Source organism: Glycine max, chromosome 2 (genome assembly GCF_000004515.6).
Source record: "Glycine max cultivar Williams 82 chromosome 2, Glycine_max_v4.0, whole genome shotgun sequence".
Lineage (NCBI taxonomy): Eukaryota > Viridiplantae > Streptophyta > Magnoliopsida > Fabales > Fabaceae > Glycine > Glycine max.
This window is the reverse complement of record NC_016089.4, coordinates 43,301,988-43,374,076: the sequence shown is the minus strand read 5'-3', so window position 1 is coordinate 43,374,076 and position 72,089 is coordinate 43,301,988. Positions and strand designations below refer to the sequence as shown.

General features: G+C 31.7%; 3 protein-coding genes and 4 non-coding genes across 7 annotated transcripts; 1 reads left to right on the top strand and 6 right to left on the bottom strand.

Annotated features, from left to right (window-relative positions):
• Positions 1-12,687: 12,687 nt before the first annotated feature.
• Positions 12,688-12,782, bottom strand: LOC113000968 (small nucleolar RNA snoR31/Z110/Z27). The gene has a single exon (XR_003266272.1). It is a non-coding gene; the product is annotated as a small nucleolar RNA snoR31/Z110/Z27 (small nucleolar RNA).
• A 159-nt stretch (positions 12,783-12,941) lies between these two features.
• LOC113000981 (small nucleolar RNA snoR31) lies at positions 12,942-13,029 on the bottom strand. Its single transcript, XR_003266289.1, has one exon. It is a non-coding gene; the product is annotated as a small nucleolar RNA snoR31 (small nucleolar RNA).
• Positions 13,030-13,206: 177 nt separating this feature from the next.
• LOC113000994 (small nucleolar RNA snoR136) lies at positions 13,207-13,351 on the bottom strand. The gene has a single exon (XR_003266303.1). It is a non-coding gene; the product is annotated as a small nucleolar RNA snoR136 (small nucleolar RNA).
• Positions 13,352-13,473: 122 nt separating this feature from the next.
• LOC113001074 (small nucleolar RNA SNORD25) lies at positions 13,474-13,558 on the bottom strand. Its single transcript, XR_003266406.1, has one exon. It is a non-coding gene; the product is annotated as a small nucleolar RNA SNORD25 (small nucleolar RNA).
• A 29,727-nt stretch (positions 13,559-43,285) lies between these two features.
• LOC100797022 (asparagine synthetase-like) lies at positions 43,286-49,123 on the top strand. The gene is made up of 13 exons (NM_001362622.1): positions 43,286-43,504; positions 44,958-45,096; positions 45,291-45,386; positions 45,873-46,014; positions 46,143-46,333; positions 46,889-47,050; positions 47,276-47,356; positions 47,448-47,669; positions 47,801-47,935; positions 48,025-48,105; positions 48,200-48,286; positions 48,385-48,492; positions 48,689-49,123. Exons 1-13 carry the CDS (start codon positions 43,425-43,427, stop codon positions 48,911-48,913), a joined length of 1,749 nt encoding a protein of 582 aa, NP_001349551.1. The 5' UTR covers positions 43,286-43,424; the 3' UTR covers positions 48,914-49,123.
• A 1,610-nt stretch (positions 49,124-50,733) lies between these two features.
• On the bottom strand, positions 50,734-54,969 carry LOC102669374 (protein PMR5; the record flags this gene model as incomplete). Its single annotated transcript, XM_041008411.1, has 3 exons — positions 50,734-51,351; positions 54,178-54,336; positions 54,737-54,969. Coding segments are annotated over 3 exons (729 nt in total), but the record flags the coding sequence as incomplete, so codon positions are not given.
• Positions 54,970-58,502: 3,533 nt separating this feature from the next.
• LOC100806062 (uncharacterized) lies at positions 58,503-65,392 on the bottom strand. The gene is made up of 9 exons (XM_014769243.2): positions 64,915-65,392; positions 62,053-64,359; positions 61,762-61,879; positions 61,553-61,638; positions 60,898-61,142; positions 60,189-60,275; positions 59,954-60,053; positions 59,056-59,263; positions 58,503-58,955 (listed from the first exon to the last, which is right to left on the bottom strand). The coding sequence occupies exons 1-9, from the start codon at positions 65,023-65,025 to the stop codon at positions 58,918-58,920; spliced, it is 3,300 nt and encodes a 1,099-aa protein (XP_014624729.1). The 5' UTR covers positions 65,026-65,392; the 3' UTR covers positions 58,503-58,917.
• Positions 65,393-72,089: the final 6,697 nt, after the last annotated feature.

The window sequence follows — 72,089 nt, the reverse complement described above, 5'->3', positions numbered from 1 at the left end:
GTTTGTGAGTAGTTTGATGAATGTACATCGCGAAAAATTTATCATCGTTTTCACAATCAAATTAATGGAGATTTCACTTAAAAATTGAAAATGTCACATTTTATAGTAAGTAATATCGTAGCGACGAGGCGGGTCGTTACACTTGACACCTGTACCACTAGATATTCCACTAAAAACCAAAAGCAAGGATAAAGCGATTCCACTATAACAAAATGTATTATATGTGCACTACTGCAATAGCCTAAAATATCAGCCTAGTGAACGTATTCCTCCCAATATGTGGGTTTCATGCTAACACGTTTGGGCCACTATTGTTGCGTGCTATCATTCCTTGGTCCTGCGAGAAACACCTTGTCCTCAAGGTGGTATATGTCTTGCAATTCAGCCCAGTCTTCCCAAGTGGAGTCTTTAGGACTTAGCCCAAGCCATTGTACAAGTATTAGAAGCTTTGGTGGGTAGAATTATCCTACTTTCGATCCAAAATAGCCATGGGCTAAATTATGGGTTTACCTTCAATTGCTGATGGCGGGGGAGAGTTATCAGAGTGTAATGGTCCAAAATGTGGTTTTAGTAGGGAACAGTGGAAAACAGGGTGGATTTTGGATGATTCGGAGAGGGCCAATTTGTAAGCTACTGGTCCTATCTTCTGGGTGATTTTGTAAGGACCATAGTACCTCTTTCCCAATTTATGAAAGACTTGTCCCGAAACTGAAGATTGACGGTAGGGTCTCAACTTCACATAGACCCAGTCATCGATGTTGAACGAAACATCGTGGCGGTGCACGTCAGAACCCTTCTTCATTAACTCTTGGGCTCGTTGAAGCTTTCACCAGAGCAATTTGAAGGCTTCTTGCCTTGAACCCTGCATAAAATCCACCGCTCGACAAAAGAGGACCCAGGTAGGTAATGTGGTATTAAGGGTGGTGGTTTTCCATAAGTCACCTTATACGGGGTTAAATTGGTGGACGAGTGACTAGTGGTATTATAACACCATTCTGCCAAACTGAGGAACTTTCCCCATTGCGAGGGCTGATTATGCACAAAAACTTGCAAGTATTGCTCCAGTATGCGATTCAAAACCTCGATTTGTCCGTCACTTTGGGGATGATACGTTGTGCTCATGCACAGCTTAGTGCCATTGATTTTAAAGAGCTCTTGCCAGAAACAACTCATGAAAACTGGGTCTCTGTCAGAAATCAAGCTTTTTGGAAATCCATGTAGTTTACACACCATGTCGATAAAGAGCTGAGCAACTCTATGAGTTGTGAAATGAGTGGGAAACATACCAAAATGAGCACCCTTCAAAAAGTGATCCACCACTGTTAGAATTACAGTGGCTCCTTGGTATAAAGGTAGGTCTGTGATGAAGTCCAGGGCCATGTCTTCCCAAGGACAAGTGGGAGGAGGGATAGGCTGAAGCAAACCATGTGGTTTCTATGGCATGTACTTCGTGTATTGTCAATTGGTGCAAGATTTGACAAAAAATTGAGCATCGTTTCTCATGTCTAGCCATTGAAGCTTCGTTGAAGGCGAATCAATGTTTTGACGAACCTAGTATGACCCCCCAAAGGGGATTTGTGGAATTCTTAGAGCAAAAGGGGAATGAATGAATTCCCTTTGTTCAGCCAAATGCGCCCCTTGTGAAGTAGTAGCTCATCATTGATGGTGAATCCAGGATGATCTAAAGGGTAGTCACAGACAGCCTTGAACAGTGTGGCATGCTCTGGAGTAACCATTAATTCACTTTTGAGGTCGTTGAGGAACTGGAAGTGAGGCACATATAATATCCAGGAGGCCTCTGGTACTTGTTCATTCCGGCGAGACAGTGCGTTAGCCGCTATGTTGCTTTGCCCTGACTTATACTTGATAGTATAGTCATAGCCTAGAAGCTTTGTAAGATAGTAATGTTGTTCTGGCGTCTGAATGGACTGGGTCATCAGTTTTCGAAGACTCTTATGATCTGTAAGAATCACTAAAGGGTGGCCAAGAAGGTATTGTCGCCATCGTTTTACTGCCGAAGTAATTGCGTGCAACTCACGGATATAGGTCAAGGATCGCAACAATTTAGGGCATAATTGTTTGCTGAAATAGGCAATTAGATGTACCTATTGTGATAGGACAATGCCCATTCCACTGCCAGAAGCATCAATTTCGAGGAAGAAAGGGTTGTTGAAATCTGCTAATGCTAGAATTAGAGTGTTAGTCATGGCGGCTTTCATGGCATCGAAAGCTGCTTGAGCCTCGTCGGACCACTGGAATTGGTCCTTGCAAAAAAGGCGAGTCAGAGGTGCCACCAATTGTGCGTAATGGCGAATGAATCACCTATAAAATCCTATGAGACCGAGGAACCCACAAAGGGATTTGAGGGAAGATGGTTTTGGCCATTCAAGCATTGCTTGTATCTTCCCAGGCTCTGGTTCGACACCCTTAGTCGAGACGATATGTCCCAGGTAATCAATGTGCTGCTATCTGAAGGCACACTTCGACAACTTGACAAAGAATTGTTCATGATGGAGTGTGCGAAGAACAGACTCTAAATGTAGAAGGTGCTATTCAAAATTCTGACTATAAACCAAGATGTCATCAAAGAAGACAAGAATGAACTTACGGACAAAGGGCCAGAACAAGTCATTCATCGTTGCCTGAAACATTGATGGCATGTTGCATAAACCAAACAACATAACGTTGTATTCATAGTGGCCGTTGTGAGTGCGAAAAGTAGTTTTAGGGATGTCCATTGGTGACATTCTAATTTGGTGAAATCCCCGGGCAAGGTCCAACTTGGAGAACCACTGAGCATTACACAAATCATCCAGGAGTTCATCAATACTTAGAAGAGGGAATCTGTCCTTGACTGTGACGGTGTTAGGGGTCCTGTAATCCATGCAAAAATGCCATGTGTCATCTTTCTTTTTAACAAGCAAGACCGGAGAAGAGTATGGACTGCGACTTGGCCAGATGAAATGGAGACGAAGCATATCTTCTACCTGTAGCTCTATTTCGTGTTTTTGAAAGTATGGATAGCGATACGACTTAACATGGACAGATTGATAATTGGGTAAAAGATGAATCTGGTGGTCATGTAATCGTGTTGGGGGTAAGGTTGTGATAAAATTGGCTGGTAAGTGTCTAGGAGCTTTCGGAGGACCATGGGTAAAGGAATGTCTAGATAAAGGGAAAGAGAGGGACTCTCGTGAAGCTGAAGGTGGAAGAAGGCCGCGACCTAGTCTGTTTGGAGCAGGCATCGGATCTGGGCATGGGTGCCCTCTACTGGGTCAGGTCCCTTTTGGTCGCTAAAAACTACTGGTTTGTTTTACCAACTGAAAGACATAGTAAGGGTCAAATAATCTGTAGTGATTGGGCCTAATGTTTTGAGTCATGCTACCCCGAAAATGATATTTTCACCCCCCAGTGCCATAACATAAAGATCCACAATGAATTGATGGCCCTGGATAATTATGGAAATTGCTTTGCACACCTGATTACAACAAAGCTCAGTGCCATTTCCTACCATTACGCATAATTGCTTAGTGGGTTGGGGTGTCAGGTGAAGAAAATAGGCTACGCGATCCTGAATAAAATTGTGCGTACTCCCTCCGTCGACAAGGATGATGACTTTGTGGCCCTGGACGGAACTTGTAACGCGCAGGGTGGATGATACAGAATGTCTGGCCATCGCATGTAGGCTTAATTTTGTAGAATGCAAGGCTGAGGGATCCTTTGATGGGAGTTCCAAGAGCATAGGGATTACGGGGTCAGGCGGAATGGGTTCATCTGGGAGGGGTTCGTCAGGAGGAGCGACGAGAAGGAAGAATTTGTCTCTACACCAGTGATTAGGCCCGCAACGCTCATCATAGTTGTAACACAAGCCCTTTTCGCGGCGAGTGGCCATTTCGGACACGGTGAGCCTTTTAAAGGTGGTTTGTGGTGGCGTCGAAAGTAGAGGTGGAGGGGGTGGTACCGAAGTAATGAGAGGGGCGACGAAAGGGAAATTGGGGTGTCGAGGACGCGATGGCCGTTTGGTGTCATTGATTTTGTCTTCTTGTAGCTTCGCGAGTGCCGCCACCTGAACTAGGGACAAGAGTTGTAGTGCCTAGACCTCACGGCGGATGTCTGATGTCAGTCCCGATACGAAACAACTAAGGAGGAACGACGGAGGCAAACAGACAATACGATTTGCAAGGTTCTCAAACTTCGAGAGGTAAGAATTGACAGACCTGTGCTGGGTTAACTTGAAAAAGGCCCCTCATGGATCATCATAGAATGATGGAGCAAATCGCATTTCCAAAGCATTGAGAAAATCAGCCCAAGTGGTGAGTTGGTTATTTTGATACATCCATTGAAACCAACTTAAGGCGGCACCATCGAGGTAGAAGGAAGCGATTTGTAAGCGTTCGTCATCTGGGGTTCCATGATAATCGAAAAACTGATATCTTGAAAATCCAAGACGTCACATTGGTCCCATCGAAGCGAGGGATGTCGATCTTCATCTTGGGGGTGGAAGGGGAGAGGGGACGAACAGGGGATCTGGATTTGAGGGTGTGAAGGCGGGAAAGAACATCATCTAATTTGGAGTGGAGGGAGTTCTGTGTTTAGGTGAGGATAATGATGACTTCTTCTAATCGAGCGAGGGACTCGGAACGGGTATTTTCAGTCATGGGTGGAGGCAATGAAAGCACAAAAAATGTTAAGGTGCTGAGAAAAAAAGAAAAGCTTCCTGTATTTGAGGCTAGGAAAGGTACCTCCAGAAGATAAGAAAGAAACAGAACAGGATTTTGGTAAATTTTTTTATGTCCTTTCCACCATTTTCATTCATATATATCGGTGCACACTCGTAGACATATAACAAAAAATGCTGACAAACCCTATCCCTGCTTGACACCTGTTGTAACGACCCACCTCGTTGCTACGGTATCACCATCCTAGACCACGATAAATTCAAATTTTAAATAAAAGCTCCCTTAATTTTTTTGCTTATGAAAATAAGGATAATTTTTGTCTTGCCATACATTCACCAAACCATACACATTTACTTAAGAGAATATGCGTGTGTGTGTGTATATATATATATATATATATATATATATATATATAGGAATAGTAACTCCATATATGTCATATACGTAATGGAAATCAAATTTGTTCATACATATAATTAAAATCTAAGATTTACATCTTTAACTCAACAAAATAAAACTTGAAAACCAATTATGAAGGAATTGATTACAAAACACAACTCTCTCTCCCAAAATAATACCAACGTCATCACATCGGCTCGACGGCTCCTCACCAGAATCTTACTCCCTGCACCCTGCTACTGTCATTCTGCTCCCACGAACAAGGTTCGCGATCATCATAGGTATCAACCACACGATACAAAATTGCAAGGGTGGGTTCAGTATAAAAAAAACCAATACTAAATCCAAATAACCATAATTAGCAAGAAACATAGGCAAACATTATGAGCTTACACACCATTTGTTATTCAACATCCACATTCAACAATTACTCATCATCCATCCATGGATCCAATCAATACTGCACAGAATGATGCATGCACCTGACCTCAACTCTCAGATGCAATGTGGTACTTACCGTATCCAATACCAAGGAAATAGTCTAAGCATGTCCACACGACACCTCACTTAGGAAACCATGCAGTATTTGTTGAGGTCACCCAGTCGTGCACCGTAACTCCCCCCCCCCCCCCCGGTGATCAGCCTGGGCCACAAAGGAGTTTCCCTACAAGGTGACACACCCCCTAGTACAAAGGGCATATTGCCATAGTTATACTATTTCCCGTGTCATATGAGGCATGAACCATGGGCATTGTCAAGTACCTAACCATGGATGAATTAAAGTGCCTAAGCATCCCCTCAGAAATGCTTAAATCCTTTAACCACTCTATTTTCCCCCACAAGGAACATCCGACAAGGTCAGCGCACCCGCCCATGAACATACACAACATACGATGTATGAACGTGGGCGTCGTCAAGTACATGACCATGGATGAATTAAAGCGCCTAAGCATCCCCTCAGAAATGCTTAAATTCTTTAACCACTCTAGTTTCCCACACAAAGGACATCCGACAAGGTCACTGCACCCCTCCATGAACATACACAACATCCAACGTATCAAACATGGGCGTCATCAAGTACATGACCATGGATGAATTAAAGCACCTAAGCATCCCTTCATAAATGCTTAAATTCTTTAACCACTCTATTTTCCCCCACCAGGGACACCTGACAAGGTCACTGCACCCCCATGAACATACACAACATGCACATGTCAATGCATTTCCAACATCATCAACATTCCACTTCCATATCATTCTCAACATAAACATCATCTCATCTTTATGACATTATCAACAATCACAACAACCTCATTTCATGATTAACATAATCATCAATAATATCATCAATTCATGTTGACGTGTCCACCATTAACAGTGTCACCTTATATCAATATCATCACAAATATCACATCACCACATATCAATTAAAGTCATCAATAACAACATCAACAGTAAGTCGCATTCCGCACATGCATATATATTTTCATGCCTGAGATTCACACTTTCAGGTAAAAAAAACATAATTTTTCTTGAAAAACCAGCATGCATATCAATAATAATTATATCGCATCCCATTAGTTAAAAACGTTGTTTTCTATAAAGGAAAAATTAGCATGCAACAGGGAGAAACGAATATTCTCATAGCTAGGTTCTCTGACCCTAACTATGGTGTCAAAACAGTAGATCTTATAATAAACTCCCCTCACCTATCGTGAGCTTCCCGCAGGTTCCTCTTTGCGTCACTTAAAGGTTTTTTTCTCGTTCACGCTTGCCGGTCCAACGCGAGTTTCTATTACGCCAAAATGAAAGAAATTACTATGGATTTCAGAAATAAAGCTAGTGGCAATATTATGAGTCAAAACCCTTGTCAAAACGTAAAGGGCTAAAGGGAGTTTCGGATTTTAGAAAAGGAACATCATTTTGAAATTCCGATCACGCCAATGTGACCGGGGTTTAGTGAAGGTCACGAGAATAATACCCATCTCATGAAAAGATAACGTTTACAAAGTCTATTTCTCTAGGGTTTTTCAAAGGAAGCGCAAAACATACAATGGTGGTTCCAAAGTCAGAAAAGATGCAAAGACAAGCTGAAACTAAAAAGGAACAAGCATAGAATCACGGTTACCTCAAGGAAAACCACGAAGGTCAGACCGGGGCTTCGTTATCAACCAAAACCGCGAGGCAAGTTTGGAAGATTCTGCTTCGGTTGAAGGGTTCCTCTCGGTGTGGGGTTTCAACGGAGAACAACGGCGGTCCGTGGTGGCTATTGGTGGCTATGGGTGATGGAGAAGAAGCTTGGGATGTTGGAAATGGTTTTGGAAGAAAGAAGGAGAAGGAAATGACATTTTTCTAAGGCTACACGAAAAGCAAAGTCTGAAACACTCAAGTGCTCCTGCTCTCGGGAAAAAAAGCGTTCCTCACACACCGTAAGACATATCGCAGATCGCAACGGTCAGATCGTGGACATCGGTCCTATGAACCTGAAGACCAAATTTCGAGAAAATCCAACGGTTAACGAATGCAGGAGGACGCTTTTACCGAGACTGCTCCAGACAGCTTCCTTGAAAAGTTTCATTAAGAGGTTTCCTCCAGAAACTTCCTCGTGAAGCTTCTTTGATAAACTTCCTTGAGAGGCTTCTTTGAGAAGTTAACGCTCTAACTACCAACATCCTTCTAATAATTAAACTCGCCTCCTTAAAAATAAAACACGAATAAAATAACACAACAAAATAATCAAACATCAAATATAATTACTAATGATATAATTACGTCTGTACCACTAGATATTCCACTAAAAACCAAAAGCAAGGATAAGGCGATTCCAGTATAACAGAATGAGTTATTTGTGCACTACTACAATAGCCTAAAATATCAGTATCAGCCTAGAGAATGTATTCCTCCCAATATGTGGGTTTCCTAATAACGCGTTTGGGCCTGTTGCTGCGTGCTATCATGCAACTTGCAATGTTAGAACTTATCTCAATTGATCAAGAAACGTGTTCATATATCAATTGATTAGGTTTAAATGTTTATTTTGAATGAAGTTTTATTTTATTGTTTTTACTGAAAATGATGTTTTATTCAAGAAATGCTAATAAGTACTCTTATAGTTTTGGTTTAAAATTTTTTAAAACGTGAAATTTTTATTAAAAGTATTAATGTACTTTTAACTTGATTTTTAAAAATATAAATTTATTCGTTATTTAGTAGATTATATATGAACATTAATTAAGACCCTTTATTCAATGGTATTAGTAACATCTAAATCATCTTTTGACAACTATGCTAGACGTCTACTGTATTGTTATTATGAATTATTTATCAATTTTATTAATAATTAATTTTTATCAAAAATATGATTGATAATTTTTTATGAGATTTATTATCCAAATCATGTTTTTATGCAAAAGATTTAAACTCAAAATCAGATCAACAATGTATTCGAAACATCTAACTCATTTTAACATAGGTTAAAATTATTAATTTTTTGTTTTTTTTTTTTTTTGCACAGCAAACAAATTATATTATTAAGGAAAAGAGAATTGTCACAAGAAGTGCCAATTCTTAAAAGTACACAAGAGGACAGACCCAAGTAAAATGAACCCTTAGTCATCACCCGAGACTCTTTGAAGCTCTCAGGCTGCATACATAGGAGAAAACAAACACCAATATTAATCCCCCTTGGACCATTCACTCTCCCCACTAAAACATAAGGGTGTTTTTAGTTTAGAGGAAAAAATCAGAATAAATATAAATAAAAATAGAAGAAAGATAACTGGAAAAAGAAAAAAGAAAATATAAATAAAATTGATGGTTGAATTATTTGGTTGAAGAGAAATAGGGCGGGAATAAAATGCTAAACGTATGAAATTACAGATTCACCCTTTGCATGGTAGGAACACACATGTACCACCCCGATCGAGGAAGACTTGGCAAAACAGCAACACGGACCTTCACAGACCACGGAGACTCACGCAAACATCCACCGGCGTGAGGATGAAGAAGCGATGCCGCAACCTTTGATGACCACCGGCAACACCAACGATGTCCACCAGACCAACAACAAGAACATCCACAAGCAGCAGGAGTAATGGAAAGAGCCAATAAAGACCGGGTGGGTTTACAAGTGAACATACACAAGGGTAGAAAAGTAAACATGAACTTGCTCACACTTTTGTCACGAGAAAATGGATTCAAAACCAATTAACCAACTTATTTCTTTCGTCAATAGTTAACCTACATCAAACGTTCATCCAAAATTTCCTATAGCAATTACAGTCTATTGCATCTGACTGTCTAGGTACAAGTTGATTTTTGAAAATTATCAATTTTCTGTAATAGAGGTTATTAGCAAGATTAAGTTTCTTATGTATAGAAAAGCGCACCTGTTGCATTTGTTTTAACATCTTGATATAGGTCTTCTTGTATTAGTGAAACTTTTGATTTTCTCTAACTACGGCGTATGTCCCGTTTATTATTATATCATTTTAGGTTTAATATAATTTACATTTTTTAAAAAAAAAAAATTCCTCATCACCCCTTCTTCCTAAATCGCCGCTACGGAACACAACCTTAGACTTTTGTTAAAATGGGTACGGGGCAAGAAAACATGATGGATCCATACATCATCATATGTATAAAGGTAAATCAAAGCCCTTCACGTTGGCTTTGCTCCAGCTCCATGCAAAGAAGCAAAATTCATCCACCACCGCTTCAGAATCACATGCAACATTGTTTAACTTAATTGCATTCCTATGTTTCGAGATAATAGCCCACAAACATGACCATAGACCATGGTTTTAATTTGCAGTCTCAATCGCAGTTGTGGTTGCATTGTGGTGACTTAGAAAATCTTGATATTGTGGGTAATTGCCACTGATGCGGTCGCAATTGTGATTATAATTAAGTTGTGGTGAGTCAAATCTTGACATTGTTGTCACAATTGGGTTGCGAAATACTATTTAAAACATGTGGCAGACCACATAGACCACCACACTTATTTCAAACTTCTTCCCCTTAATCAGCCTCTATGTTGTCAAAATTGATTTATGCAATTGTAATATGAGGCTTGACTAGCCGTTTCCACACACGATTTGCAAAACACTCTTCAAATTAATCGATAGGTTCCACTTGGAATGATCTTCCTTTTGTCGAGGAATTCTATTATGAGTCACTCTCCACACGAAACCCTTCACCCTTGAAGGTACTTGTACAATTTCACCTCCTCCAAACTTCCATGACAATGTAGATCTTCATAAACCTCCCTAACAACATATTTTTTTATCGCCATTGATGTTCCATGCCCATCCATCATTTGAATTCTTTCCAAGTCTCAAGTCACCAATGCCATCCCACATCTTGCTCACCACCAACAATTCCATGGCCTTCTCTACAAAAGCTTCCACCTCCACACCTCATCATATCAATCTCCTATCTCGGCATTAAGCATCCTATTTTTTTCTTCGAATTGAGAAAAATATAAAAAATTATAAAATAATAAACAAGGCTCGTTAAATAAAAAGTGAATTCTACACAATTTTATAATTTTTAATAAATTTTAATCAATAGTAAAAAAAATACACAAAATATAGTATTTCTCTTGTTGAAAATAACATTTCATATCATTTTTCTTACCTTTAAAATTATAATAAATCAATTATTATATCCATTTTTTATTTTTTCCATTTAAGATAATAATGCACAAATTAAAGAATGTAATTAATATATTTATTAAATTATTTTTAACTTCTTAATATATAATATCATATTTGGGAGCAAAGAGTGAATTCTCATATGAATTTGAAGCAGAATGAAGAATTCGTGAGTTATGAAAGAGAAAATATCACGCCGCAAAAGAAAAAAAAAAGGAAAATTCGTGTGGTACAATAATTTAGGTAGCAAAATCAAAATCACTATTTTATAAATACTAAGAAATTATTTAAGCCATAAATTGTTGGTCTGAGTTGATATTGTGTTGGGCTGCTACATGGAGTTGTGCCAACATTTTTTCATTCCGTTGTTTTTTCACCCCTTTTTTAACTTTTAACATGAATTCAGAATGTAAAAGTATATTTGAGATTGATTATAAATCTTGATTTTTAAAATGACCAATCCAAAAAAATATATATATATATATATATATATATATATATATATATATATATATATATATATATATATATATATATTTTGGTACGGGTGGAGAAAATAACTTGGAGATGGAGGAAGCAACAATCTATTCAATAAGTCGATCTTAACCTTCTTTTATTTATCTTTAATTATTTTATTTAGTACTTTTGGCTGTTCCAAATTAGCGATGGCCTTGGCAGTGCCGTATTGCATGATTTGGGCCAAGCTGTTCTTATAACAATCCATGGGCTTACTTTCATTACTTAGGGGTTGCTATTTTCACCCTTAATTTTGTCAAGTTTCATGTCTTTAACAAAAAAGTCAAAAACACGTTTCTCATAGTCACTAAATAACCATGAAACAAGCTTCTGCTGTGTTAAACTTACAATTATTTTTAAAAAATTTGACCTTTTAATAATTATGATTTTTTATACAAAAAAACTATCATACAAATCATTTTTTAATTGAATTATTATTTATTCTTTTTAATATTAACCAAATCAAATTAAAATATAATTCTGCATACTCCCCCCTTTATGGTGCTGTTGAAGAAGATGAAGCTGAAAGTGCCCCCTAGAGTTAAACTCCTTGTTTGGAAAATTTGTAGAGATGTGCTTCTAACTCGAGTTCGGTTGAGAGTAAAAGGGATTGATTGCCCTTCATCCTGTTTCTTGTGTAACCTGGATTAGTTACATTTTTATACCAACAAGGTGAGGAACTATATTCAATCAGAGGTTGGATAAACAGTCTTCATTTGTGTTTACGTAACATGGATCATTGGATAGATGATAGATATTTTGCGGCTATATTTGTTGCCTGTGAACATCGCATGAAGACTTTTTGGTCTTCAAGTACATTTGGGTTTGTTTGGTGGTGGTATATGGCTTTTGTTTTGGGGATGAGATGATTCCTATGATAACTCTTAATAAACTATGTCGGGATTGATATGCTTATTTCTGTATTGGTCTATTGCTTTATGTTATCTCTGTTTCTGTTTGTACCCTTTAACCTGGTTAGGCCATTTCTTATTATCCTTCTTGATTTTTTGATAATGCCTTATTAAAAAAGAAAAAAAGATTTTTTATTTGATGATTCATTAATAAAATAGAGGTGATATTCGTTATTATAATATACACTATTTCACTTCCATTGTATTTCAATCTCTTTCCTTCCTTCCATTTCTTCGGCCTTGCGAATGAATTTTGAGATATCCAGATTAAAATGTCTTAGAAACCGTCTCACTAATATGGTGTCAACAAATTTATTTCCACGAAAATGCCATTATCTTTGCAATGGTTCAGGTTATCCAAATTCTTTACCTTTTGGGTCTGGGCTTCGTTTATAACAATGGCCAATTAATCAAATACTACTACTTGCTGAATTTTCAATGACATGCTATCTCTCCAGATTATTCAAAATATTCTTGTCCTCTGAATTGAGTTTTGTTATTGGCCAACTATGCAGGGAACAGACTAAGCACATCATCAGCATGGAAAATTTATTCTCATCCACAGCAGTGTTTGCTGTGTAGGAAGGTGTCCTAAGATTTTTCCAATTTCATCACATGATGTTATAAGAATAAACGGAACTCCAAAGCAAATAAACATATGTTGATACACTAGTCAACATGTGCCAATGCAACAAACAATTTATGTCAATAGGACAATTAACAAATTCTTACAAGTACGACTATGAATTAACATTTAACAATAATTGCTCAAAAATAAACGTGTAGATTCAGAAGCATAGAATAATTTTACATCACAGGCAATTACTCAGATCAAGTGTTGGATTATATATTTAGCTTCATCCTAACCCACCAAACTTTCACGCATGAATAACATAGATCCCGAACTATTAAGAAAACACAATTTTTGTAAACTTTAAATCCAGAAATTCAACCTGGTGGCCCAAAAACATAATAAAATCAACATCTTTTCATTATAAATAAATACATCAAATAAAAAAAACAAGTTCTGAAGAAAACAGAAAATAGTGATTTAGTTCCCCGACGTCCAAAATGCAGCATCAAAATTGCAACAACGGATAGCGAGGGGAACACACATATCGGCTTCAATTAAACATTGCCATACACAATGAAAAAAGTGCAAAGCAAAAATCTTAAATAAACCAGAAGCCTTTCAAACATTAACACTCAACTAATTAAAAGCAACATATTTAGAAAAAAATCAAGCAGAAAAGAAATCAAACTTCCGAAAACAAAATCTAAAAGAAGAGATTGAAAAAACTGGGAGCAACATTAGAGAACTCAGTCCCTTAGATGTTCAATAATGATTGCGATCATACCCGCAAAATCATTACAGGTCTGTAGGCTCATCACGGTTGATAATAGCGCAACCCCAGTTAATCAATCTACTAAAAAACGCAAACCCAGTTAAAAAATGATAACTTTGGTAGAAAATTTGATTTAGTTGCTCCAAAGTTCTCCACAAACAAAGGGATTGCGGAAGAGATATAAAAAGAACAACACAAATCGCTATTGCTTCAAGGGAACGAGTCGAATGGGAGTCGAGTTAATCCACATCGACCAGATAGAGAAGCGCATTGAAAATTGGAAAAAAGACTAAGGAATCATGAAACCCTAATTTTGTATGCAGAGGCTGAGAATAAAGGATAACAGAGATGACGACGCAAGAGGTGATTTCTTTGTCATTTTATAGAATGAATAGGGAATTCATCGGACGACTATTATCAGATTCTTATGATCTAACGGCTCATGAGCTTTTAGTGCAACTGCTTCAAATAGTCAAACCCTAACTAGCTTGAGCCCAGTCCAGAAAGGAGACCCAGTAGGCCACTACTACATTAAAATATTTTACGGCCCAAAAAAAATAGAATTGAGAGTAAAAAATTACAGAACCTTGAATTTCTGAAAACCAAAACAAAGGCAAAAACATGTTTCTTGACTACAAATGGTGTATCATTTTATGTTAGCTAGTATTTCATATATTATACGAGTACTTTTTAATTTAAGAAAATTTAAACATAAAAATTTTAAAAAAAATCAAAAATATTAATTATATAGGAAAATTAATTGCAAATTATAATAGTATACGAATAATAAAAGTTTATAATTATAAATTGTATGCATAATTTTTTCAAAATAAATCAAATTTACAATTTTGAAAAAGAAAGTATGAGAAAAGGTAAATGTTATTTCTTTAAAAAAAGATTTAACTATTTTCTTATTTTAGGGAAAGATTAAACCATTTTCAATAGAGTGTATTATTATTATTATTATTATTATAAATGTTTTTACTTGAAATTCTTTAACAATTAATACTACCAATTACAAATTATGATATTTTATAATCTGTTTAACTCCAGAGAATTATCAGGTAAACCTTTTTTTATAGGCTCAATTATTATTTTTAACAAATTAAAATCATAATTCAATACTTCATGAGAAATTAATGTTTTCGTTAAATCAAACCCCGTTGTTTTTGTAACAAAAAATAATCCGTTGTTTTTTATGTGAATTACTAAAGTAATATTAGTAATAATTAATAAAAACCGAACACCTGTTTTGTATGGAAGCATCTACAATGGCTTCTATTTTAACTCTCCAGCTGCAAGCCAAAACTCCCTCTCATAATTCTACTTTGAGTTTAGTTGGAAGAGAAGATAATCAAGTTGTTCAAATTTTATCTAGAGTGTCTAAATTTTTTACTTTGTTTCTAAGTTTTTCAGCATATTTTATTGTGTATCAATTAAGTAATTAAAAGCTTTAATAAAACTGTATAGCAATCACTTATTCTTCCACGTGTCACCATCTAACTCCTTTATCATGTGTTATTATTTCATGCACTTCAATTTCAGTTATTTTTACTTTTGTGATAAATAGTTATTCTTGTACCTATAAGTCGTATGGGATTAACAAATTCATACATAAAAAATGAATTTATAAAAATATAAAAAATATGACAAATTCGTCCTTCTCTCCATTAATGTTAATGAATCCGCTTACATGATATGTCCAGACGAAATGTTACCAAATGTTTGTTCATGTGACCTTCATCAAAATCTCGATGGACTAATTTGTCATCAAAACAAATATTTTATCAGAATACTCTCTACACAAAACAACATTGGCCTCCTCATTGTCCTGTCAATCAAGGTCAGCCACACCCTTTACATCACCTTTGTCCTTCACTCGAGTTACCTCTCTCACACCAAGTTGAGGATCATTGTCGCCACACGCCCTGACTCCTCTCAAAATCTTTTGCTCTCTCATGTGCTTCCTCCGCAAGCTCTTTGACACCCACATGGTTGTTGTGTTGCTTAGTAGGAATGGTGAAGTCGAAGCTTTGAACAAAGTAGATGACCGAAAAATATCTAAACTCAAGCGTGAATGATGGGTTGATTGTATTTGGGTTTGACCTATGAGTGAATGGTAAGATTGTGGAATCCGTAGATCTGATTTGGATATAGAATTTGTAGATTTGTAAAAGAAGGAAAAAGAAAAATAAGGAAAGGAAGAAAAGGAAAGGTTGTTGGGAATATCCCATTAACGTGGCTGGTGGTGGTCCAAGAAAAGGAAATTGAAAAGGGAAGAAAAAACATAGCGGAAGAAAAAAGGGAATAAAAAAATGAAAGTGACAAATTAGTCTATCATATTTTGATGACAAATTAATTCATCAACATTCTGATAAAAGTCATCTGAACAAACATTTTTGTCCGCATATGTCACATAAGCTGATTCATTAACGTTAACGGAGTAAAGTTAATGAAGAGAAAAATTTTGTTGCACTTTTTACACTTTTATGAACTAGATTTTAATTTTTCATTTTTAGGAATGAATTTGTTAGCCTCTTATATTTTCAAGGATAAAAATGATTATTTACTCTTATATTCATGTACTATACTCTCTTTTATTATCATCATGCAAATACGATGACAAAAACATTTTTTTTTTCATGAACTAAATTTTAACTTTTTATTTTTAGGAATAAATTTGTTAGCAACTTATATTTTCAAGGATAAAAATGATTATTTATCCTTATTTTCATGTAATTTAGTGTCTCTCTTATTATTATCATGCAAATACAACAACAAAAGCATTTTTTTCAATCACTTCCAACTAGCTTTGGTACAACCTTATTATTTTAAAAAAAAGAAAACAAAAAATTTAATTAATAATTTCTTTTGTTACTTCTCTCTATTACTGTCTCACTTTTTATTTTATTTTTTAAAAAAAAGCCTCCAACTGAAGGGTCCCATTCTAGTTATTAATTGAATGATTTAAGTCCTTTGAAGTAAAAAAAAAACCTCTTCTCATCCAATCTGAATGATGAAAATAATAAAAAAATTTCTATCATTTCCATTTTTGGTACAACCTTATTTTAAAAAAAAACAAAAGTAATTATTATTTTTTTCGTTACGTCTCTCTATTACTATTTCACTTCCTATTTTTTATTTTTTTTAAAACCTTGCAACTGGGTCCCATTCTAGTTATTAATTAAATGAGTTAAGTCCTTTGAAGAAAAATAAAAGAGTGTTGCTAGGTGCACCCAGCATTCTAAAAAAATCACAAAGAGGAAAAATAAAAATTTTATTAATTATACAAGATATTTAAATATATTTATTTCATTAATTATAATATAATTAAATATATTTATTTATTTTATTAATTATAATATATTTATAAATATTGATTTATTATAAATAATTAATGTTAATCAATCATAATCATAATTCATGCTAATCAACAATCATGCTAATCAATCAATCTTAATCATAATTCATGCTAATCAATCAATTATGTTAATCAATCATAATTCCCTAAAAAAGGATATGAATAATTTCAGAGTTAGCAATTTCAAAAACTGCATTATGATTGCTAACTCTGAAATTATTTATATCCTCTTTTAGAGAATTATGATTGATTATCATGATTGATTGATTATCATGAATTATTTATAATAAATCAATATTTATAAATATATTATAATTAATAAAATAAATATATTTAAATATCTTGTATAATTAACAAAATTTTTATTTTTCCTCTTCCGGATCAACTTGATCCGTAAGAGACTTCCGGATTAAGTTGATCCGGAAGTTACAGATCAAGTTGATCCGAAAGTCTCTTACGGATCAAGTTGATCCGGAAGAGGAAAACCAAGCAAGGGTAATTTCATCATTTTTTTAGAATGCTGGATGCACCTAGCAACACTCAAAATAAAACCCCGTCTTCTCATCCAATCTAAAGGATGAAAATAAGTCTCTTTCTATTTACACTCATATTTTTCTAAGTACACCCTTATATAACCTTTATACCCTGTAATTATCCATTATATCTTTTTTCTTAAAGAAGTAAACCCCCTTTTTTCCTTTCCAAAATAACATGTACCTAATAGTTCTGGAGATAAAATTTTGAAATATGTATATGTTATTCTAGAAAGACTTTTTGATAGTAATAAAATATCACTTAAGAGTCATTGTAGTCTGAATGGTTAATATAGACTTGGATTAGAAAATGAATAAATGCACTTAAAAGAAACAAACCATCATAAAAAAATTGTTTTATCATTAAGGTGTATAATAGATTAAGTTACTAATGATGAACGTACCTAGAAACTTAGTATCACATGAAAAGGAAAAAGTAAAATATTGTATGATATTGATGAAAGTGAAATATTAAATAATAAATATATGGGAAAGATGAGTTAAAATTAGGGTTTAAAGAATAATAAAAGTAGGATAAGAATTAGATTTTAGATAGGACTCAAAAAACACTAGTGATAGGATAAATATAAGATTAACAAATATTAGGTATAAAATAAACATTTATCTCATCAACAATCTTAATTTTTAAATGATATTTTATTACTATTAAAAATATCTTTCCAGAATAATATATACCTATTCCAAAAGTGTATCTCTAGAACTATGAATTATAGTTCTAGAGATACATTTCTGGAATATACATGTGTTATTCTGAAAAGACATTTCTAAAAAGAAAAGGGAGTGTACTTCTTTAAGAAAAAAGGTATGATGAGTAGTTAAGAGGTATAAAGGGGGTTGTTGGGTTGTAGTTAGCTAAACGGTAGTCTAAATAGCAAGAGCCTAAAAATAATGTCATCCATGACGTGCGCTTGGATCAAAACTGATTCCTATTAAACATGAAAAGTCATTGAATATAACAATTTATGGGCCGATGTGGCAGGCTTTGAAAAAAAAATAAAGCTGATGATACCTTTTTTGTTTTGTATTTTTTTTGACAAAAATATAATAGACAAAAATAATTTTCAGTATATTTTGACTGAATCTAGTTTTTTATGTGTTTCTCGATGGAATCTTGTCAAGATACATAAAGAAAAACTAATTTCTGTAACTTCACATAACGAAAACTAGTTTTTATCATGTTGGCGACACAACAAAATAACAACAAAAAACCGTAGGAATCAATAGGGGTGTAAAAACTCACGCGGGAAAGACAATGGAGGACAAGAAAAAAATAATGGGGATTGGGGGAGGATTATAAAAGAGATTTGACAAAAAAGTGGGGGTGGTGTAACTAGTGATATTTATTTTATGTAGTTATTTTTTGAAAAAAATGGGCTAGGCCCAAAATGAAAGAGAAAAATATATGTGAAAAAGATGGTGTTAATAGCAATTTTTATTTTGTTTTCATTTTTCATTTTTTTTGTTTTTGTTTGCTTTTTATTATATATAAAAAAGTTGGACAAAAAATATTTTTAAAAAATTCTAAGAGTCTCACCAACGATTAAGGATTCATTGACGAGTGGAAACGAATCAAGCAGGATACTAAAAGATATAGGAGAAGGGGGGGGGGGGGGGGGCGGTGGGGGGTGGGGGAGGAAGAGCAAAGGAAAGAAAAAGAAAAAGAGAAAGAAAGAAAGAGATGACATGAAAGAAATAAGGGGATACCTGAAGGTCCTTTTTTCTTTCCTAATTGTAGTGTCAACGCGATACAATGAGCTTTGTTCGCCTTTTTATTATTCGTGCCTCTTCTTAAATTTGGTGTGTTCCCTATTCGTTCTCTTTTTATAGCATTCTTTCTCCTTATTCTTTCCCTTTTTATTGTTATTTATTTTATTTTATTTTTGTTCTTACTTTCCTTTTTTCATTTTTCCTGTATTTTCTTTCTTTCCTTTTTTTTCGTTTTCTTTCTTTCATTTTTTTTCTTTTTCTGTTTTTTCCTTTTTCCATTTTTTCTTTCTTTCCTTTTTTTATTTTTTATTTTCTTTTTATGTTCTTTCTTTCCTTTTTCTATTTTTTTGTCATTTTTTTTGTTTTTTTTTTGTCTTTTTTTTTTTAAAAAAATTGTCTGAACAAAATTAGGATCTGACACTCATCTTCGAATGTTTGGGTGTTTATGATATCCACTTTTCCTTTTACTACCATAAAAAAACTTCAAGCCCTTCCACCCGATGTGTATTTTTGGGGTACCCATCTAATCATCGTGGGTACATGTACTATGATTCGTCCTTTCGTAAAACCATACTAAGTCGTCATGTAATTTTTTATGAAACCCAATTCCCTTTTGCTAAGTTGTACCTAATTCCCTTATGTGGTCCACCATTTGACCCCTTTGCAAGGCCCAAACCAACTGGCCCAATAGGTCTTGCCCAACCCGCAAGTGGATGCCCAACCTACATCTTTATTCGACCCACTCATACCTAGCCCACAATTGCCACAACAACAATCCTCACCCAGCCCAGCGCCTGCACCTTCACCTCCATATCAGCCCACTCTTTTTTTGGCTCCCAAACCTGTGACACGTAGTCAGCATGGGATTTTCAAACTGGAACGACATTTAAATCTTAACAATGGTGTCACTAAATCCCCCTACCACGTAATCCCGTGTCTGCCCTTTGTGACCCAAATTGGAAAATGGCTATGCATGATGAATTTAATGCTCTTATTAAAAATAAGACGTGGGAGTTGGTGCCCCATCCATCTAATGTTAATGTGATTCGATCTATGTGGACTTTTACTCATAAAGAAAAACTTGATGGTTTTCTTAGAGGCATAAGGTCTGTCTTGTAGGGGATGGCAAAATACAATAGGTTGGCGTGGATTGCGGTGAGACTTTTAGCCTGATAGTCAAATTGGAAACTATTCGCACTGTTCTCAATTTAGCCATCTCTAAAGCATGACCCATTCACCAACTTGACGTGAAGAATGCTTTCTTGCATAGAGAACTCAAAGAGACTATGTACATGCATCAACCCATGGGTTTTAGGGATCTGAATCATCCTAATCATGTATGCTTGTTGAAGAAATCTCTATATGGCCTCAAACAGGCCTCTTGGGCTTGGTACAATAGATTTACTGATTATGTTTCTACTCTTGGGTTTTCTCATAGTACTTTTGATCATTCTTTCTTTATTTATCGACGAGGTAAAATTATGACTTATATTTTTTTGTATGTGGATGATATTATCTTGATAACTTCCTTTGATACTATTCACAAGTCTATCATATCCCTTCATAGCTTGAAATGTGCTATGAAGGACCTAGGGTCGTTGAGTTATTTCTTGGGTATAGTTGTAACTTGTATTGCAGATGGACTATTCTTATTTTAGTGGGAGTATGTAACAGAGATTGAGCAGGCCGACATGCCATCTTGTAAGCCATCTCCTACTCCAATTGACACAAAATCAAAGCTCAGTGCTAATTGTAACACACCATATGCTGATCCATCTCATTATCAAAGCCTTGTAGGGGCTCTCCAATACCTCACCTTCACGAGACCTGATATTGCTTATGTTGTGCAATAGGTGTGTTTATTCATGCATATGCATGCTCTCAAGTGCATTGTGTGCTACATTTAGGGTACTCTTGATTATGGCTTATATCTCTATTCATCTTCCACATCCACTCTTCTCTCTTATACAGATGTTGATTGGGGTGGGTGTCCAAATACCAGACTCTCTACATTGAGTTATTGTGTGTTTCTTGGTGATAATTTAATTTCTTGGTCTGCCAAATAGCAAGCTACGTTATCACGATCTAGTGCGAAGGCGGAATATCGAGGTGTTGTCAATGTGGTTTCTGAGTCTTGTTGGTTACGAAACCTTCTTCTAGAGCTTCATTGTCCTATTCAAAAAGTTGCCTTGGTATACCATGATAGTGTTAGTGTGATATATCTCTCTGGAAATTTTGTTCAACATCAACACACTAAATATATCGAGATGAATATTGACTTTGTTCGCAAAAAAAGGTTGCTCGTTGGGAAGTTTGAATCTTACATGTCCCGTCACGTTATCAAATTGCAGGTATTTTTACAAAGAATCTTCTCTTGGTTTTATTTGAGGATGTTCGGAACAATCTCAACATACGACAACCTTCCACTTCAACTACGAGAATATGTTATAATATATGTCAATATATTTTTGTATCTAGTTTCCTTATTATAGCCTATGATATATTAAAATATATGTCAATATATTTTTGTATTAAGTTTTCTTTTATAGCCTAAAATCTATCTTATATATAATTAGTTTCCTTATTATAAGTTATGATTTTTCTTTTCTTTTTTAACTTTGATATATAACGACAATTTTATTAATGAAATGAATACGAAATTATATTCTTTCAAGTTTATTGAAGTTGCTCTTGCTGATTTAGGAAATGTATGAGTTTGGACCAAATAAAAATTATACGTGTGAGCTAACCCTATGTCATGCACAAATAACGTGCGGTGAGAAGTAACCAGACTTGATACCCGTGGGTGCGATGCACAAGTATATTTAATTTTTTTTCACAATTTAAATACTATTGTAGTATCTGGATACTATTGTCCTAGTCATATATTTAAACTTAGAGGTAAAATAGTCTTTCTACATAAAATTTGCTCAATTTTTTTTAAGATTCATAGTGACCAGGAACACTATTTTTGTCTCTCATTAATTATACCCACTTTGAGAATCGTAATGAAATATTTTGAAGTTAGATGGAATATAGGACGAAAAAATTTAGAGAGTAAAATCGAATTTGAAAAGTTTCATAAAGACAAAAACATGTTTTACTCTAAAATTAATGACGAGGGGTTTGTTTAATTTTTGTGGTCCTTATAAATAAGGATCCTATATACGATCTTCATTTTGTATGGCATTGCAATGTGAGGGTTGATTTTTAAAAAGAGGACTAGAGGGTGGTCCAATGACCCAATTGGAATTAACAACGAACATTCTGTTTGGGTCTAAAAGAACAAAATAGAGAAAAAGCAAACTAAGCTGACGTAGATCGATGGGTAATGGTCATTTTCATTTTACTCTTGTACCCAAATCACGAATTTTATAGAATGGTCCAATCTCATTTCCTTTATGTAGCCTAAAAATCCAATAATATCACGCGCAAGAAACCAAGCTTCAGCTGAAATATAACTGGGCTTGTCCCATCCATTGTCTTCTTTTCAAATTTTTTATTTTATTATCATATGAATGAAATATCCGTTACTTTTACTTATGATTCGTATTTTTTTTTCCATTTATAAGAAAATCTAACTAATCATATTTAGTAATCTCTTCTTCTTTTTTCTATAAGAATCGATCCTAACATAAAACTTTTTAAAAATGATCAAGTCTAATACAACTTAAGACTAAAGGCTTATTGATTGTCCCATCCATTGTGTAGTCTTGAATCCCTTGCAACCGAAACATGAAGTTGAACTTGAACCAAAAACCACACATTATTCAATACTTCAAGAGTCATTTTCCAAACATTTATTATATAGCGGTATTGTTACACTTAATCACGCAACTTCATCGTGTCGCCGCACGCTAGCTATTTTATTGAAGCATCTTCTTATGCTTTCGTTTTCATGGCCAACGTGATTCCGTTGGCGCTTACTCACTCCCACGAAAGCAATGTTCTTCTTCAGTTTTTGTGTTTATTAATTATGCATACGAAGGAAGTTATTTTGTTTACTAGTTAAGCATACATGTCAAAGATTTTGTTAATGGGTGTCTTAAGACATTAATTAAGAAACTACATGAAAAAAATATTTATCATAAAAATTATTAAAAAATGTAAAGCAAGTCATGGACATCTCAATAATTTATTTTAATTCTTTAATCAATATATTTAAGAATGGTGATGAGCATTTATTATATCTCAATGCAGTGACGACTCAAAGAAATCACAATTATTTTCTTGTTGATGATGAAGTAAGATGTAGTACTACTAACACTATTGTTGTTTATAAAAATACATCGTTATCGCATCCCCCACTTTATGTCACCCACTGCTGAAAACATTCCAGAAAATTGAATAAAAAAAATGAATACATGAAATGATTGCACAATTGTTACATATTTAAGTTAAAATACCTCGTCATCAAATTAAAGGTTAAATATAAATGATAGCTTTTATATTTAATGATGCATCATCGCATTAATTGATGAACTTCTATTTTATGCAACTACATATTTTTAAATTTACTCAATAATGTCAATGTATGACATGTTAGGTAAAAGTGTAAAACTTAATATTCAAATGCATTAAAATAAATAAAAAATTATACAACAAGATTTTAATTTTGATATATTATCAATGTAAAAGAAATCTTACGCTATGAATTAATTAAAAATTATCATATATATGATTTTAAAAATAATTATTATAAAAATAAACATTTTTATCATAAGTTATCATAATAACAGAATGAAAATTTTCACACTATCAACACATTTATATTAAATTCTTTAAATGTAACAAAAAAAATTATATTCTTTAAATAATTAAAAATTTAATAATGCGATTCCATATAATTCATTGATAATTAGATTTTTATACATCAATAAAGAATCAAGATTGGATCATTATTGGGATTGGTAGGTCTTAGAATACTCCTGCAAAATAATTCCCTACCTAATCTTGTTCATGTTATGATTTCTTTTTAACTATTTCTTTATGCTATATGTCGATGGTGAAGTTTGAATTGACTTAATATGAATTATAGAATATCTTTATGTAAAGAACAAATTCTTTTAAAAATTTATGCTTGATAAATTCTACTTTACTTGACAAGAAATTTCGGTCCCTATATGCCTTCAGTTAGAGTTTTGCAATTTGGGTTTAGGTATCAACTGAGAATAAATTAGTTTTTGAAAGACTCATTTAAAAACTTATTAAAATAAGAAACCATACATTTAAAATCAATATATCTAAAGGAACTATACAAACATATTTAAAAGCTAGGAAATAGTCTTATTGCTTGGACTAAATATTTTTCGTTTAATGTGATTAATTATTGAAGCTAATTAGGCAAGACGACAAGGTTACGTTCACGGATGCGTATTGATGATTTAACAAATTGGGCATTTTTTAATTATTTTTATGTACTGTAGCACGATATATATATATATATATATATATATATATATATATATATATATATATATATATATATATATATATATATATATATATATAATTTTTAAAAAACTATAAAATTACTAGACAATTTTACAAGTTGATGCTTTCTATGTTCTGGAAAGAAAAGATCGAAATAGAAGATACTATAATCAATAAAGACGACGATAGCAACGAAATAGTGTTTGATATGTAAATGCCAGAAACATGAAACAAATACATAAACTAATAGGCACGACTTGAATTGCTTGCCAAACTCCCAACACCAGTTAACGCTGCCAGCACACATGAATGTCAAAATGCTCGAACATAACTTCTTTTTTTTTTGTGTGTGTGAAATAATGTATTTCCACAATTGAAAGTTAATGACTAATTACTGAAATATATTTAAGGGATTAAATTCTTTTATTAGATATTTTTTCACATCCATGAGTTAAGAATTAATCTTATGATAGAGGTGACTTAATTCAAAACACTCAAGTAAAAAATATTGTTTAACACGTTTTCCTAGATCAAAGAAAAAACTATTTATCATTGTATGTTGCATGTATCTCTAATTCATGGGTTGGGGTGTTAAAGTGTATTAGAATGTTCTACCATATCCCAAGAATCTCGGAACCTAATTGTGTCTATGCTAACTTGATATTCATGGGTCAAGGTGTCATGATGTATGAGAATGTCATAATATATTTTAACAATCTTGGTATACAATTGTGTCTATGACAACCTTTAAGTAATTTTCTTAATTGTCTTATCCCCTAGAGGTGATCGGATCGGGTATAATCCGATTAGATAGTGATCAATTCAAGGTCTGGTTTGAAGGAGATTAAGTGATAGAAATCAAAATATAACTTGATTTGGAGGGTACACATCCCCCTAGCCTCAAGCATGAGATACATAGAGGCTAAGTTAAGTATATAGGAAAATCAAATACTGATCTGATCCAAAAAATACACAATCCTTGAGCTTCAAGATGATAGGAATCAAAATGTAATTTGATCTAAAAAATATATAACCCTTGAGCTTCAAGCACATAATGTGCAAAGACCAAGTATATGAGTATTCGATACCGATCCAATCTAGAGAATACATTTACCAATCAAGCCACACACGCTATGTTGGTTGCTCAAATGGGACTTCCATAGAAAACAAAACATATTCATTCTTAAGCACTTTGGGCATTTCATTCCATTTAATATTATATCAAATTTAATGAGCTGAGATTTGTTTTTTTAGGATGAATATAGGGGAATTTGAAATTTCGCACAAGAATATCTCGACCAAAAAGTTATCCAGAAACATATTGTACTTCAGTTATTGTTGTGATATTGTATATAACAGTTATTGTACTTCAGTTGTTGAATTTATAAGAAATAACATAAAAATATAATGTTAATGAAAAAATTAGTTAAACTAATGAAATGAGATTCGCTATCATGATTTTCATACAAACTGGACAATAGAAATTTAAAATAAATGTTTTCTTCAAATTGTGAGGCGATTTAACTAATTTGGTATTTTAGTCATCAACTCGTATGAATGAATAATCAACAGTTCTTATGCTATGTGCTTTATGTTTGTCATGATGAAAGTTGAGTAGGTAGCTTTAATTGTGTGTAATGGGTTAGTGATGTAAGTTGGAGAAATATATTTAAAAATAATTCAAAATTATAATAATAATTATGAAAACATGTTTGGATGATTTTTTACATAAATATTTATAAGAAAAGATAATATGATGATAAATGAATTCAACTTCTTTGATAAGTTAATATCAATTTATGAACATTTTTTTAAAAAAGTTAGATAAAAGAAAGTTAAGAGTGTATGAATTGATTTTAATTTATGAGAGAAGCTCAAGTCATGTTACCTATTTATATTCTTATCGTTTAAATGTATATGGAGCAATTTATTTAAACAAGACATTAAACATGTAGATAAATTGTCAAATAATAGTTATTAATGATGTTAATTGCTTAAAATACAATCCACATCTCAACATGAAATTTCATATATCAATAAAGTAATTAAGATAATTACTTTTAAGTATAATAAAATTATTATCAATATGAGTGATCACAATTAACAACCTCAATGTTAACAACCTTATGTCAATAACTTAGGTTAAAATGAATGTAACTAAAGCAACCTAATTTGAGTTCCTTATTTCTTGTTAATTGGTTCTCACAATGTCATATCATATTTAAATAACTCATATACATTTTGTTTCAATAGTATAATTTTAAGGTACTATTAAATGATCTATGTAACGCTTGGATCGAATTACATTAGAATGAGAGGGATCCAAGAGACTATGCAAGTATGAGACTGTGCAAGTGAGGATAACTTAAAATAATTAATTGTTACTACATATATTAATAAGATATATCTACTTTTTGGTAACCTATTATTTAAAAACTTCATAATTAAACATGTTTGGCTTAGAGTAGTTATAAGATAAGTGACCTTCTTAGAAGTTTGTTGGAAAGCGTGTGAGTGAAGATTAAACACACTTAAAAGTTTTGTGTTGATTTGTGGAATCCATCATTAATCTTGAAAGTAGACAAAATTAATTTTTAATGTATCAGAAAGAACTACTTATGGAGGATATTCTGACTAGTGAATGGTTCTAACTAACAAAAGTGTTGAATAAAATATTACCGCGTAAAGTATCATAGTGTGAGAGTCGTCAAGAAATAAAAAATAAAAAATCTTATAATCTACCCTTAAAATGACAAGAATTTTTTTAATCATTAAACGAATATTAAACATAGATTTTCTTTAATGATATAAAAACTAAGTATCTTAAAATAAATAGTCGGTTAAACAATATAATGCTCTTAAGCATCATATAATTTCTTATATAATTTTATTGTAGAAAATCAATTTATCTATCAACTCAATGTCTTCTAATCAGGAAATGACATGAGCTACATTCCTAATATTTTAAATAAGTATAAATAACCAAAACTTAAAATTGTTATATATAAATATAATAAAGATATAATTTATGGCATCTGTGCACACCAACTACCAACGACAACTAGATTCTCAGTTTTTTTTGGTTATTTTATTTGGATTGTTTAGAATCTAATGGAATATCCCCCTTGCTCTAAATTAAATAAATTAGTACTATAGATAGGGTGTGATAACGAAATTTATAGCTACTAATTAATTATACAGTGAAATAATTATTTTCTTAATAAATAATAATTTAGTAAAAAATCTCAATATTGAGTTTTCTTCTATTTTGTGAAATAAAAACTCCTATGTGTCCCCATTTATGTTAATAAAATTTGTATGAGCTGATCGATTTTAGAACTTCAATTAGAGAGTGAACTAGAGCAATATATTTATACACAATATAAGAGGAAAAAATTTATGGAGTTGAGGAGGTCCTTATCAATCAGACCTTCACTCATGTGGATAGGGAAATAACGAAAAATGTATATAAAAAAAGTGGAAAATTCAAAGAACGACCTAACGTAGATACCAAAAGTCATCATAAACCGAACTTGAAATGTTTAAACCACGATATATTGTCATCACGTACGAAAAGAACTCTATATAACCTCTAAAAGTCACTAAAAAATGGATGCAAAAGCGATGTTTTCCGTCTACACCATACATAGATGACTTCTTTCTATGGACAAGGACCTCGCGGGGTTTTGGAAGCACAAAGTTTTATTTTCTTTTTATATTTTTGGTGAATGATTTTTCTTTAATTTCTCATCACCATGAATTAAAACAGATCACGAATACATGTCAATTTGTCAATCAATTATATTATGGTCCCCCTAGTTATCCAAAAGTCACTATAAATGACGACCTCAAACTCGTATAGATTAACTGCAAAATGGAGAAAGAAATGAGCTCTAAGAGCAGTCTAAAAGCCACAAGAACTAATTGAACTACTCGATTGAGTTTGTAAACTCATTTCATTTGACGAATTCTCCTTGAACATGAGATGTGTTGCATAGACCCCACATATATATCTGACATGTACAACCGTTATTTGTGTAACTAATGTTAATTTATCTGTATTTTACTCCGACACATGTATTTATCTTATCTAATTCCAATAGAAGAAGTAAAAAAGGCAGCACGATATAAAAAAAATGGATGAAAATTGTAAAATCATTAATTAATGAAGTCATGAAGTCATACGAATCTTATATATGTTGATTTATTTAAAACTATGCCGAATTAAGCATAGAAGTGCATCGTTTTACGTACGTCATAACTCGTAAAAGAGCCATTAATTATTAGAATCATCTTGTACATGATTGTACATTAAGTTAAATTAATGGATTCTAGCTAATATTATTTAAAGTTCACAAAGCTTGTATATGTAACAGTTAGTCATGAAGTGATGAGATTCTTTTTGTGCTATTTTAATTCATGAAGGGACCTCTGTGTGCAAGTCCAAAAGCTATAGCTAGAGTTGTTTCTTTCTGGTATTCATATTCCTTCCTCTTTCATTTCAGTACTATTTTTTATTTGAAAGAGAAAAGGATGAATGCGCATTCATTAGTTAACATTAATTATTATCCTTTTCGACATGGAAACGCGGCAAATATACAATGAATAGCAAAAAGTTTCAGATTTGGATAAGATATATATATGATCTGTGTTGCATGTGATATTCCGATAAGCGTATAAAAGATGATGATCTGTAAATAACCTCTTCCCATATGCATATTCCTGGCAAGTTCTTGATGATTAATTGGCTTCATTATTTTGCTATATAATTTATGCTATATCATAGATCCCACGATTAATTGTCTGACAAGATAAAGAAAAATTATTATAAAACAGAAGATTCAGTGTTGCCTTTTATTCATTTTTGTGACAAGAATACATGCATGTGTGTAGATTTCAGAAAGGACGGTATATTATATTATATCGTATTATATTTTGTTATAATGTTAGTATTGGATCATGTGCACACCCCTAAATTCTAAGTGTTGATTTCAGAAAGTGCATTGTATTATATTTTATCATGTTGTATTCGTTATCGGAGTTATCGACCTAATTTACTCTTGTTAGAATTTATTGGTTGTACGTCCTAATTATAATTATAATTTATAAGTTAGAATATTGAAAGAAATTAAATAGGAATTGAAATTAGAAAAGCTAATAAGAAGTTTTGAGTCGGAATCTTAAATAAGCACTTGTGTGAAAAAACTCAGAAGAAGAATTTTGTTTGTGGCCCGTACAAAAAGTTATATTAATTGGATCCCCAATTATTCTCGACTTCATTATGAAGTCTTTCATAAATACTTAAATAATTTTGATGACGAATAACCACATATCTAACTTATCCTTTGGAATATATATAAAAATTATAGTACTATATTTAACTTAAACATATGCCTAAAATTGTGCGTACATTTAGTCATTTACTATTATTAACTAAAAATATTATTATAAATCCATAATTATTTAATAAAGCCTAATAGTAAATAATAATTATATATATATAGTTATATTTAAAATAATTCACAATAGTGGAAGAAAGAAAATGGAGAAAAGGAAAAAGTGGTTAATATTGGAATAATACTCAAATGAATAGATCAATTACAAAATGTGCAACCCTTGATTTATATAGCCACTAATCTTATATCTCTAATACCCTCTCCACCCCGCAAGTTGGAAGGTGTTCGAAACACTTTTAGCTTGTAGAAGATAATACATCTATATCAAAGGAAAATGAAATAAAGTCCAAAAGCTGAAATTTAGTCAAACATGTCGAAAATACATTGACCAAAATAGAAATATAGAAACAAATCAAAATATGCGACCATGGTGCATAGCTCCCAGAAGTCTTTGACCAACATTAGCCTCCTCAATCTTCTTCCAATGTCTCCACAATATTCTCCCCAACAAATCAAGGGTCCAAGCAATCAAAGGCCAAAATAAGCAAATCAAAGCTTAACCACCAAGAAAAGGCAACAACAAGGCCACTTGACAGAAGCTCAAATCACCAAAAGCTTAATCATCAAGAACATAAGCTAAATAATGTTTAACCACTTAAGACAGAAGCAATCAAGGCTTATCCATCCATGAAAGAAACTAAAAAAATACTTAACCACCATGGACAAAAGCAAACAAATGAACAGTGTTTAATCACCACATATGATAGAAGTTACAATCATAAAAACAAACCTAAAAGGTTGAAAACAATAAGCCAAAATAGGCCAAATATAAATGATAATAGAAAACTGAATCTACCTTCAAAGAAAAGTTTGTACAAACAGGTTGTGTGCAAGAAAACCTTATATCACCAAGTAGAAGAACAACATGGAGATTGAAGCTTGGTAACAGTAACTAGAAATCACCATTCACGGCAAAGGGTGGCAGCGCACGACGAAAGATGGCGACAACAGTGAACAAAAAGCTTGATCGGTGGGTTATGATGTGGAAGACAGGTAGAATTTTTTTGTCGGTTAACTTTCCATTTTAGTCAGTGGTGGTCGAAAATCATTTTTTGCTGCAAATGATGGTGACGCGCGGTGGCCAGAAATTGCCTCACGGCGATAAAGACTAAAATCAAAGGGATTTTGTTGCAGACATGAAGAGGAGACGATTGATGGTGGTGGTTTCTTGGTTCACGATCGGAGTTGACCGGAAAAAGGAACAAGATTGAATGAAGAGGGAAAAAGTAATTGGAGGAAGATGTGTAAATTTTCTCGAAAAAAAGAAAGCAAGATAAATGAAAAAGAAAAGAAAATGACGGTGAAGTGCAGCGGAGAAAAAAAATGGGATTGATTCATTGCTATGATACTATGTCATAATTCATGGGAAGCAGATAGTGAAAGTAAGAAAGTGGAGAAAAGGAAAAAGTGAAAGAGAGAAAAATAAAGAAAATAAAAAGGTAATTAATATTAAGATTATACTTAAATGAACAAATCAGTTATAAAATGTGTATCGATTGACTTATATAGTCACTTATTATATATCTCTAATATATTTTGTTTTAATGTCAGTATTGGATCATGTGTACAATCCTAAAGTCTATAAACCCTACAAAGTATTAAAAAAACATTAGAATATGTGTTACTTTCATTCATTTCCATGGCATATAAGTGTGTGGATTTTATAAAGTGCATTGTATTATATTTTATCATGTTGTATTTGTTATCAAAGTTATCGGTCTAATTTACTCTTGTTAGAATGTATTGGTTGTACGTCTTAATTATAATTGTAATTTATAAGTTAAAATATGGAAAGAAATTAAATAGGAATTGAAATTAGAAAAGCTAATAAGAAGTTTTGAGTAAGAATCTTGAATAAGCACTTGTGTGAAAAACTCCAAGGAAGAATTTTGCATGCGGTCTGTAAAAAACAATTATATTAATTGGATCCCCAATTATTCTCAACTTCACTATCAAGTCTTTCATAAGTACTTAAATGATTTTGATGACGAATAACCACGAATCTAATTGATCCTTTGGAATATATATAAAAATTATAGTACTATATTATGTTAGAATTAATGTCTCATGTGAGAGATATGTGACTTATGTAAGGACTAATAAATAAATAATTAACGATTAAGGGCTAAATTGTAATTGGGCTTAATAGGAGAAGTTTCTAGGTTAACTGCTACTTGATGGGAGTAGTGGTTATAAAAGGGGCTTAATACCCACTAACGTGATATAAGGTCCCCTTCCTGACCAGAAAAGTGTTCTCTCTCACTGATAGTCATCACTAACGGAGAGAGGCAGAAAAGAAAGGCCAAAGGAAGTGAAATCTTATTTCTCTCCTCTTTCAAGGAAATCAAAGTGCACCGGAGAGAAGTTCCTATGGAGAAAGGTACAAGTCTTCCTATGGAGAAAGGTACACATCATTATCTATTGTTGTTTATTGATTGTTTGTGAGAACCATAGGTTTCAAGATCCTGTTGTTTCCTATCATTGATAGTCTAGGAAATCCCTTAAGAATTTTTACATGTGGTATCAGAGCATGTGTTATGAAATTTATGATTCTCCAAGAATGATTTAATTTCTCTCAATTATGTATGAATCCTAATTATGAAATTTAGGGATAATTTAATTTCTTCCAATTATGCATAAATCCTAATTATGAAATTTATGAATTTTATTTTCCGCTGCATGTATTGTTTTATTGGCAATATTTTGTTATTGTTGAATACCAATTTTTGGAGAAAGATTATTTGAAAACTTATGATTATCGGAGAGAAAGCTACACGACATGTATATATTAAATTTGGAGAAAGTTTTTACTTCTAATGGTGAAAGAAAGTAAGCGTGCCATTAACGTAAAGATTCAATTCCAATTTTGAAAAGCTGCGCAGGTACGTTTATTGTAGGGAAGAATATGAAATTTTGGAAATTGCTATTTGCAACCTTATGTTTGCTATTTCCAATCCCACTTGATCCTTTTTTTTTCAAAAAAAAAAAAATTATTGTTGAAGGTGATTAAAGGATTGAAAGTTTATATTCTGTAATTAAATTAATGTGAATGTTTTGCAATTATTGGTAACAGTAAATATATGTATATGCTACATATTTGCTTGAACGTGTTTGAATGCAAAAACACAAATAAATGCAAATATTATTTTATGGCCTGGAATGAAATTAATAGAATGACTATGAATTGTTAATAGCAATAAGTATGTGCAGACCATACATATTTGGTTGGAATTAAATGTATGTTGAATTTGTTAGTTACCAAAGTGGCCAAATTTGTAAGGTTATTTAATTCCAAATTAATGATTATTTCAATTATACTTGGTTGGAATTAAATGTATGTTGAATTTGTTAGTCACCAAAGTGACCAAATTTGTAAGATTATTTAATTCCAACTTAATGATTATTCCAATTACTCATAGAATAATGGATGCTAAATTATATGATTATTGGTTTATGGGTAATTGAAATTCATTGTTATAAGGCATTTATGGATCGCCCAAAGGTTGATTAGTTGTTCTTATAATTAATGAATATAACTGTAGGCAATTTGTGTGTATCATTAGTTTTATTTATATGCCCAAAGGAAATAGATATTACTAATTGGTGCATATTTAATTGTCAAATAATGTTAAAATTTTATTAGCATCATTATGTTTGTATGTTGTGTGTTGGTGTATCACCCAAAGGAGAACATCAATATACATTAACCGTTATCTAAATGAATCATATGTATGACATGTATTTTATGTCTCAAAACACTTATGTGAACTTTATTATGTAATACATGTTTTGAATTCATTGGATTCTTATGTATCATTTGAGCCAATTTTAATAGGCTTAACTTCTCTGACTGAAATGAGCAAGTCCAATTTCACCTTAGTGTTTTGGATCATGATCTTGCTATGTTGGAAGAAAAGTTTGTTACTTTTATTGATGCTAGTAGCAATGAAGAGAAAGTCCATTATAAAACTTGGGAAAGATCTAACAGACTCAGCCTAATGTTGATGAGAATGACTGTTGCAAATAGTATTAAGACAACTCTCCCTAAAATCGAAAGTGCTAAAAAGTTTATGTGATTAGTGGGAGAGTGTTCTCAAACAGCTGATAAGTCTGTTGCTGGGACATTAATGAGTACATTGACCACCATGAAGTTTGATGGTTCACGTACTATGTATGAACATGTCATTGAGATGACAAACATTGCAGCAAGACTTAAGACCTTGGGAATATAATGGCTGTGAATGAGAACTTTCTTGTTCAGTTTGTTCTAAACTCATTACCGTCTGAGTTTGGCCCGTTCTAAATGAACTATAATACCATGAAAGATAAATGGAATGTGCATGGATTGCACAGTATGTTAGTTCAGAAAAAAAAAAAATAAGGCTTAAGAATCAAGGAAGTCACTCAGTTCATTATGTAAGCCACCAAGGAAATCAAGGAGCTTGAAAAGAAATTTATGAAGAAGCATGATAAAGGCAAAGGGTCAATAAAGAACAATGACGACTCTTTGCAAATCCAAAGGAAGGTATCAAAGGGAAATAATTGTTAATTTTGTAGGAAATCCAAACATTTCCATAAGGATTATCTAAAGTGCAAGTCTTGGTTCGAAAAGAAAAGTGAGCTTAATGCTCGTGTATGTTTTGAATCAAACTTAACTAAAGTTTTCCATGATACATGATGGATTAATTCTGGATGTATGACTCATGTTTCTAACATTATGCAGAGATTCCTTACAATCCAAACCATAAGCCCAAATGAGAAGTTCATTTTCATGGGGAATAGAGTGAAACTCTAGTGTAAGCAGTCGAGACTTATTGCGTAAAACTCGACACTGGACATCATTTAGATTTACTGGAAACTCTTTATGTACCTAGTTTATCTAGTCATTTAGTTTCATTATCTAAACTTGATGTTACTGGATACTCTTTTAATTTGGTAATGAATGTTTCAATTTATTTAAGCATAATCATCTCATTGGTACTGATATTCTTGTGATGGTTTATATAAATTGGAAATAAACAGTTTGTATGTTGAAATTGTTTTAACTCTGCATCATAATGTTGGCACTAAACATAGTTTAGTGAATGAACGATCTGCTTTCTTGTGGCATAAACGTTTAGGTCACATTTCTAGAGAAAGGATGGAAAGATTAATAAAAAATGAAATTCTTCCTTATCTAGATTTTGCGGATCTAAATATTTGTGTGGGTTGTATTAAAGGAAAACAAACAAAACATACAAAGAAAGGAGCTACAAGAAGCACTCAGCTTCTTGAAATTATGCATACTGATATTTGTGGACCTTTTGATGTTAGTTCTTTCGGAAAGGAATGATACTTTATCACCATTATTGATGATTATTCACGTTACAGTTATGTCTACTTACTGCCCGAGATTTCTTAGGCAATGGATGCCTTAGAAATTTACTACAATGAAGTAAAAGGGCAATTAGACATAAATGTGAAAATTATTAGATATGATAGAGGTGATAAGTATTACGGAAGATATGATGAAACTGGGCAACACCCAGGTCCATTTGCTAAGCTTGTTCAGAAACGTGCATTTGTGTGCAATACACAATTCCCGGTACACCACAACAAAATGGTGTATCAGAAAGGCGTAATAGAACTTTAATGGATATGGTTAGGAGTATGTTAATCAATTAGACTTTACCCGTATCTTTGTGGATGTATGCCTTGAAAACTTCCATGTATTTGTTGAACAGGGTTCCTAGTAAGGCAGTTCCAAAGACATCTTTTGAACTGTGTACAAATAGGATACCTAGTATAAGGCACCTGCATGTTTGGGGTTGCCAGGCAGAAATAAGGATTTATAATCCGCAAGAAAGAAAATTGGATGCAAGAACAATCAGTGGATATTTCATTGGTTATCCAAAAAAAAAAAGTTAAAAGGGTATATGTTTTATTGTTCTAATCATAGTATGAGAATTGTCAAAACTGGAAATGCAAGGTTCATTGGAAATGATGAAATCAGTGGGAGTATAGTTCCACGAGAAATGGAAATTAAAGAAATTAGAGTGTAAGTCCTTTTAGCTTATGCCTCTAACAGTAACGTGATTGCTCCTTCAGTTATTGCTACAAAATTAATGAAGAGGAGCAACACAATAATGAACCCATGATGTATAATGAACCTATTATGGAGGAACCACAAGAAGTAGCATTAAGAAGGTCTCAAAGAGAAAAGGAGACCAGTTATTTCGAATGATTATGTGGTATACCTACATGAAACAAAAACAAACTTAAGCATTAATGATAATGATCCAGTTTTGTTTTCACAAGTTGTAAGTTGTGATAGTTCTGAGAAGTGGTTAAATGTCATGAAAGAAGAGATAGATTCCATGGAACATAATTTGGGACCTTGTAGAATTACCAAAGGGTTGTAAGAGAGTTGGTTGTAAGTGGGTCTTCAAGACTAAATGTGACTCTCATGGCAACCTTGAACGTTACAAGGCTAGACTTGTTGCTAAGGGATTTACTAAGAAAGATGACATTGATTATAAAGAGACGTTTTCACCCATCTCACGAAAGGATTCTTTCAGGATTATTATGACATTAGTAGCCCATTATGACTTGGAGCTACATCAGATGGATGTGAAAACAACCTTTCTTAATGGAGATTTAGAGAAGAATGTTTGTATGGACCAACCAATGGGGTTCTCAGTTGAAGGAAATGAACACATGGTGTGTATACTAAAGAAATCAATATACAGTCTTAAAGCAAGCTTCCCGCCAATGGTATTTGAGGTTTAATGATACCATTATTTCCTTTAGATTTAAGGAAAATATTGTTTATCGGTGTATGTATCTGAAGGTCAGTGGGAGTAAGGTTATTTTCTAATTTTGTATATTGATGATATCTTGCTTGCAGCTAACGATCTTGGTCTTCTTCATGAGACTAAGAAATTTATCTCTAGAAACTTTGAAGTGAAAGATATGGGTGAGGTAAGCTATGTGATAGGAATAGAAATATTCCATAATAGATCATAAGGATTGTTAGGCTTATCTCAGAAAGTACATATATCGATAAAGTGCTAGAGAAATTCAAGATGGAAAGGTGTTTAACATCGCCTATTCTAATTTAGAAATGAGACAGATTTAGTCTCACACAATGTCCTAGAAATGATATGGAACGAAAACAAATGAAAGTAATTTTGTATGCATCAGTTGTTGTTGCATCTGAGAGTTGAATTTGTAGTATGTTTTGAGGCTACAATTCAGGCTAATTGGCTGCGGAACTTTATTTCAGGGCTTGGAATTGTCGACAATATTGCTAGGCCGCTGAAAATGTATTGTGATAACTTCGCAGCAATATTTTTTGTAAGAACGACAAGTACTCTAAGGGTGCTAAACATATGAAATTGAGGTACTTTGTCGTGAAGGAAGAAGTTCAGAAACAAAGAGTGTCAATAGAACATATTAGCACAAAACTTATGATAGCTGACCCTTTGACAAAGGGATTACCGCCCAAGACATTTATAGAACATGTTGAAAGTATGGGCATTATTGTTATTGATGATCATTAAGTGTAATTTACCTTATGTAATTTTGCTGACACTCTGAGCTCAATTATAATATGTTTCTGATTACCTGTTTTCTATGTTTGCATGCATGTTTGTGTTAGAGTAATGTTAACAGGTTTTGTCTTGAATGAAGACATTATGTTGGACCAATTATGTACTCCTAACTAATGGTCATATTAAGGAGAAGACTAATTTGTAGTACATGGAAGGGACTATGTCGATTAGATGATGTACAACCGCCATGACTCAAATTGGTTCCTATTCTTAATCATGAAATTATGATGTACCCAATGTATAGAACAATTTAGTCAATTTTTAATGCGCATTATGTTAGTTAATCTATTTATTTATTTAGTCCATAATGTTTATTAATGTCACATGAGCCAAGTGGGAGAATGTTAGAATTAATGTCTCATGTGAGAGATATGTGACTTATGTAAGGACTAATAAATAAATAATTAACGATTAAGGGCTAAATTGTAATTGGGCTTAATAGGAGAAGTTTCTAGGTTAACTGCTACTTGATGGGAGTAGTGGTTATAAAAGGGGCTTAATACCCACTAACGTGATATAAGGTCCCCTTCCTGACCAGAAAAGTGTTCTCTCTCACTGATAGTCATCACTAACGGAGAGAGGCAGAAAAGAAAGGCTAAAGGAAGTGAAATTTTATTTCTCTCCTCTTTCAAGGAAATCAAAGTGCACCGGAGAGAAGTTCCTATGGAGAAAGGTACAAGTCTTCCTATGGAGAAAGGTACACATCATTATCTATTGTTGTTTATTGATTGTTTGTGAGAACCATAGATTTCAAGATCCTGTTGTTTCCTATCATTGATAGTCTAGGAAATCCCTTAAGAATTTTTACATATTTAACTTAAACAGATGACTAAAATTGTACTACATTTAGTCATTTACTATTACTAAATAAAAAATATTATTATAAATCCATAATTATTTAATAAAGCCTAATAGTAAATAATAATTATATATATAGTTATATTTAAAATAATTCACAATAGTTTATTTGATATAATAATTATAAACAGATATTCGGAGACAAAATTATATATATATATATATATATATATATATATATATATATATTAATTTCAGTATTTTAAAACATATATTTGAAATAATAATTATGAATAGATATTAAAAGGTAAATTATTATTTTATAAACTTAATTACATATATTATATTAATAATATTTTAAAGGTAAAAATGAAATATAAGGAGATAAAATTAAGTAGTGTCTCAAAATGCTAATAATTACTTTAAAAAAATTATTTACCAAAAACATTATCAATACTAAGACAAAAACAGAGACTTCGTCTCTGGACTAAAAATACTAAATATATAGTTGGTGTGATCCATTTAAAAAGATGTAACAAAAATTGAACGTTAAAATACTGAATGTATAGCTAGCTGAAAATTTTGACATTTTATTTCTTAAGGCATGCTTTGTAACTGTAACTGAAAAATCTTAATGAAAAACCGTGAAATTTGTTTAAAACCCTTTCTTGTTTGGACACAGCGCTGCGCGAATTCACTCTTCGATTCCATTTCTTTACGTCAATGATTAGTAATTTTACATGGGTTTTAATAGAATTTAATGATTGAAAAATGAAAATTGATTTTTTTAGACTCTTTTTAATTTTTTTAAAAGTATTCCTTGCATTTAACAAAAGTAATGGATTTTAATTAATTTTTCATCAATAGATTAAAAACAAATCATTTTAAAAATAAATAAAATTAATAAATAGTAATAATATATATACTACTAATAATAAATTATTTGAAACCTTAATCCTTAATATATTTATTATTAATTTATATTTATTAATAATAATTAACAAAAATAATATTTTTAATTTACTACTAATTAAAAACTAGTATTTACCGGTAAAAAAAATAATTTTAATATTATTAGTATTTTCTTAACTTAGTAGTATTAAATATTTGTGTAACGTCAATATCATCCATACTTTGGTAATTTTTTCTTTTTCTCTTTTTTCTTCCTATTTTTTATATCTCCTCAGGAATGACATCATTCAATGTCATGCCTATTAATTTTAATAAGTGTCCGTTTGGCTTTTATATTATTTGGGGGTATTTTTCTTTAAATTCGTAATAGGAGTACTTTTTGAATTAATTTTCAGATAAGTAGTAAAATAATAATGATTTTGTAAATAAAAATTATAAATCTTTATACAATTTCAATTTTAGAAAGATACGGCCGTGCAACTAAAAGTCGTAATTCTACTAGAGATGACTTCTTCAAGTTTTTATTATTGATTACATTATGCATACCACATACGTGCTTTCAATATCGTCAAATCAAATCAAAATAGATAGTTTAGAATAAAATACTTACTAAAAAATTTCATTAAAATCTTTCATGACCATATAATACTTAATAACTCACCCATCATATGCACTTAAGAATTTATTAATATATTTAGAGATTTAAATTTTCTTTTAGTAACTCTTTTTAAAGATTTGATAGGCTTTTAATGAATTCTTTAAGTATTCCAATTTAAGCTTCTATTTTGATGCTGTAAAAGAAACTTTCTATTTTGGTCCACCAGTAATTATTAAAGGAAAATTAATGCCAAATCTCTTTTCCTTTCCCGTTAAAATTATATATAATCGTTACAATAGGTAAATGATTTATATTAAAATTTAGTATAAATTTATTTTTAAAATAATTTTTTATTAAAATATAAATTAGATAACATTAAAACCTTTCTAGTCGTAAAATGCATAAAAATTTACTATATATACTTTAAGACAATAATAAGTGGCAGAAAATAAAGGTAAAAAGAAAAGGAATCCCTCTATCCCAAAATAATATTCATCCTAGATTATTTTATTATTTTATACATAACAAAGAAAAAAATAATAATTAAACAAAAAAAATAATTTTATAAAATCGACATTATATCATTATTAATTCATTTATAGATTATATTATTATTAATTCATTTATAGATTATGTTATTCATCATTAAATATTATTAGAGATATAAATAAAAAATAATTAATATTATATTAAAAAGATAAAATAATAATTATTTTAAGATTTTTTTTCTTAAATAACAATTATAATGGGACGAGTAAGTAACAAAAAATATTTTCACCTTTCCTCTTCCATTAATTTTCTCTTCAGTTTAAAGAAAAAGAGATTTGACATAATTTTAAATTACATGTAAATATGTGTTTTCTTCTTTAATTTAGTTATTTTTTCTTTACTGTTTTTTTCATGTTTCAAACAAAGCAATCAAGTTGGTTCAATTGAATAAATATGATAGGTGACTTATTTTTTATTTTTCTTGAAAAAATGTTTCAAACAAAGCATTAGCGATTTAAGGCCTCGAGAGGGTTGCTCTAATAAAAATATTATAAGTGGATTGAACATCTATATATGTACACAATTAAATTAAATTTAAAATATAATTTAATAAATAGCAAACTGAATCAGTCTGGAATGATTAGCTTTCAGGCTTTCACAATATATTAAAACTTTTGACCGAGACCCTATCGGTTTAATGCTTTTCCGACGTAGCTTTGATTAGCGACCTCAATGTCAACACAACTGCACATAGTAATGAAAATATGAAATGATAAGCTTTCTATTTTACAGCAATTTACATCTAATTTATGTAAAATATCCTTTTCTGTAATTAAACTGATGAAGAGAAAATTAATGGAAGAGAGAAGGTGAAAATATACATGAATGTTTGTCTTTAAAATAATATTTACATAAACTTAACAAACCTTTTTTTAGAGGAATAAACTTAATTCAGAAACTTAGTAATTACCAACTATGGCCTCCATTGGTTAGCTAGTATTTATATCCACATGCAGAATAAAAATACCTAATAATAGAGACTTTTGGATTTACAAATGGACCTAGTTCATTGGGTCTAGTGTTTGAAATTTTTTCAGTCTTTTATAAGAAGGTATATTGTTATCCACGATATAATTATTTTCTTTTATTTAAAAAATAGATATAAATAAGAAAAAAATGCTATAATTAATTAAGAAGATTAATTGTTCAGAAAACATGTATTGCAGAAGTATTGAAAATTACTGAGGTTATTATTTTTTTTTTTATTAGCTTGTCTTACATATTTTATGATTAAGTCAATTCGTCTATTGGCTTTGTCTATTTTAACACTTTTACACATGGATGACATTATCGTGATTTTAATAGTATTAACAATAAAAAATAAAACATATTTTCATATATATATTTTTAAAAAGTTTTCTTTAATTAATTTTGCTTTAAATTAGTTCTCTAAGTTATCAAATATGATGAATTTTTCAGGGTTAATTCTATTGTCTTATATGTCAATTTCGTAAGTGTAATTATCTTAGGTAATAAAATATTGTTGGTATCACATGAAGCCACTATAATAGGTTAGTGGTATTAACGTAAATAACCTTAAAATATTATATTAATTTAATTATTTAGAGAAGATTTTTTTTAACAAAAGTTAACTGATATGATTAATTTGAAAATTACAATAACTTAGAGGCTTTCTTTTGCTTATTTTCTTTTTATTTCCATAGTGATAAGTACAATAAAATTTGATTAATCACTTTTAGTAAGATTTTTTTTAATGACGTTTTTCATCATGCTTGAACTTGAGACTTTTAAGAGAATTGAGTCTCATACCATTCAAACTAATGACTTATTAATTTTTATTTAATTTGCTAGTACCTATATTGAAAATATTTAGTACAAACTAAATTTGAGTTTATACAAACCTAATTCATTTGGCAGTTTTTATATTTAAGGTAAATGTATCACAAGTTTAATTTGATTTGACAAAAATATTTTAATTTTTTTAATTAGACCTAAAATACATTCATCAACCACAAAATCAGAAATTGGCATAGTTATAAGTTAAACCAAAAGTTTTATAATATTTTTACAATATTATCCATAAAAAATTAATATATTTTACACTAGAATATTTTTCCATCTTGTGTACACATTTCAATATAAAATCTATAGTTGAGATTAATTTAAATACACTCAATTATCTTCAACATTTTAAAATCATTTCTGTCACAATCAGTTTTACTTAATTTTAAAACAATGGCCACTAAATATAGAACCCAGGAGAGTAATTAGAAGAAGAAACTTTTAATATTTTAATTTTAGACAAAGTTTAATTTTCATGCACGATTAATACATATAACAATATAATTTTTTTTACTTTATAAGTGTATTTAAATTAAATTCTTTTAAATAATTTTATTTCAAATATATCATTTAATAAAATTACTTCAAATTATAACTATTTATTTTCATTATTAATGTAAACACACAAATACAAAATCTAGAAGATATTTGTTGGAGACGAAGCAAGTTCCAAAACGGGAGCAGTCTCTACTTGTGTGAAGTATGAACACAAAAACAAACAGAAAATATTAACTATCTTAATTCTTACATACAAAAATAAAAATAAAACAAAAACAATCGATCCCAACAACGAACCACGGTTGCACCACGTGGCGCAATATAAGAGGAGGGGATTATAGGTCCGGTGTTCAGTGTCCGGTACCAGCCAGTGGACGGTTACAGTACACTGAATCAAAGGGAAACGACGGCGTTTCATGGAGCCACTTGGTGGAATCTTATCATTCATATGTTATTATTATGGATATTTATATTCATGTTATTATGCGTATAAATACGTGTCTTTGGGAAGAGTTGTGTATACCAAATTGCTTGAGGCCTTCAATTTCACCCTTCACACGTGGTGGTGGTGTTGTTCTTCTTCTCTTCCCCTTTCTTTTTCTTCTTCTGAGCTTGTTTAAGCTCTTTCTATTTGATTCCATTAACATATATTATCACAATGTGTGGTATTCTTGCTGTTCTTGGTTGTTCTGATGACTCTCGAGCCAAAAGGGTCCGCGTGCTTGAGCTCTCTCGCAGGCAATGAATTTATTCTTCTATATATTTAGAATTCGTAATTGAATCTAATTTTCATGCCCTATTAATATAAAAGTTTTTACATTATCAATCGATAAAAAAATCATAATAAAATTAATAAACTTATCGTATAATAATAATATTAAAGTTAAAATTTATGATTTCATGTATACTTTTCCCACTTCTTAATATTAGACCAACTTTAATGATTCGAATGATATATATACTTTTAGCTTGTATATAACTATTTATTTTTTGTGATGAGTTTAATTTCTGTACACATTCAGTTTAAAAAATAATGTTATCTGTCGGTTAGTCTAGACAAACGAACCTCGTTCTAAGATTATCATAGTTTGGTTTTTATTAATTTGGGTGTTTATGCTGAAGAATTTGATGGTACCAGCACCAGCAAATCCCTTGTGGGAAGTGATTGATTTAGATAACAAGGCACGAGTCTATTTGGCAGCGTTTTGTGATAGAGTCACCGAGTCAGTGTATGATTTGTGACATTTAAATTTGAATGAATAATCAGTTTTGTTTTTTTTTTTTTTGGAAAATGCGTATTTAGACGAACATAGAGAATGAATATGGGACCTAGCCCAGGTGACGAATGGATTAATCATTGTAGAGTTTGAAAATTACAATTGCTCTTTATGCTGGGACTCTATGTCCATAAGTCAGACTTAGGATACATGACGTTGATTAGGTTAAGTGCGCAACTATGAAATAAAATATATTGGTTATGAATAAGTGAAATGATTGTGGGCATTATTGGTAGTAATATTTAGTGGGAACCTTCCAAAAGTGGACGACGATTGAAAATCAAATAATTAAAAGGGTTTGCTTGGTCGTAGAATTATTCGATTTAATTTAATGCAAATGATTTTTCTTATGTTGTTTTTTACGCTAACACATACAGTATATGACAAGAAAACATCTATTCAAAATTATATGATTTATGGATAAAATTTAAATTTAAGTTTCAAGTCTAATATGCAGGTTTTATATAATCATCTAATTATAAATTCTTCTTGATATAAGAGTAATTTTAAAAGTAATTATTATTAAATGCTAATTAATTTTTTAAAGTAATTATTATAAAAATTAATAAATATATTGTATACTAATTTATGATTGAACATCAATTTAAAACAAAAAAAATGTTATCGTTCCTGTGAAATACACATTGTTATTCATTATAAAATAATATATATATATATATATATATATATATATATATCATATATATATATATAATAAGTTTATTAATTTTGTAATAATTCTTACACTGAATGTGCGCAATATTTATTCTTATAAGTTTGTTAAATTCTCGTTATTAACTTTTGAAATCAAACAATAATACATAAATATTTTTTGACATTAAATGGTTTGGGTTAATGACAAGTTACATAATTTGCATATTATTGAAATTTGTTTGTGGTTGTTGACGTCACAGATTGAAGCACCGTGGCCCTGACTGGAGTGGGCTCCATCAACATGGTGACTGCTTTTTAGCACATCAACGGTTAGCCATAGTTGATCCTGCTTCTGGGGATCAACCTCTCTTTAACGAGGACAAATCCGTCATTGTCACGGTAGGCCATAACCTAAACAACAATGATAGTTCTACACGATATAGTCTGTGTTTTTATCTCTTTCATTCCATGTTATTTATGATGTGTTATGAGCCATATGATGCAAAGTGTTTTGTTGTTGCTTTTTTCAGTTATTAATTTTGTATCTTATTGTACTAAGTAATTTAACGGATGTAAATCATGATTGATAACAGGTGAATGGAGAGATTTACAACCATGAAGAGCTCAGGAAACAGCTGCCTAATCACAAGTTCCGTACTGGATGTGATTGTGATGTTATTGCACACCTGGTTAGTAATATTTAAGATTTATATATAAGGACTTATAAGTTCGATGAATTAACTTTAACTAAATAGTTAAGATTCGATTTCAATTAAAATTAATTTTTATTTGTATAAAGTATTTTTTGACTTTGCTTGATGATTAATCTTTTCTGTAAATATAGTTTATGACTATTTTGCGTACATGATGTACTATTTTTTTATTTTGTGAAAATGACATAAGCAAATTAGTGATCAAAATCAAAATTTAAATATTTTCAGTTGATTATACTGATATAATTATGAGGTCAAAATTTAATATTAACCGTACAGGCATGCATGAACCATTAAGATTGTTTTACTCAAACATAATTTGATTATCTATTAATCAAAAGAAGTTTTTGAAGATCACTTCTTTCATGAACTGTAATTTTTTCTTAATCCATAGCTAAAAATTGAAGCCATCAAGATAGAATATGTAAGTTCTTATCAAGTGCTTGTTATTCTTTCTAATAGTACGAGGAACATGGAGAAGACTTTGTGGACATGCTGGATGGTATCTTCTCATTTGTTCTACTGGACACCCGTGACAACAGTTTTATAGTGGCTCGGGATGCTATTGGGGTCACTTCCTTGTACATTGGATGGGGATTAGATGGTAATAATGTCATAACATGTTCAACTTTTGAATTGAATTCATGCGTTTCTAGTTTGTACTTTAATTTTGAATTGAATTGAATTGAATGCACAAAGTGTGACAGTTTGGCACATCCTCTCTGTATTCAGGCTCTGTTTGGATTTCATCAGAAATGAAAGGCCTGAATGATGATTGTGAACACTTTGAGTGTTTTCCACCTGGTCACTTGTACTCTAGCAAAGAAAGAGGGTTTCGCAGATGGTACAATCCTCCTTGGTTCTCTGAGGCTACTCCATCCACCCCTTATGATCCTCTCGTTTTAAGACACACCTTTGAGCAGGTATCATTCAGAAAAGTCTAAGGTCGTGTTTGAATAAACTTCTCTGTAAACACTGATAGGAAAAGAGAATTAGAAAGTAAAATATAATAAATTTTTCATATAAACTATAATTAGCTTATATATAAGTTAAAGTCAATTTTTGAGTTAACTAAATGAAAGAACTTCTACAAGTTAGCTTATGGCACAAGCTAATTTCAACTAATGGGAGATGCTTATTTTATTTTACCTTCTTATTTCTTTCTCCTATGAGTGCCTACAGAGAAGTTTATGCAAACAAGGCCTAAGGACAATTGGAATTGGAACTTCATCTAACTCTAAAAGTTCCTTTTTTATGTGCAACAATTTTTGCATGAACAAAGTAATCTATAGATACAATGAATCCAATGCTCAAGATAAATGTTAAATAACTTCAACAGACTTCATTACATAGTGTATTATTATTTGAACACATCTTGAGCATTTGATTGGTTAGGTCCATAGGCACTATGGTTATGCAAGAATTATTGTTTGAAAACTTTTTCATGAGTACAGCTAACAAAGTGAAAGTGATTACAGGCAGTCATAAAAAGATTGATGACTGATGTGCCTTTTGGTGTTCTACTCTCTGGAGGTTTGGACTCTTCATTGGTTGCATCCGTCACTTCTCGCTACTTGGCCAACACAAAGGCTGCTGAGCAGTGGGGATCAAAGTTACATTCATTCTGTGTAGGCCTTGAGGTGTGCAATCTAATCAAACTACGAATGACATTGCAGATTTAATTGTTGTTTTTATGAAATTATTTAATGTTGTATTAATCTTATTTTTTTTATTGACAAATGTTAATTGTTAGTTTGTTAGTAAAGGGGATCAAACTCGTGATCTTTCCCCTCTTTCCTTCTTTCTTAACCACCGAACCAATCTTATATATCCTTATTAATCTTTTGTTAACTCATGTTGAGTAGGGCTCACCAGATTTGAAGGCTGCAAAAGAAGTTGCTGACTATCTAGGCACTGTCCACCATGAGTTTACCTTCACTGTTCAGGTAACTAAATACATCAAAAGTACTTTTCAGCTCACAACTTGAGGTCCTTCAATTTATTAATTCATAATTGATATATGGTGTGTGCATGCAGGATGGAATAGATGCCATTGAAGATGTTATCTACCATGTTGAAACATATGATGTGACTACAATTAGAGCTAGCACACCCATGTTTCTCATGTCTCGGAAGATTAAATCACTTGGTGTCAAATGGGTTATCTCCGGAGAAGGATCTGATGAGATCTTTGGAGGGTATCTGTACTTCCACAAGGCACCCAACAAGGAGGAGTTTCACAGAGAAACATGCCGCAAGGTCATAGATTTATCTTGTTCATTGACTTAAACAATACCTAGTGGGATAAGGCTTTGTTGTTGTTATTGTTTTTGTTGTATTATATAAGGGGTTGAAGTTCAAGGGTTAATAGTTATGTTTTTTATATGCAGATCAAAGCACTCCACCAATATGATTGCTTGCGAGCCAATAAATCAACATTTGCTTGGGGTCTAGAAGCCCGTGTACCATTTTTGGACAAGGCATTTATCAATACTGCAATGAGTATTGACCCTGAGTCGAAAATGGTATGCGTAAAGAACATGATTTGGTTGGTTTTCATCACTTTAAAAATTTTAAGACACTTATTTAGCTGGTTTACTAATTTAATGCTCAGATAAAAAGAGATGAAGGACGAATTGAGAAGTGGATTCTGAGGAGAGCCTTTGATGATGAAGAGCATCCTTATCTGCCAAAGGTACTTCTGTAATTTACTGCAATGTCTACTGTATATAGCTTTGGCAAATTAATTGGTCAGTAAAACTAACATCTAAACATTTATTTTCATGCAGCACATTTTATACAGGCAGAAAGAGCAATTCAGTGATGGAGTTGGCTATAGCTGGATTGATGGCCTTAAGGCCCATGCTGCAAAACATGTATTGAATCCATGCTTTTTTGTACAATTCAGTGATGGAGTTTGCTATTGTCATGAAATTTGTTTTGCTTATCATTGGTTTTTGTCTTTTTTTATTAGGTGACTGACAAAATGATGCTTAATGCTGGTAACATCTACCCTCACAACACCCCAACAACCAAGGAAGCATATTACTACAGAATGATCTTTGAGAGGTTCTTCCCTCAGGCAAGTTAACCAACCAACTCCTAATTTAATTTCTTACAATTTGGATTTAGGCCAAACAAAATCCTGAAAGGTAGCTCATAAGATAAGAGTTGTCCCCGACTTATATACACTATTTTGACCATATCACTAGTCAATGTGGAATATGTAATTCAATAAGGGCTGATTCAAATAAGTGTTTGCTGATTTGGTTTTGCAGAACTCAGCTAGGCTCACCGTTCCTGGAGGAGCAAGTGTTGCATGTAGCACAGCCAAAGCTGTTGAGTGGGATGCTGCTTGGTCTAACAACCTTGATCCTTCTGGTAGAGCAGCACTTGGAGTGCACATTTCAGCCTATGAAAACCAGAACAACAACAAGGGTGTAGAAATTGAGAAGATTATACCTATGGATGCTGCTCCTCTTGGTGTTGCAATCCAGGGATAATATAAAGCTGTGACAAAGAATAATTGGGGGAGAATGAACTATGCTAAACGTGTATGAAAAATTTGCCTGCAGTGTACTTTTATCTTGGCAAAGCTTTGTAGTGTATAGATATAGATATAAGGCTTTCTAAAAGTGTAGCGTATTGTATTATCTTGAATGCTGTGATTTGAAGTCTTAATAAAAGTGTTTCTATTATCAGTTCATGATGAATGCAAAGTCCATTATTTCACCTTTTAATTAGCTGAAACATATTCTTCGTGTTAAGTAAAAATGACTTTCAAGTCTCAAGATACTGACAAGAAAACGATTCACAGTAACACAAAAAAGTGTGAACTCAAATTGTTTGATATGTATGATATTTTCGAAACCACTATAATAAAAATGCGTATTAATTAACGGACATACACGTGAAGTAATATCACCACTAGTACCTGAGAATTGCTAGTGAAGGCATAATAAGATTGGAACTTGGAAGGAGTAAGGACCATGTTTGTGCATTGAGATGCAAGATACACATAGTAATTTACCTTGTTACCTTCTTAAAATTATTATTTCAGTTTCTTTTATTGAAAAAAATCTGTTTGAGAATTTCCCAACAACTTTTTTTTTCTTTCTATTCTAGCTACATACATATCCCTTTCTACAATTTACTATGTAAAAATTGATTTTTGTTGTTGTATTCAAACGAAATTATGTTAAAATCGTTGTTTAGCAAACTTATTCAAACAAAAATTAATTCTGATAATAATTGATTATTAAAATAATTTAATTTTTGCAGTTATTCTAAAACATACCGTGAAAAAAGTAATTCATAATAATAATTAAAAAAAAGAATCATCACAAGTTGGCTCATTGGGGAGTGATTAACGGGTAAATCTAAGTTTACAACGGTACAACATTTTCTTTACAATGCTCTTATGGAAGAGTAATTTTGTGTTATAAGAGTCTTATGAAAAAAGTACGGAAGAGACTTCTTCTGTAAGATCCTACGGAAAAAACATGAAGGGTAAAATTGAAAAAAAGAGGAAATGTTAAGTGTACGAGTAATATTGTTGGTTGGATCTAGCAACACCCTTAAGAGCTCCAAGAAAAAATAGCCTAGTCCCATGCTATAGTATAGAGTTTTTCTTTCTTTTTCCTTTTCCTTTTCTTTGTTGTTGTTGCTAGAATGATATGGATCCTTTAATAAATCATTGTACTCGTTGCAATAATTAAGTTTATTTTTGGTGGACTACCTAGGTTTTCTTTAATGGGCCCCTTGAGAAAATCATTCTCTGGATGTTGCTTCCTGCACCTCCAAGTTGCTTCCTGCATTCTTTTTGGATTTTTTTTTACCTTTTCGATCGACAATTCCGGAAGTTAAAATCTGTAACCATTTCAGATTGATTGATCATTTTGAAAGCCAAAAAAAAAAATATGTAAGAAGCAACTTAGAGGGGGCAGGAAACAATAGTCTCATTCTTTATATACTATATAGTATATATAGGAGCATGCTACGGTCCAAAAAGAAAAATCAACACTGATCCCGCTAAATTGCATCTATAAGATACTTTCTGAGTGAAAATGGTGATATCAATAGCTTTGTAAAGGAAATTCCATTTGTCTTCATTTTAGGAATTCCTATTTGAGGTAAGGTAAATCTATGTAAAAGGTGAAGACAAACTATCAATTTTAGCAAGAATCTATGATAGGATTAATATTTATCTACAAGTAAATTAAGAACAAATAAATTTAAATGCAAATTATGCAAATGTCATAAGCAGCAAAATGTTAACTACGTGAACCTTTTTACCTATTTCTGTCCTACATAAGCTGTCATTCATCCTCTAGAACTCCATTGTGTTACATACTGAAAAGTGAAACCTATTGATTAATACCTCTGATAGAATTTATACTATAATAGTGTAATTCACACTTTACATTAATAGAACAAAAAGAAACTTTTTCATTTCCTTAGCATACATAACTTCACAGTTGAAACGAGTTGCAATTATGCAACCCTCAATTAATGCACCACCTACTGAAGATAATTTGGTGGCCGAAATAAAAACAAAAAATATAAATACTATGAGTGAACAATGTTAATTAGCTAGTATATAATTTAGTAGAACAAAGCAGTGTAGAATAGTTCATTCCAAGTATCAGGCAATCCAGGAAGACACCAATGGCAGCAATCAGCTCGATTAGGGTCAGTAGCCCTCTTCAGAGGACTCATTTCACCACTGTAAATTGAAGGGTGGCCATCCTTCCTCAATGCTGATAACATTGTGATGTCCAAAAGATATGCAGGGTTTCTCATTTCTCTTATGACCATATCCACAACCCTCATCTGTTCAGGGTATGCTCCAGGGTATGTTGTGCCACTGATTGGGGCAGTTTCATCATAGCAATTCTTTGTTGTCATCACAGTTGTCTTACCCACATTCCATTCATTTGGGCTGCATATTAGTGGCATCTAGTTAATTTGTGCTCAAGTTCGTAATAAAATAATTTAGACAAGCTTAAACAAAATAATTAAGAGCAAATTACAGTAACGCTCCCCGTATTTTCTTTGAAATTCACTCGATATCATTATCTTTTGATTCCATGCACTAACCTCCCTTAATTGTTTAAAATATATTATATTGGCATGAGTGCATCCCTTATTACCAAAGAAACACATTACACTTTTTTTTTTTTTTTTTTTTATCGTTGTAAGGGGTTGGTGTAATGTTAAAAAGGCAGGAGTATCATGTAATTTTTATTTTTTTTAAAAAAAAACATGTGATTTAGTGTAATCTGCCCAATAATTAATGAACTTCAAAACCCAAATCATTGTTTTACCTTTTCCTACTTATCAATGCTTAATGTCAAAGACTAAATAGGTTAATGCTACTCTAAGTTAGTTGGAAAATGTTGTGGAAGTGAAGCCAGCCACAGAACTAAGAAGCTGTGTTTTTTAGGTTCATACTAAAATTTATTAGAGACATATCCATTCACTGTTGCTGACCCTGGACATCTCCATGTGCTATGTCACAGCCTTGCCCCATTGGATTATATAGCCTATTTATTTTGGCCCATTTCTGATTTAAAGGTATGTTGTTTGAAATTGTTGGCTTGGGATATATCTACTCAGTAGATAGTGTGGTTTTTTTCTAATGGGAGAGTGCAAGAGATGATTTTTAGAGGGACCAAAAGACACATCATTCGTGTCATGTACTAGATAAAACAGAAATACCCCAATGGGAAAAAAAAAGAAAAAGAAGTATAATATAAGAGTCTGTTGTACTATTTTCATGTGTATGGATATTATTAATGTGATGGTGTATCATGTGTGTTTTATTTCACCGACACTTTTTTTTACCATCACATGCATCACGGTGATCTTGCTGCACTAACTAGGAAAAACAACCTTCTTAAGATCTGACCGGATTGATGGGGAAAGGCAATGATAAAAGAGCCTATTGCAAACTCATGTGACCATAAATGACTTTGAGGCCACAAAAGAAGCACCTTTGCATAATTTCGATAGCCTAGTTTTGATAAATGAAATAATGAAACTAATAAGACTGCTATTTAAGTTTGCTGTCATAATATTGTCAAATATATTGATCATTTTAATTTTCTGCTGAAAACATTTTCATGTTAATACATAAAAGAAGTTTTTAGCTTAACTAGAAATTTCTTTAGCATGATTTTGTTTTTAAATAATATACTGACTGACTCTTTTAGATTCTTTTAGTTAACAATGCTGTTGTTTTTACAGAAAAGTTCTTTAGAGATTTATATACTTTTTATCACACATTTTTTTATTTCATTTGTCTCATTCCTTTTGCTTTCTTTTGCTTTTTGCCTTTTTGTTCGGATACCATGGCTGATATAATTTCTTTTAAGCTTTGTACATCCAAATTCCTATTTATTTATGTAATGGTGCGACTAATATAGACTTTCAAGTCAAAAGATAAGCTGCATGTATAGTAATAATTGAATTTTTATCACTAAGATTTAGGCGATTTAAATGCAATTAAAAAATTGTATTTTACTAAATAAAACTTATTTGAATGAATATATTGAAAGTTATTTTTGTTTCAACTTCCAAAAGAATTTATTTATTATAGTTGATAATAATCTTCACTATAAATAGAAAAAAAAATTAATGAAGAAACAACATATGAAGAGAGTGTGTGAGAAGAAAGATAATGAAATAAAATCACTATGTTGAAAGAAAAATGTCTTTGTGTGAGAGTGTTATCATTTTTTGTAACCATTGAGTGAAGTATTCGGATTTGTAGAGTGATACACTATTTGGAATAAGTTATAATCTTGTAATTATTGTTGTGATAGAGAAATATTTTTGAGACGATTCCGTGGACATAGACAAAAAGTGTCAGATCACATTAAATTCTTGTACTTGCTATTATTTTTCTTTATGATGTAATCTTTATTGTATGCTCACAATCTTTTAAGAGTATAAGTAATTTTATTTATAGGAATATTGGTTATCCAACAACCACTCATGATGTAATGCCGGGAGTACTATGCCTAAAACAAGTTTTCAAGTGTTAATAATAAAAAGAGACTTTGTAAATATGCAAATATATGATAGAGGAATTTAAAGTTGTGAAGGGCAAAGTGAAGAATGATATAATTACTTGTGCACAAATCAAGGGAGCAAGAAAATGAAAATGATATGAATTACTATATAGTCAGTTGTTATAAATTGTAAATAGTTTATTTTTTGGTATGAAATAGATTTCAGTTCCATATTGAGCAAGAGCGCATGTAGATTTCAACCTGTGACAGAGACAACATCAGCAAGTCCATAAATTTCAACCTCGGGATAGAAGACTCAACTTGCAAGAACCTTTTCGACCGAAAAAATTGCAATAATCTATGTGCAAGTTGTCATGGCCTAGTCAAAATAAGGGTCCCATTCTCAACCCTTAAGGCAAATACGCAATTCATCAGATAAAATGCAAATGGGAAAATGAAAATGTAGTTTGACTTTGAGAGAAAGATTGGCATTTTGCTTCATGTTTGTAGATTAATTATCAATCTTCAAATTGATTTAGTCAATTCTTACAAAAAAGTTCAATCAATGATTTACTTTTATTAGTTATTTTGCTTCATTTGTCTGAAAATGTTGGTTAATTATAAGTTAAATAGAACCAAAATAATAATACCATACTGAAGCTCAGAAATCAAATACTCAGTTTCAATACAATAATGCAAGAGAGAGAAGAAAGGAGTTCAAGATAATAGAGTCAAAGATGAAGAGTCCCTACTTGTAGTGTGTGGGAGAAATTGCCTGAAAGAACACCCTGGTTTTGCTTCTATCAATATTGTTGTCCACCCAATTAGCCCATGTTTTCATACCACTTTCCAAAGCTGCTAAGCCATCCATATCTGGGTAGTACTTGCCTCCCAATTCTACATAATCCCACCTGAAATGTTGCATGTTAACCATTCATTGAATAGCTTAATTTCTAGGCATTTTCAATGTAAAAAACTTATACGGACAATTAATTAGAAATTATTATTGATAGAACATTATGACGGAAGTTGATCCATGTAGCCGATCCCACCTAGTGGGATAAGGCGTTGTTGTTGTTGTGATTTTAAAGATAATTATTATAAAAGATAATAAAACAAAAAGGTCATAAAAACTACTTGTAAAAGTCATTAAAACTTGTTATACAGAGCTATCTGTGATTGAATAACAATTTATATACTAAAACGTATAGAAACTAAAAAAAAAAAGAAAAAGAATGAGAAACCCAAAATTTCAGGTTTGAATTCCTTTTTATTTGTATTTTCTTGAATAAACATACAAAAAGGGCCTACCCTTGAAGAGATCCTTGATGACTCCACCAATGCCCTGTTTTGAAAGACAGCACATCAGCTCTCTTCCATGCGTCACCATTCTCACCTACCTTTTCCAGCCTCAGAATTCTCTTCCCTTGGACCACATCCACATCCAAATAAGGAGCTCTGTAAAATGAAATGCTCACACCATAGCTCTGCACATACCATATCAAACCCAATTTTATAGACCTCTTCTCTAAAATGTTTTTTTTTTACTCTGCATGGTCTATATGTATTACTCTAACTTCTAAGGGTAAAGCATGAAGATGATGTGGCTGCAGTTTGCATCAACTTGACTTATTTAATGCCTGAAAACACTATGGGTCCTCTCATAAGCAAATTTCTAAATAGACAGCTACATCTCATGTTCTATTTGACACTATCTCACAAACACCTTTTCAACAGATTCTTTGTCCTATTACAAAAAAATATGACCCTACTCACCATCATTTTTAATGAAACTTAACAAAGTGGGAAAAACAATCTATTTACGTGTGGAAAAACTATGTTGTTCTTACCTCTTATTGACCTACCAAATCTGAATCTTACCCACAAAAGAAGTATGTAAGTGGCTTTATAGTCTAGGGTCATGTTTAGATAAACTTTTCAAAAAACACTTTTATAAAATACATTAACCTTCTTTCATAAGTTAAAATGAGAGAGTTTCATTTCAATAAAAGTGCATAGGTTGTTTTAACTCATGAGAGAAGTTTAATTCAGTTTACCTTCTAATTTCTTCCTCAGTAAGTGTTTGTATCCAAATAGGACCTAAATCTTACTGGGAATGGAAATGTCAAGTATCGCCATGATTACTCATTTACTGCTCAGAAAAATTTGATTGGACTCACCAAGAATTTGAAGACTGAGAGGATTTCCCCTGACCAATTGTGTCTGTGCCTGAGGTGCTGCAGCTGGCAGCATACAAATCAAAGACTGCCATGGTTCCTTCCCACCGAGTCACCGACAAACACCACGGTTTTGCCTTTCATATTCAGCAGAAACTCAACCCCATTGAACCTAAAAACTTCGTACCCCATTGCCCGGAGGCTCTTCGCTATGCGAAGGTATGGGGGAGGGATATTGTACGCAGCCTTACCCTTGCAAATGCAAAGAGGCTGTTTCTGGATTCGACCCATGACCCCATTGAACCTACCATCACATATTAATGAATGCCACAAAACCATTCAGATTATGCTTAGCGCACACACACACTACATTATACTATTATATTATACATATGCAACTTTATAAAATGCAGTGACATCAGAGAACACAAAACTACCACCAACATTACAACAACCACAAAGTCTTATATCATTACGTGAGATTGGCTACGTGATCACACGACACCATTCAACTCACTTAAAAATCAAAACTTCATTCAACAAGTGATTGTTGTGAGGAGAAAATTCCACTAAATTACCTGTTAAGTTATCCGATGGAAATTAGTCATCCAAAAGTCGGTGAATATAAAAACACGCTAAAAAGAAAACGAACTTCAGGATCACTAACACTAACACATTATTTTAGGACACATTTTCTTCTTGTGGTGTCGTGTCAGATGTTGTTGTTTGTATCTTGAGAGCTCACAATTGAGGGGCTTCCAACGGTATTTGAGGTAACCAGAATCGGGTCGACCGTACATTTGGCAATTGAATTCAGGGTCTATGATAGGGCAGCTAGAAGATTGGTAAAGAGGGTATGTTTCAGTTTCATCACGGACCCAAGCACCCTCGAACAATGAACAAGTGATGCTTTGGTTGGTTTTTGGACCATTGGTGTCTCATGGTTCACATGGTTATTATAATGTTTTATGCTTAACAGCACAGCAGAAGAAGCTACTTGGCATTGAAGAGAAACTATGTCAAGAGAAGACAACCTTCTTAACGCGGTTAAGTGAAATTTAATAACTAAGTGGAATATTGTGCTCATCAAAAGGTTGTTTTTACCCTGGGGTTCATATTAGTGAAGTCACATGAAAGGGACTAAAAATAGTATTTATTAAATTCCTAAATATGGTAGCTTTTGAAATGTTGAATATTTGTCAAATTTTTATGTATGTTCCAGAAATACCAACAAAACTTTTATATTTATACCAATACCAATTTTACAGTACTTACTTTATAGGGGAGAAATAAGAATGTGTTTTTATTTTATTTTATGATAAAAATAAATAATTAAATTCAAAACTCTATCAATATCTTTTTTTATAATCTCCTAATCATAAATTATTTTAATAAAATTATTATTGCTTTGTAATAATTGTCCAGTATAAGTCACATTTAGTGTAATTTCATCATAAATTGGGTGAATTAACTTGCTCTTATGTATCAATAATTTTTTATCGGTATATATTAATTTGTTAGAAAAATAATTTTATTAAATGTAACTTCTTTTCTTTTCTCTTTTTCCAAGAAAAAAAGATAAATGACAAGCAATTATTCAGTCGCTAAGATTGACAAATCAATTGCTACTTAACTCAGTGACGATTAAGAGACTATTTTTTTTTATCTTTATAACCTTGGTCGTAATTTTATAGCGACTAATTCAGCGACCGATACAGGATGAACTGCAAAATTTATCATTGAAACTGGTTTTAAAACATGAATGTCCTGCTTTGAATGAAAAGAAAGTAAACAATTCTCTCTTTAAATTTATTGTATGGATCATATATTGTCAGTTTCTTTTTCTGTTAATAAGCTTCTTCACTTTAGAGGAATCAACTTCTTACTTCTTATATTTTTTAATTTATAATTAAAGCTTTATTGACAGTAATCTGTTTGCTTTAATAAGAACTAATGCGGACTACCAGAATAAGTTAACAACCTTTAGTTTTTTTTTTTTTTTTTAAAAAAAAGACGCCGAGGTTAAGAGCCTTTTGTATGTGTTGTTGATTTTTTTTTTTTGAGAGGGTATGTGTTGTTGATTGAGTAATAGAAGTTACAAAACTTTTGTTATTGAATTAGTAAATTTTATTACTCAAATTATAATTTTTATTATCTATTCTATAATTTTCAAAGGTAATCAATATTTTCATTTTAAAAATGTCATGAAATGAACCTAAGAGATGAAGACATTAATAAATTAAAATAAAAAGCCCAATTAATTAATGAAACTCTTCCTAATCCTAACCCTAAGTAATTAATACCGGAAAATTCCGCACACTTAAACATTAATAAAATTAAACTCCTAGTATTGAAATGCCTAATTAATTAATGAAAATCCTTACCCTAACCGTAACACTAAAACATGACCATGCACACTAAAATTCCTAACCTTAATTAATTAATTAATGAAATAAATCATGAAGCATAATAAAATTAAAAACCGTCTAGGATTGCTTCCCCTATTGGATTGATTCTACAATGTATCTCCATAATTCCAAAGATACGAATAAGATCGTAAAAATATTCGGAGAATATATTATCAGATATATTCCGATAATCAATTTAATCGCAAGTGTTTCCATTATAAAGTTGTAGGTTTGAGTGAAATTGGACTAAGTTGCTTAAGCAAATGTCATGGGTTAAAAAAAATTATGTGGGGAAAATCATAAAATACTTGCTTCATACACCCTTTAATTTCTAATTGAAGCTCCTATTGAGAATAATCTGTTTGCTTTAATATGAACTGATGCGGACTAGTAGGACCAGTTTTTTTTGTTTTTTGAGAGAAGACTAGTGGAACAAGTTAACAACCTTTTTTCCCATCAACAAATTAAAAAAGATGTTAACAACATTTTGGGTGTGTGTAAAAAAAGTAGAAAAAGACATCCATAACAAGAAAATAAATCTACTCATAAGAGCCTTTTCCATACCAATGTAGATTTGACAAAGACACTATCTTGATAAACAGTACTTATATTATGATATCATATTTTACACTATACTCTTACACTTCTAAATTATGATAACAAATGAAAAGCAAAATTCCAAATTTGAGTTTGTTTCTCAATTTTATTCAGTCTCCCTTTGCTTTCCCGGTTCAATGCTACTCCACAATATCAACTTGTCATTACACGGTCTATCTCTGTCTAAATATCAGATTAGGAAGTAGGCAAGGTTGGAACACACTCCACCACTTGTAGATCCTTCCTACTTTTGTCAAGCTCTTCAGCTTGGTCCACTTCAAATGCTGAACTGGACTTATCAAACTCAATTTTACATTTGACAAACATCATGTGGTTTTGGTTGCATCTCTGCAAAATGAAAGATTAAAGTTCTAGTTTAGTTAGTAAACTGTTATTATCTCCTTTATAGCTAAAACAAGATAAACTACAAAATGTGTCAAGTGCAAACCTCTTGTTAAACCCAATTTGGGGGATGGACTCCTTGTTAACAGCTTCTGGCACATGACGGTTTCCTGAAACTCTAGGAAAGCACAGTCCAAGAACTGTGACCTCTCAAAATTTGTCATCTTTGCAAAACCAAAAGAGTTGGTCCATGTTTCTAGCATATCAGGAACAGCAGGCAAGACTAGCCTCTCCACTCCAATTTGTGTGAGCCTCTGATAAAAAGAAAAAACTCAAGTGAGAAAATGATCCTAAACTTGAGACAATAACAAGAACACTAGGACTTTAAGTAAAATCTGACATTGTAATTATTTGAAGTTTTTTTAACTGCTCTTACTAAATTCAATACAAACAGATTCTATTACATCGGAAAGAAGTTAATTGAGAGAAAGTAAGTGTATGATTTACATAACACAGGATCATACTAATAGTTTTTAGCTATGTTTTATAAAATCTCATGCTAAATTGCTAATACATTAAGAATGAAGTCAATGAACTAAAAAACAGTTGAGTAGTGGACAGGAATATCCTAATGGAGAGCAAAAGGGATGGTAAGATCGAGGAGAATATTTTGCAGCCTCCACAGTGGTTGGAGAAAAAAGATAAATGCATTTAGGGTTGGAAAATTGAAGAGTGTTGCCTTTAGACACAAAGGTAAATTATTTCCCTTCTTATGTGCTATCATGCTTTATGTAGCAGGGTGTTTGAGCAGTTACTTGATTGCCCAAAATGGGCATTGCAATATGAGAAGATGATTATATGAAACCTTTATAGTTATAGGATAAGAAATTAGATCCAAATTGGTGATAGCTTAACTTGAATTCCTTCATAAAACAATGCAGTAGGAATTCCTTTTATAAAAGACATAGGCAAATGTGCATACATTTGCATGCTTTTTATGTTACCTTCTCAAGCTCATCCATTAGAATTCGACACATTCCAAGTCGACGATATTGTATTCTGGTACCTATAAGCGGTACCTCTGCTACTTTCTGTCCAAAGACCCTATAAAATGAAATGGCAAGTCAGAATACCATGAAATGACTAGGTACATAAACTGCAAATCAAACAAGAAATGCAATCACATTTCATGCAAAACCCACTGCTTGATACTTAGTAGTAGCACAATCATACACTCACCTAATTGTTGCTACACTAATTAGTTCTTCATTTTGCTCCAGAAGTACAGTGTAGAAACCTTCGAAATTCAATCTATTAAGGTCTGACCTACAAATTTCCAAAATACAGATGTCAGGCATTCCATCCTGCATGATAAATCTAGATCCAAAAAAATTTCAGAATCTATGTATGCATGAGAGAAAGCTTCTAAATTCTAATATATCTATGTAATGCATATAAAGAATTTTGTTATGAGATAGCTGGTTTATCAGACAATCTACAATCATCATTCAGGGTTGTGGAGGGGAGCACAAGAACATAGAACTGATTACTCTTGGCTGTGTTACCTGATCATAACTATGGTGTAATGGATAGAGTAAAAATTAAAAACAAAAATATATATCTTGTCAATTAACTATGAATTGTGAAATACAGATATGTAATGGCTATTAATTTTAGGTTAGGCCGAAAGTGTATTAAACCAGAACTCTATCCAGTCAGACCCCACTTGAATATCATTTAAAAAAATTACGGTGACCTAAATAAGTGACTGCTATTTACTATTGAAATAAGAGTCCAGCTAACATAGAAATATGATCAATGGGATCCGAGCCAATGATTTACAGATTTAACTCAGCATGCTATGAGAAAGAATTATGAGTATGAAAAACACAATATGCAAAGAATTCTTTAAATCTTACAAACTTGAAGTAAAGGATAAGAATCAGACCTAGTGTTGAATATAACATCATCTATGATGTCTTTACTAGTAAAAGGGTTCTTTAATGGCTCAAAACACTCGTGCATCACCGAAAGTGCAACACTGAGTTTGCTGTATGTCTCTGCCAATAAGTCATTCTTAGTACTACCAACATCGCAACTCTCAGAGTTGATAAACTTCACCAATGTCCAAGTTAGATTGTCCGTGCCCACTATAAGTGGCTTTCCTAATAGACTTTGGAGGCCTTCATATATCTGCAAAAAAACACACAGGTAAATGTTTCTAGCAGTATATAATGAAGACACGAAGCCTTAAATGTTTCATTAGCCTTAAATTTAAATGTGTTCTTCTTGTGATGTCTTAACACATATCCATAACCAAAATCTTCCATTGTTGACAGGCTCACTCTTGGACTAGAAAACATTAATTCTATAAAATCTCATGCCGAATAGTTAACTAGAATTATATATGGGGATGTAATTGACAACAATTAATTTTCTTTTGATATAAAAAATGGGTAAAGGAAGGCAAAATCACAATAAATAGAAGAGAAAAGGGAAAAAAAAGCTTGAAAGGAGATCAAGCAGATTTATTAATTCTACATGCAAACTATGATTAAAATTCTCCTAATTATAGAAAAAAAAGGGAGGTGGATTTGATGTACCTGTTCACACTCTTTTCCACACAACCAATTTTTCATATATATTCTTGACTCATATTTTTCTCTATCTTTCAAGCATCCAACATGATCTACAGGGTCGACAAAAAATATCATAAACATTACAATATTGATCAACATGTGCAGTCATTCGCAAAAACAAACTCACAAAAGGAATGGATGAAATATTGCAGCAAATATGCAAATCAGCTTACATTTATGTTCACATTGAATGCAAGCAAGTAAATCACCATCCTCAGTCCCTTCTATTTTGGTTTGTCCACAAATCCCGCAACAACAAGATGGACAAAACCAGTCACCATCAGGGATATCCTACATATGCAGAGGGAAACCAGCCCGATGAAAGAACCAAGATGCAAGACCAGTTGTTCATATATGAAAGTAGTGAATTGAAGTAATCACAAGGGGAAAAAGGAAAGGAAATAGAACAAGAAGATAGACAGCACTCAATTTGGCATAATTGAGAAGGAAAACAGTTAACATACCTCCAAATCAAGACACGTGCTATGAAATGCTGATGGACATTGGTCACATAAAACAAGTTCACCGCCATCTTGACAGACAGAACAAATGTTGTCATTTTCTCCTTCAAACAGATCACTGCTTGGTCTGTTCATATCTTCGCTTGTTCTATGATCATGCATCACTTTTATCATGCAATCTAAGAGTGACCTACCGTCCTTCAAAAAGATACTAGCAGAAGGCCTGCAGTCACTACTTCCACCAGCATGATTAACAAAGCCACCAAGACCATATATTTTTGAGCAACAGCTACACTTGATTCCATCATAAGTTATCCTCCCCTCAGACACTTTAGAGTTCCTGCCTCCTGCCCAGTAATAGACCTTACATCTTGACATCACCACACTGTTATCGATCAACCAAGACAAGACATTTTGATGTCTTTTGTGTGACGGAGAAGGGGCAGACACCTTTTGCACCCTTTTGCTTGACCATAGCACACGTGTTGGTGATCCTTTCCTGCGGCTCTTTGGCATGGAAGCTTTTGAATTACGGGTGCATCTATGGTTTCTATTCTCAGTTGATCTACATTCTGGGGAAGCAGTTAGCAAGGCAGGCTCTTTTTTAAGCAATTGGGACAAAATTTGTAATAGATCCTCACTATCAACATCACCTTCACCGTTCTTGCTCTCATTCACGGCTGGGACATTCAAAGGTATCATGCCAGAATTAGTCCATTCAGAAATCTTTTCTTTAATATGTATTCTGCATGCACCTCGAAGGAAGCCCAACCACTGATTTCCTGGAGACATGTACAAAGTTGTCTTTCGCTTCTTGGTTGGGTACTCAAAGGTCCATCCTTCTGCTAACAAATGCTTCTTAGCTTTCAGTCTCCATTTGACTTTATCAACCCAATGATGTCTCTTTGATGCATTCAAGTAATATTTAACAACAGCTTCAGGACAAAATTCTGGCTCAACTACAACTTTAGCATTAGAAGGTTTCTGTTTTGGATGACAAACATCTACATCCTGGTCATTTGGGGGTAAATCTGAAAGCAGATGTGAAAGATTAGAGTCATTTGTAGAATGCATCCTATTATGATCAATTTGTGGCTGCACATTGTTCATGTTGGACTCCATTTGGAGTTGTGTTAAAACTTGAATAATTGAAGTGTAAACCTTCTGGTCCTGTGCATCATCAGGTGACTTGTACCTGTAACGTCCTCGCCCAGGAAAATATTTATCTTCAGCCCACTCAATTTTCCATCCAAGATATGCAAGATGTTTCCGTACTTTAGTCTTCAAAAGTTCCCTAACGGTCTTGCTCCCACATCCACGTATATATTCATTAATAACATCAGGACAGAATTCAGCGTTTCTCAGTTCCAGCCGTTTCCAACATATGGATGCTGTGCGTCTACGTTTTCTCTTCTTTGCACACCTGCTAGCACCTGGCATTACTTCACCAGCCTCAGGCATGATCTCTTGAACTGGAGATGCTGGTTCTACCTGCAAAATAATTTCCTTCTCGGATTCCAAGTCCACCAAAGGATCTTTATCATATTCCTCTTGAAGGGGAATGATGCCACCGCATTTTGTATTGCCATCCAACAAGTTTGGCTCAACCTGAATCCTGTCAACTGACTCTGGTGTTTCTTTCAAGAACTCCTCCGGAAGGTTTAAGGCTGGGAAAACTTGTTCTAGTGTAAGAAGATAGTAGTCACCAATCACCTCTTTTACGAGGTCTCTCCACAATTCCTTCACATTACAAGTCCAGTGCTTTAAGTTGTCATCAAACTCCTTTGTTGCCCTCACATCATACCATATTTGCTTTAGCGAAACAGCAATGACGGATTCCTTATCAAACTCCTCAACCATCTCAAGGAACACCCACTTCCCTCGGAGCTCCCAATTCTCGGTGGCTTCATCCCAATCCTGAGTTAGCCTCAATTGATGAATTCCAACCTTGATTTCATCACCCAAATCCGGGAAGAGAATGCTCCTCTCCTTCGTTCCATTGCAATGATCAAATATAACTCCTTCCCACCATGCTTCTTCATAATTCACATCAACACAGAGACCAAATGGAAGGTCCCTCTCCCCAAACGCAAGCGGAGGAGGCAGTGGTCTAATGAATCCGCGTTCATTGCTACAATCTGAAGAACCAAGACCATCCAAAACAGCTGAAACATACACCACATCCACAAGATACTTTGATCCATCATCATCTAAAATGTTGTCATATTTGACATGACGTTTCTGCCTCCCGCAACGGACTACCGTCCCCGGGTGCCATGAGCCCTGAAAACCCTCTTCCACACTCTTCAACTGAAAATAAAAATAAAATCAAATGAAAAATGAAAACTTAATTTCTTCAACTGGAAATTTCAGATGAAGGGATCACCACATTCACGTTTATCACAAAGTAGTAATTAAAACGCACAGACACACAAATGAGAATGAGAAATCACACACACACAAATCACAATGAGAAAAAATATCAGGACTTGCAAATAACATTGACTCCACGTGATGTTACCATGAACCGTGCCTTATTTCAATTTTCATCATTTGCATGAACGGTTCATGAGAATTCAAAGCAAACCATGAACGTGGTTTCAGCCAAGAAACCAACAACCGGAGAGGGAAAATCGTGAAAAACGAACCAAAACCAAAAATTGACAACAGAACATCAAAGGATCCTAAACATAAACACAGAAAAAAAAAACACAACACTCATGAAAACAAAAAACCTGAATTACTGATACACCAAGAACAAAACAATTGAGCAATGCATCACCAAACGAAGACCCAGAATTTCAAAAACGAAAAAGATCATATCTTTACAAAAAAAAAAAGGAGAGAGAATTTAGATAGCATTACCTCAACTCTCTGGTTGACGAGAAGCTTTCTTTTCCTCGACCCTTTTCTACGCTTATTGCTCACATGAGAATTCTCACCATCAACATCCATTGGAGAATGATTCAGAGACATGGTGATGGTGACAATGGAGAATGCCGCATACACACACCACCCTTTTTGTTTAAGAAGCCTTGAAAAAACGATACAAAAACCAAAGAGAGTAAAACGAAACGGCAACAATGCCACTACTTTAGACGAACATGCCCAATTCCCGGTCTGTCATCTCTCTTCATGCGTTTCATTGAAAACACAAAACACTCGCTCACTTCAGTTCTTTTTTTTGTGTGTGCTGTGTTGTGTTGTTGTGTTGAGTTTGATCACTTATTTCACTTACTCACACATGAAACTGGCAACGGCGAATTATAATCCTCTGTTCCCTGGTCTCTCTGTGTCCTTTGTTCTCATTGGTCCATGCTGGCAACGTGGCACGCGGTTTCGGTTTTGGGAACGTAGGTCTGTCCGCACGCTATAACTCTCTCTTAACAGCCCTTCTAATAAAGAACGAGGAGTTAGAAAGTTGGCGGTCTAGTGCGGGAGGGTGCACCGTATGGGTGCAGCCGACCTAGGAATGGAGGGCACGTGGCACGAGGAGTCGCCTCCAAGTAGGTGATGGACCCTACTAAGGGATTTTAAATGTACTTGAGGGCAAAGAAAAGAATTTTTTGTTCATTCATTTAATGCACAGTATCTTTTATAATAAAATTCATTCAATTAATATAAGTTATTCAATTAATGCATTATTTTATTTATTAAAATTGAATGAGTTAAACAACATTGAATAGAAAAGATGAAAAAAAAGTAAAGAAAAAGGATCCTGTGATGGAAAAGTGTGAAAGTCTTTCAACGTTTGAGTATTTATGTTATATTTTTTTAGGATTATTTTGTAGATACTTTTTTTTAGTGTATATTTGGTTATAAATGTTATTTAATAATGAATGTTTAAACATATTTTTTTTTACCACATTTAAATAAGATAAGATATGTTTTACGATCATAAAGCTATGTGAAAGTTTTCCAACGTTCGAGTATTTATGTTATATTTTTTTAGGATTTATTTTGTAGATACTTTTTTTTAGTGTATATCCGGTTATAAATGTTATTTAATAATGAATGTTTAAACATATTTTTTTAACATATTTAAATAAGATAAGATATGTTTTACGATCATAAAGCGGTGTGAAAGTCTTCCAAAGTTCGAGTATTTATGTTATATTTTTTTAGGATTTATTTTGTAGATACTTTTTTTTAGTGTATATCTGGTTATAAATGTTATTTAATAATGAATGTTTAAACATTTTTTTACCACATTTAAATAAGATAAGATATGTTTTACATCATAAAGCTGTGTGAAAGTCTTCCAACGTTCGAGCATTTATGTTATATTTTTTTAAGATTTATTTTGTAGATATTTTTTTTAGTGTATATCCGGTTATAAATGTTATTTAATAATGAATGTTTAAACATATTTTTTTTACCACATTTAAATAAGATAAGTTTTTTTTTCCTACGGCATAAGATAAAGGCAAGGATGTGTGTATCAGTTTTGAGACTTCAACTAATTTTTTATTTCAGTTACACTTTAATAAAACTCATTAATTTTTATTATATTCTTCTAATTTTTTAAATTATAGTTGTTAAGTGAAGTTTATTAATAAAATAATTTTAACGTTTCATTCTTTAATAACTTATCTAATCATTATCTTATAACATAATTTATCTCCAATTAAATCTTAAAAAATATAATCTTAAAAAAATATTGTAAACAATTGAAAATATTTAAAATAATAATAATTATATTTATGAACATTACATGCACTAGTTTTTTTAACATAGTTTAATATTTTTATTAAGATACTAATTTATTTTGTTAGTAATTTTTTTACTAACTTTAATTTAAATAAAAATATTTATACCATAATTGTGAAACCTGGTTCAGTCCAACCAGTCGAATCGGTCAATTGGAATTCGGTGGTCTAACCAACCTGATTTCATTATTGGATCGATCATGTAATTGATACAGGATGATCTAACCAAACCCGACCGGTTAAGTACCAAATCCTGATTGGATCAGTCCGACCCGACCAATTTTACGACGTCGTTTTGATGTCTTATTATTAATTATTCTTTTGAATTTTGGAATATGGTTAAACTTTTCTTACTCAAATAATATTAGTTATATACTTATATATAATAGATGCATACATAATTTTAAATTTTTAATATATACTAAGTTAAACCGAACCAATTATTAGCTCACCAGTTGAACCACTAACCCACTATCTCGATCAAATCAATGACCGGACTGAGTTCCACAAATATAATTTATATTACTAATATCAAATTAATATTCACTAAAACTTAAATTTACTGACACAAACACACATGCAGGCACTCACTCATACATATATAATTGAAATTTTGTTATTTTTTATAATATATTAGCATGCATCATGCAAAAGATGAATGTTTATTTTATAGATTAAATTAGTTTTTTGTCATCTAATTTATTATTTAGTCTCAATTTAGTCCTATAATTTTTAAAATCAATTCAATTTGGTTCTCTGATCTTTTTTTATTCAATTGGACATCCTAAATTTTAAAACCAATTCATTTTTATGGCACATGTGCATTTTTGGCAATGCCTATTTTTTTACAAGTTAGACTGAAAGATCAAATTGAATTGACTTAAAAGAATTAGATGACTAAATTAAACAAAAAAATTAAAGTAACAAATTAAATCTAAAAAATAAATTAGTAGACTAAAAAACTAATTTAACCTATTTTATATAACAAAATATTTATGATATAAAGTATTATATTATAATTAAAATTCTTATAATTTTTTTTTGAACATATAAATTTATTTTAATATTATGATAAGTTATTTATATTGTTATATAAATTTACTTTTAATTATTAATTATTTCTTTAAAACATATTTGAATTCAACTTAAAAAAATATAAAAAATGAATTGTGCAACAAATATTATTAATTATATTTTTTTATTTATTTTTCTCTTTTAATTTATTTTTTTCATTGTTTATCAATAAAAAGATAGATTGAAAGAGAAAAAAATTAACAAAAAAATCCAAAAATATTTTTGTTAAAGATTTTTTAAAAATGTTCTTGTTAAATAATAATTCTTAAAAATATTATCATTTAATATAGTTATTCTATTTTATATTTAGAGTGGGAAGAAATTTTAATAAATTTTTTAATAAAAAATTAAATACAAATAATATAATAAAATTTATTATCTAATATTTTAAAAATATTTAAAAAATCAATAGCTTAAAAGTGCCCTAAGGCAATTGCCCTTATTGGTCTTGTGCTAGCCAGGGCCTGGATAAAGGAGATAGAATTTAATTAGTATATATTAAGATTTCTAATTACAGTTTTGTTATGTATGATAAAAATATTACTTTTGTAATTATTATTTTAAAAGTGATATATCTAATATGTTTTTTTAAATGATTGATCGTATAAAAATTTTAAATAAAAAATTAACATTGAAATATATAAAATTAAATCATTTTAATTATATTGCTATTTATACCTAGATAGTAAGTAAATTCCATAAATGTATTTCCAATTAAATTCTGTAATATTTACTAAAAACGAAATAAAAAATTAACAAGATTTAAATATTGATTATTTGTGGTGATATTATTAATTAGTAAAATATACAATAAAAGAATTAAGTATTTATTTGTAAATAAGTTTTTTATTGCATTGTTAACCAACAAGTAAACATATTAAAGATACAACTAAAAAAATGTGATTACTAAAAACATCTTAAACAGCATTTAAATAACAGAAATAGTTTATGTATTGATAGTGTGAGAGAAAATAGTTTATGCACAAACTTTGTTAGAGAAAATAGTTTATTTTAAATTATTATTCAATGACAAAAATTTTACATAAATAAATTTATTAATTTTTATAATAATTATTTTAAAAATCATTTTAAAGATAATTTTTAATTTATTGATAATGTAAATTTTTTTATACAAATATCCTGACCATTAAACTCAAAAAATTATGAAAAAAATAAAAAATTATAAATAATTTGTAATTAAACAACAATGTATTTTTTACACTGTATTTTAATTACATTCTTTAATATTTTAAAAATAATTAAATATAGAGTTCAGTTTTTATGTACCAGTAGTATAGAGATTTTTTTCACTATCACCTTACATATTACTTTTAGATAACATTTAGTACGAAAAATAATTTTTAGTTTCTCAAGAATATGATATTAAAAATATTATTTTCCTATATTTATTATGCAATTTAAAAAAAATTAATTTATTCCCTTCTAATGTTTTTTTATCCCATGACAATATTTCAACAGGGAGGTGGAAATCTTTCTGAACTAGGAAGAAAGTTTTAATGATATAAAAAGGTAATAATATCCTAGAATTAGGAATACTAATTTTTCATGTTTTTATATAAATTAAATAAAACAAGAAGCATTGTCTTTTGAAGAATGCTTTTAATGATCCTAAAAAAAAGAATGCTTTTAATGGTATAGAATAGCTACAATACCCTCATTAAATGTTATTCTTTTGGTACAAAAACATGACAAAAAAATATAAGAAAAAGGACAGTAACACAAAAATACTAAACGTGAGTCAAACAAGCACCCATGGAACTAGCCTGAAAAGATGAAAGACAGGACCAAAAACTCTTCAGTGGAGGTTTAAAAATTACTATCGTTTTTTTTACACTTTCAAATAAGCATTAATAAGTTTAAATAAAACTTATAGAGTAGTTATTGTAAAAGTGAATAATTTTTAATTATAATTTAATTAGTTGTATTGAGAATTTCAATTATACCTAATTATGGATGATACAAATATTGACTTTTGTAATGATTTATTTGAAAATCATATTTAAGATTATTTTTAATTATTTGATAATGTAAAATTCCTTTAACCGACAACAGATACTTACCATGAGTGAAATTGTGAGCCAATAAAATTAGAGACACTTGTGGTCTCTTACCTACAACAAAAAATAAAATATAAATTTTTTTTGCTTATATGACAATTCATAATTAAATAATGATTCAAATTCTATAAATGTATTCCAAATCTTTGATATTTACTAAAAAGGAAATAAATATACAAATTTAATAAGTTCTAAGTATTAATTATTTTATATCCAGTCAAAAAGCATATATTAATTATTTTTTATTATATTATTAAAAGGCAGAAAAATAAAATGATAAAATAATTATTTTTTTTAAATTTTTTTTTCAGTGCATCTCTAACAATGTTTTTGTTTTAAACATACACGGCTAAATCCTATTTTACAGTGTATGTTTTAAAAAAAAGACCTTTTTGCATTCTTAAATGACATTTAATTAATTACTATAGAAGTCAAGTAATTATATGATAATTTTAGATCACATGATAATGTATTTTTTGCATTGTCAAAATATTTTAATTAAATTATCTAATATTTATTAAAAAAAGGAAGAACGGAAGAGAATGTGAATTCAAATATTTTTTCATAAAAAAAATTAACAAATTAATAATTAAAATTGATATTTAAAAATAATTATTGTCAAACAATTAGAAATAATCTTAGACTTGACATTTAAGGAGTGTTTAGTATAGAAAAATTTCTAGTTTTCCAAGAATATGAAATTAAAAATATAAGTTTATTATGTTCTGTATGCAATTTTTAAAAAAAATCTAAAAAAGTATAATTTTCTAGGAGCTTTTTACTTATTTTTTTTAAAAAAATATTGCCAACGGTAATGGATGTAGAAGCAAAGCTTCATGATGAATCAAGATTGATTCAAAGATGTTTTGATGATAACAAAGATGATGACAAAGGTGATGACAAAAAGCTCAAAGGTCAATCAAAGAATGAGTTCAAAATGTTCAAGATAGAATCAAGAACACTTCAAGACTCAAGAGGAAAGTTGAAGAACACTTCAAGATTCAAGAGGAAAGTTGAATTCAAGAATCAAGAATCAAGCTTCCAAGAATCAAGATCAAGATTCAAGAATCAAGAGAAGGCTTAATCAAGATAAGCATGAAAAGGTTTTTTCAAAAAACTGAGTAGCACATGAATTTTTCTCAAAACATGTTTACCAAGGAGTTTTTACTCTCTGGTAATCGATTACCAGATTATTGTAATCGATTACCAGTAGCAAAAAGGATTTGAAAAAGTTTTCAAATGAATTTACAACGTTCCAATTGATTTCAAAAAGCTGTAATCGATTACAATGTTTTGGTAATCGATTACCAGTGCCTTTGAACGTTGAAATTCAAATTCAAATGTGAAGAGTCACATCTTTTCACATAAAAGTTTTTTGTAATCGATTACACTGATTTGGTAATCGATTACTAGTGATTGTTTCTGAATAAATCAAAAGATGTAATTCTTCAAATGATTTTTGACTTTTTCAAATTGGTTTTAAGTTTTTCTAAAAGTCATAACTCTTCTAAATGGTTCTCTTGACCAGACATGAAGAGTCTATAAAAGCAAGACTTTGTTTTGCATTTTAAATGAATCTTTCTATCAATTCAATCAATTCATTACAATCCTTTACAAGCCTTGAATCTCTTTGAACTTCTTCTTCTTCTTTGTGCCAAAAGCTTTCCAAAGTTTTCTGGTTTTCTAAACCTTGAAAACTTGTGTTATTCATTCTTTTCATCTCTTCTCCCTTTGCCAAAAAGAATTCGTCAAGGACTAACCGCATGAGTTCTTTTTGTGTCTCTCTTCTCCCTTTTCCAAAAGAACAAAGAACTAACCGCCTGAATTCTTTTGTCTCCCTTCTCCCTTGTCAAAGAATTCAAAACGACACAATCTGAGAATTCTTTTGCTTCTTTCCTTTCCCATATACAAAAGTGTTCAAAGGACTAACCGCCTGAGAATTCTTTTGTATCCTCATTCATTAAATATCAAAGGTTTAACCGTCTAAGATCTTTGTCTTAACACATTGGAGGGTACATCCTTTGTGGTACAAGTAGATGTACATCTACTTGAGTTGTTGACTGAGAACAAGAGAGGGTACATCTCTTGTGAATCAGTTCTAGTGGAGGGTACATCCACTAGGTTCAAAGAGAACAAGGGAGGGTACATCCCTTGTGGATCTTTGCTTGTAAAAGAATTT

Bases quoted from the DNA above. Each gene is read 5' to 3' on its own strand.
- LOC100797022 (NM_001362622.1), top strand. From the start codon at position 43,425: ATGTGTGGTATTCTTGCTGTTCTTGGTTGTTCTGATGACTCTCGAGCC. The intron at 46,015-46,142 runs GTAATAATGTCA...CTCTGTATTCAG, and splicing joins CATTGGATGGGGATTAGATG to GCTCTGTTTGGATTTCATCA. The intron at 48,106-48,199 runs GTACTTCTGTAA...ATTTTCATGCAG, and splicing joins AGCATCCTTATCTGCCAAAG to CACATTTTATACAGGCAGAA.
- LOC100806062 (XM_014769243.2), bottom strand. From the start codon at position 65,025: ATGTCTCTGAATCATTCTCCAATGGATGTTGATGGTGAGAATTCTCAT. The intron at 61,639-61,761 runs GTAAGCTGATTT...TCGACCCTGTAG, and splicing joins CATTCAATGTGAACATAAAT to ATCATGTTGGATGCTTGAAA. The intron at 58,956-59,055 runs GTTTGCACTTGA...TTCATTTTGCAG, and splicing joins CAAATTGGGTTTAACAAGAG to AGATGCAACCAAAACCACAT.